This window comes from Prunus persica, chromosome G2 (assembly GCF_000346465.2).
Source record: "Prunus persica cultivar Lovell chromosome G2, Prunus_persica_NCBIv2, whole genome shotgun sequence".
NCBI lineage: Eukaryota > Viridiplantae > Streptophyta > Magnoliopsida > Rosales > Rosaceae > Prunus > Prunus persica.
The window spans coordinates 12,505,249-12,577,337 of NC_034010.1; the positions used below are offsets into that span (position 1 = coordinate 12,505,249).

At 38.8% G+C, this 72,089-nt stretch overlaps 2 protein-coding genes and 1 pseudogene across 5 annotated transcripts; 1 reads left to right on the plus strand and 2 right to left on the minus strand.

Moving 5' to 3' along the window:
* Positions 4,697-23,516, plus strand: LOC18787805 (GDSL esterase/lipase At5g03610). Its single transcript, XM_020556538.1, has 5 exons — positions 4,697-4,760; positions 4,871-5,104; positions 5,566-5,783; positions 7,342-7,657; positions 23,413-23,516. Exons 1-5 carry the CDS (start codon positions 4,697-4,699, stop codon positions 23,514-23,516), a joined length of 936 nt encoding a protein of 311 aa, XP_020412127.1.
* Positions 23,910-28,642, minus strand: LOC18787795 (ankyrin repeat-containing protein NPR4). 4 transcript variants are annotated; one of them, XM_020556149.1, is made up of 7 exons: positions 28,166-28,641; positions 27,517-27,999; positions 27,176-27,325; positions 26,800-26,895; positions 26,493-26,540; positions 25,925-26,352; positions 23,910-24,707 (listed from the first exon to the last, which is right to left on the minus strand). In XM_020556149.1, the coding sequence occupies exons 1-7, from the start codon at positions 28,485-28,487 to the stop codon at positions 24,096-24,098; spliced, it is 2,139 nt and encodes a 712-aa protein (XP_020411738.1). In that variant the 5' UTR covers positions 28,488-28,641; the 3' UTR covers positions 23,910-24,095. The 4 variants fall into 4 exon arrangements, with proteins under 4 accessions (XP_020411738.1, XP_020411737.1, XP_020411740.1 ...); XM_020556148.1 differs by having other exon boundaries at positions 27,176-27,328; XM_020556151.1 differs by lacking the exon at positions 26,493-26,540 and having other exon boundaries at positions 25,925-26,004; positions 27,176-27,328; positions 28,166-28,642.
* On the minus strand, positions 41,471-65,982 carry LOC109947330 (annotated as a pseudogene).

The window sequence follows — 72,089 nt, forward strand, 5'->3', positions numbered from 1 at the left end:
CCTTTCAAAGGTTTAAATCTGTCTACCATCTTTTATAAAAAAGTTAAGATGACGAGTCATCTGCCTCTTGTTAGAATTAGAACAGATCATGGTTCTGAGTTTGAGAATTCTCAGTTTTTAAAATTTGGTGAGGTGATGAGAATTAAGCATAAGTTCTCTGCACCTATTACACCTCAGCAAAATGGTGTTGTGGAGAGAAAAAAAAAAAGAGTTCCTGTTGAGATGGCTAGGGTGATGCTCAATAGCAAAAATTTTGTTAAACATTTTTGGGCTAAAGCTGTAAATACAGCTTGTTACATCTCAAACAGGGAGTTTTTGAGGTATGGTGCCAAACAAACTCCCTATGTGCTTTGGAAAGGTAAGAAACCCAATGTGTCTTATTTTAGAGTCTTTGGTAGCACGTGTTTTATCTTAAGAGATTGTGAACACCTTACTAGTCTGCAAGTTAATACCCTTTTTCATTGGACTAGATGCCGTTGGCATGATGCGTATTTATCTTAGTTGCAGTATCTTTGTGGTAAGAAGGGGCAGCTTGAACAAAGGTATGATTTGGTTATTGAGGCCTATCCAAGTACAGTAGTGTTTTAGGGTTTAGGGTGAGGTACAACATAAATATTTTTAGGGTTTAAACCCTAAGCTACATCATTAATAATTAAGTTTTGAGCAAAATTGGATTAAAAAAATGACAATAATTGCTAGGCTTTGAAGTTGTTATAAAACTAGAGGGAGAAAATGTAGAGAGAAGTGATATGCTAAAGATAAAGCTTCACCATGTTTATTCATCTCTTAATCTTTGGTAGAACCACCTATTTATAGGCTTACAAGATAGAAGATTGAATACCATCATTTACAATATACCTATAGGTTACAAGTACTAATTACAAATACTTAGTGCATAGGTTACATAAAATCCAACGGTGGAATATTAAGAGGTATGGTGGTCATCCACCAACTCATGCATTTACAACACTCCCCCTTGGATGTCCACCATATAATAACATTGTTTCCTCATTAAAAACCTTGCTTGAAAAACCCAGTGGGACAAAACCAAAGCGAAGGGAAAAAGAGTGAAACTTTCTTCTGAATCATTGATATGGTGTTGGATGAGCTTATATTGCCTCGTTAAAACCTTGCTAGGAAAAATCCAGTGGGACAAAAACCTAGTCGAAGGGAAAAAGAGTACAACGTGCATCTGCCTTGAATGTAGTAGAATTGGGATGCTCCCCCTGATTGATATCTCCCCCTGATTAATATCTCTCCTTCTCTGATTTGAGCAATACAAGCAACATTGTCTTCATACATGATCATCTATCACACTATTCAACCTGCTTTTCACTTTTCAAATGATTGAAATCTTTAGGAGTACCAACAACTAATTTAGTAGTTAGAATATGTTACAACAATATCAAATTTGAATTCAAAATACTCAAACTCTTAGTGTTAACTCTTAATTAAGAATATTGTGGTACTTTATATCCTTCAAGAGGTTGCTTCATCCGATATATCTCAAATATTTCATGAGCTTTGAGGATTTTCATGTACCATATAGTCTTAATAAATATGCATTTAACACATACTATAAGTTTTGTGTTAAAGTAACAACCGCACTTATAGAAATGTGGATGCATTTACGATGAGATTGGAGACTAAAACCACATGTCTCTCCCAGAAAACCTTATGTCATATTAGTGATCTTATTTCACTTTACAAACACCAATTCGTAACCTTCATACTGAACATTTGTAATTTGGTGTTTGAGTTATAGGTTCAATATCCAACTCTTCTTATTTATGATAAATGGAATTGCCTATTTCCATTTTTGGCCAATCACTTAACTTGTCAACATTCATGAAACGTGATTTAATATAATCATAGCCCTTAATGATTGTAGTAGCTACTAATAAACCAAATGTATCATCAATTTGTGATCCCACAATTCTTATGTGCATGCACATGCATAATTTATAATCATCTCATTGCTTTGGGGTACCAATGCCTCTTCAGGGGCTTATGTTGTCACTTATGGGACAAACATCTCTTTTACAATGAATTATTTAGAATATGTGGATCATAAACTCCTATAGAGCGTTATTTTTTATAGGGCTTGAATTTTTCAAATAATCTCCATTTCTGAGGAGTTAAGTCTTTAGAACCTATATTTCTGACGTGCTTCAGGCATGCATTATATATATAGTCACCATGTTAATGGATTGAGATACGAGAATATCAATCTATGTTAGCATATGTACAACTTATATATGTATTATCTTGATGAGACAAAAGCGGATTGATTCAACACTATTTCACGACGTTCTTTAGGAATTGTCATTTCTCCCCATAACGGCGGGAAAATTGTCTCAAAATGTAGGAAAATAAACTCACAGTCGTTATCAAATATGTGACCATTTTAGTAGGCACATTCAGTAAAACTGGTGAAGTGATCCATAATTAGATGTTGTATAGGCTCACAAATATCCCCTTGAATTATTTCAGGAAAGATGGCTCAAAGTCAATTTTTGACTGAGATGATCTTATGACAGCTTTTATTTGTGAGCGTTCTTTGTAATGATATTGTTGGACAAGACAATAATTTGAGTCTTTAAACGATGTCCTTACAAATTTATACAAATCTTATGCATCATTGTGGGACATGGATTGCCAAGATAGTCATGTCACAACATAAAAGTTATTCGGTCAATGAACTTCTAGTTCATGACATCATAATCTTCAACTATAATAGTTGTGTAATATTGGGGCCTCAAGAACTTTTGGTTCATAACATCATAAACTTCCTACCCACAAAAGAAAGTAGGAAGTTTCTCCAATAGACGCCTCTGGCTATCAATATTGGGGCGATAATACAAAACATTACCATTATAAAACGAAATTAATTAATAACCTAACACAAATAAAATAAAATATAATAAAATAAGTAAAGTGGTATAAACAAGGAATAAAATAAATCAATTAAAGATTATGAAATTCCAAGATAATCCAATATTAATGTGGATTCAATATGTAGATAAAACTACAAGTTTAAGAATTGGATTTCCAACCAATTCAGGTTCATATAGGCACAAATAAGTAATGAACTTCAAGTTCATATATAGTATTAAGATCCATGAAAAACTATGAACTTCAGGTTCATATCAATATATATTCGAAACTTCAGGTACGAATACGTAGATCTAAATAAATTGAATTAATAGTTGTGCTTTGAACTTCATACTCAAATTGATGTATATGCACTCGAAACTTCTGGTTCAAGTTCTTGACATATGTAGGCCTCATGGAATTCTGATTTTGGTTAATACAAAATCGAGGAGTTTTATGTCCTTATGTGCTCTTTAAATTCGCGGAACTTCACGCCCTCAATTATTTGGAATCAAAGAACTTCAGGTTCTGATTCGATCAAAAGGACTCTATATCCTAATCTAGTTATATGATGAGGATCACGGAACTTCGGGCCCCTGATCTTTTGTATAATTCAAACTCATCATAATAATTAAGATCATACTTAAAATTAAATAAACAAACAAATAAAAACAAAAACATGGCATTATATTCATGTGTAATAAGAATAAGAATTTTTTTCTTAAACAAGCATGATGAAGTCTGATGGTGAGTACAAAGAAACTCTATACCATGTGATGACTCTAGCTCATATAAGAAGAAAGAAAATTCAAAGAAAGAAAACATACCAAGAGCAATGTCGTGCTGATAACGTGTTATAAAACTAGAGGGAGAAAATGCAGAGAGAAGTGATATGCTAAAGATAAAGCTTCACCATGTTTTTTCCTTTCTTAATCTTTGGTAGAACCACCTATTTATAGGCTTACAAGATAGAAGATTGAATACCATCATTTACAATATACCTATAGGTTACAAGTACTAATTACAAATACTTAGTGCATAGGTTACATAAAATCGAACGGTGGAATATTAAGAGGTATGGTGGTCATCCACCAACTCATGCATTTACAACAGAAGTAAGTTTATTTATGATGCGTTTGGATGAGAAAATTAAAAAGTAAAAAAAGATTTATAAATGATGGAATTTAAATTGAAGGAAATTAATGTTCTAGAATTTGTGAAGTTTCTTGTTGGGGTGACGGATTTAAAATAAGGAAATTAACCTTTATTTGTAAAGTTATCTTTTTTAGAAACTCAATTTCTCTTGGAATTTGAGAAATAACTACTTTTAGATAGAATTTAAAGTTGGGATTTATGACTGCAATATTCCATTTTTTTCCACAAGAATTTTTAAATTTCTATGTTTTTTTTAATCCAAACACGGGAATTAATTCATGTCAATTTAGAAATTCTAACTTTTATAAAAATCCCAAATTCATTTCCTTCATCCAAACACACTGTTGTACAATTAATGTCGAGAAAATATGAAATGAGAAAAGATACATAAAAAACTTTCCAAGTGCTGCAACGAAATTGTTGGGTGTCATAAATGTTTTCCATCTTTTATAGAACGGAAAATGAAAATGACACTAAAGGCACCAAAATTAATAAATATTCAAACAAACAAAAATTCCGTTTTTTTATTTTCCTTTTCTAAGCTGTAAAACCTATTGCTATATATTAAGCAGGGTACATTGTATCATGCCCATATGTAAGAACGCCAGTGTCTTTTTCTTTTCATTTTTTTCTTTCAATTAAGACACCCAAAAATCTCCGCTTTCAAATGGAGAAGCAAACCACCATCGCCTCTTCTTGTTTCTTTCTTTTATACATCGCCACTTTTACAGGTTAGTTCTTCATAACTAAATATAAATGTTCTTGATATCAGCCTTTATATTTTTTTTTAGACAAAAGAAAATTGTATTTATTTGTCCTTTTTATTGCTTTTGATATATAGTGGCAGAAGTTCTTGAAGCTCATCCTCACCTTCATCATCAGCACAACAGTCATAGCTCTGTGAAACTTTTCGTCTTCGGGAATTCGTATGTTGATACTGGGAATATCAAAAAGTCTGTGTCTCCTTCATGGAAGGAACCTTATGAGATCACTTTTCCGAGAAAGCCGGCTGGCCAGTTTTCGAATGGTCGTGTCCTCACTGATTATATAGGTTTGTTTCCTTTCTTTCTCAGGAGTATTTTCCTCTTCCAAAAATTTATGTTAGTTTATGGGTGTCAATGTCATTTTTTCCTCCATTAAATATAGTTAAGTTCATGGACCAAAGTGCGACAATGAGCAAAATTAGGAGGCAAAGTTCAATTTTGGTTGTTTATAGTATGCTAACATGTGAAATATTTGACATGTTTATTCGTCATATATTATTTAGATATAGAAAATTTAAATATAATTGTATTAGTAGTACTATGTTGGGATCGTATTGGCATAATTTTTTTTTTTTTTTGTAGGGAAGCATGAATTTTAATTTTCTTGAATTATTGTTTAACCAAATCTTTTTTATACAAATAAAATCTACTACGAATTAATTGAATTTACGAAAAGCTGGATTCGAACTTGAGTACAGGGCCGGACTCACTGCTCTAGTCAACTGGCTTAATCAAGTCTGCATTGTTTAACAAAACATTAAGAACAAAAAAGAACCAATTTTATTTTATTTGTTCCTCTTTGGAGGGACAGGTGTTTTCGATACATTGGTCAGTGGACCAAACTTGACCACCCAAATCGACTTTTTCGAACAACTACTTCAACAAAAAGTCTATGCCAAAAACGACGTCGTTAAATCGTCCATTGCTCTCGTATTAGTTGCGGGGAACGACTACGCTGCTCATTTTGGTAGACCAGGCAACGACACAAAGGTAAGTGGTTAATTGAACGGTTTTGTTGTCGTAAGTGCGTTTTGGTGATGTAGTGTTCTACTATTTAAATTTTTTGTTTCAAAATAATTAATTCAGGCACTTGATATAATTCCTCAATTCTATTAGCTTGTTCTTGTTTTGTAGTTGTTTATATTACTCTCTTGCATTGGTGTATTAACATTTCTTCTAAGTAACATCTAATATAAAAAGTTACTAACGTAATGGAATTTTTCTTCTAAAAAAGCTATAGAAATGTCACTTGAGTTTATACACCAATTTCAATAATAATTTAGTGCCAGCAGACAAATCATGGATTTTGAAAAACCAAAATGATATTTCTTAATAATTTTTTTTTATACAAGCGATAATCTACTCTAAATTAATCTGTTGTTATTATATTGTAATTATCATATGTCAGTAATTAATTATTCGTAGTCTACTATTTTGTGCATAGTCTCTCCCTGTTAAATTACTTTATCTGTAACAACCCGATCCTTAATTTATTTTTAATTATTAATTTATTCTAAGAAAAGACAATTATACTCCTAGAATATTTTATTATGTTTAAAAGTTGACTTTTTGACCGGGAAGGAATTTGAGAATTTCGATTGCACCGTTGGGTAGAGCATGACGAAACGAGTTCGTAGACATGCGGCACGCTCGATTCCAAGTTGTAACGAAGGAGGAAATGTCTAAAAACGAAAAGGACGTAATGGGAATTTTAAACTTGTACGGTAGCAACAGTGCCGCTACAGTCCGGGTGCTATTTATTTTCCTCCCCCTTTGGTTCGGCAGCAGCACCTCCCCTTCCCCCTATTACTATTCATCAGCTTGGTTTTCGAGCCACCACCGTCGCATCCGGCCACCGTTTGAGGTGGCACCAGTCCCAAATGAACTGGCTCGACGCCCTCTTCCTACCTCACCCCTCCTCCGCTTTTAACAGCGACACCAGTGGCCGGAAAATGGCCAAAACAGCCCGGTTTTTGTCAAAACTTCCCACCGTTCATTCTCTCTTCTCCGGCTGCCAAATTGGACGAATAAGGTATGGATTTCTAGCTATTTTTCGTGCTCTAGCTGATGGTTGGATAGGATTTGAGAAATTTCTAGGTTTGGCAGGTTAAGTTTCGAGCTAGGGTTTGGCCGGTTTTGAGATCGCAATTCCGGCCACTTCCGGCCAGTTGTTGGGGTAGGTCCAAGAATAAAAGTGGATTTATAGTTAGAAGGGCAGTTTAGTCTTTGTGCCCGGCATTAGCCAGGTGTCGGACACTCACAGGGTTCGGCTCAGATTCCAAAGTGGAATTTGGGTAGGGTCCTGTCATTATCAATGACCAATTTTTCTCGAAGAGTTGTGTTTGTTTTTCTTTTTTTTTTACATATATTTAAATTCAAGATTCCATCATTTTCTAGGGAACTTTAATCAAACACAAGATTATTGAAGGGTTTAGATGTTTCCGAACTATGTGGGGTTCTTGGCATGTCCATAAATACATACATGATATATAGAATTTTGAAGAGACTTTATACTAACTTGATCGCATTTGTATCTTCCAAATGACAGGATTTGGCAATGTTTACCAAATTTATTATTATTAAGCAGCTTACTGTGGATTTGAAGCGTATACATGATTTGGGAGTGCAAAAAATAGCGGTTACAACAATTGAGCCCCTTGGATGTCTTCCCAGCATAACTTCCTCTCTTTCGTATCAAAACTGCAATGAATTTGCCAATATGGCTTCAATGTACCACAACCAGATTCTGCTTCAAAAGTTGGAAGAGTTGAACAAGGAGACAAAGAATTCTGCATTTATCGACTTGGAACTCTATAATGCGTTTATGTCTGCAGTAAAGCCCCCAAAACATCATCAAGGTAATAAATCCTTTTTTCGCGAACGCTAATTGACCCTTCTACTAGTATTACTTTTGGATAGTGCTATTTGATTTATAAATACTCATCACCTTGCTCACGGCCGTTCTAAGAAAAGTAGGTACCATCCATATGGGTCCTTTTTAAATACGTCTATAAGGTGTGTTGAAGGAAAATGTGATCCTCCTAATATAATTTCACCACCACTAATTAAATAACGGGGTTTTATTATTTTAGGTTCGACCCATTCGAGACGCAAGTCTCTTAATTACAATCCCTTGCTTCAAGGGAACACCCTTTGATGCCATCATAAAGAAACAGAACGTTTGTGTTTGATTTTGCAACTGCTCCCAAGTCCAACCTCAGGATGCCTACGTATCCCTTGCGGGAATCAAGCCACTCGTAGTTCAAAGAATCGCAATGAATAAATGACTCATTGCGAGGGAAATTTGATTTGAATTGTATTGAGAAGTGTTTGAGTGAATTTAGCTGAATAAACCAGGGATTCGATATGGGATTGCATTTGGGATGGTTGCATCTAGACTGAATCTCTAGATTGCCTACGTACCCTTTCAAAGGGATCAAACCAACGTAGTTCGGAATTTGGGAATTAATGGGTAAGTGTGGCCCACTAATTGAGAATTTGTGTTTGAGAAATTTGAATTTAATCTCATTTGAATTTTCATGGGTAGATGACCCATGGAAAATTGGATGGTTTTGTACCACTTTCGTTCTTGTCCATGTCCAAGAAAAATAATGAGTAATTTTAATTATCCCATTAACTTTTCCTAAACATTGACAATTGCGTTTGGGGATTTCCATAGGTAGATGACCTATGGGAAAAATTGGAAATTAATGGATAAATGTGGCCCACTAATTAAGAATTTGTATTTGAGAGATTTAGAATTAATCTCAATGAAATTTGCATGGGTAGATGACCCATGGGAAAAATTGGAAATTAATGGATAAATGTGGCCCACTAATTAAGAATTTGTATTTGAGAGATTTAGAATTAATCTCAATGAAATTTGCATGGGTAGATGACCCATGGGAAACATTGGAAATTAATGGGTAAGTGTAGCCCACTAATTGAGAACTTGAATTTGAGAGATTTGAATTTAATCTCATTGAAATTTGTATGGGTAGATGACCCATGAAAAATTGAATGGTTTTGTACCACTTTTCTGATTGTCAATGTCCAAGAAAAATAATGAGTAATTTTGATTATCCCATTAATTTTCCCTAAACAAATTGACAATTGCACTTGGGAAAGTGCTTTGGCGAAATCTGGTTAAGATAAACTAGAGATTTATACTTGATTGCGGTTGTGTCTATTGGGATGTTAGACTGCCTACGTACCCTTGACGGGATCAAACCGACGTAGTTCCAAAAATTTGGGAATTAATGGGTAAGTGTGGCCCACTAATTGAGAATTTGTGTTTGAGAAATTTGAATTTAATCTCATTTGAATTTTCATGGGAAGATGACCCATGGGAAGAATTAGAAATTAATGGGTAAGTGTAGCCCACTAATTGAAAATTTGTGTTTGAGAGATTTGAAATTAATCTCATTGGAATTTGCATGGGTAGATGACCCATGAGAAATAATGGAATGGTTTCGTACCATTTTTTATTGTCAATATCAAAGAAAACTAATGGGTAATTTTGATGAACCCACTAATTTAATTTGATCATTGGCACATGCATTTGTATCCATACATGATTTGGAGGACTTGAGATTAATGGGCTCTTGTGATTGACAAACCCGTTAATCCATATTGATGCCCATTCGGTAACTTTTGAGAGTGAGCTTGAAGCTCGAAACATGACCAATCATTTATTTGGATTAGAGTCACGGTCGTAGTATGGTTGAGTCGCTTGACATAGCTTCTTTGCCACAGTGATTGATTCTCATATTTCTTGTTGGGATTTTGTGAGCATGTTTGGTAGCCATCTTGCATTTGAGCACTGGGCCAGATATACCTGAATGCCATAAGCACTTTATTGAGCCTTCTTGACTATCAATTGATTTAGTTCTCGTGAACCTTTGCTGACACTTTTGTACACTTGCTTAGCTTGGTGTTACAAGTAGTGAACTCAATCCTTCGTCCCTTGGAATACAAAGGGGCACAAGTGCGTAGACACTTTGTTTCCACCTGTTGCAGGCACCAAAAGTGATGTGAGGGACTTGAAAGACTTCATGAGTCTTGGTCCAAGTAGGACTTGCACAATGACAGTTGAGGATGAAACTTGGAGCAAATCATTGGTCCTTTTTAAATGGACTTGCAAGCAAAGCGTGAGGCACTTCTGTTTTTCCTTTAACTTTTATGCTTTATGTGTCACTAAAATCTTGCATGTGCAGCCACTAGTATCTTCAGCAAGTTTACTTACTCAGATTATCAATGAAAACCAATTTGCTCAACCACATTTTATTGTCCTTTCGTTGTTGTTGCCATGTATTGCTAAAGGCATCCTGGGATGGGAGCATTTGAGCAGCATAGCCACATGATGATTGGAATCATCATGACAATCTTGCTTGGCATTTGGATGCTTGAAGGCATCGTAGAGAGACCCAGCCATCTTGAATTGGTCTTGAGAAACGTGTTGTACTGCGCCAGCCCCACAGCAACACCATTTTTTTTATCATAAGCTTCATGCAATAGAATTTGGACTCATAATTCAAATTCCTTGTTTTGCTGTATGTAGAGTTGCAGCCCATCCCTTTTTCATAATCTTGGATTCACTTTGGACATGCGGGTCCGTGAAGTCCAAGACTTCTTTTTTTTTTCTTACTCTGCTGCAACTCAAAGAGGAAGAAGTCCTCTTCCTTTGAATTCGCAAGTGGTGGGTTCACCACCACACTTAACTCTTCATTTTGTTTTGCTTTTTCAGCATGGCTGATTTTATTCTTTAGCTTTCACGTGGAGGGGCTCACCTTCGCAGGCTTTATTCATTTATTTTTTCCATTGAACTAACATAGCTTTTGCATAGGCAGCAAAAGCAACAGCAACAAAAGACATTCTTGTCAATTGGGTGACTTTAGGATTTTCCTTTGCAAGTGACGTGGAGCCAAAAGAACCAAAGCCCCTTGTTGTCTTTTGCTGTAACATCCCAAGGTTAATAACCAAAGAGATAATTGGCAGGAAGTGGAGTTCCACTTTGTTTCTCCTTGCTCATCGCCAGCTACATACAAAGAGCACAAAAAGAAACCTCTTGCTTTGCACATGGTGAGTTCACTTTCACAGGCTTTTTCTGTTGATGTGCAAACAGCAGATAAAATTTTTTCCCACTGCAGATATGTATGCAGCTTTCATTTAAAAGACAATTAACTTGTCTTGTTGTCATTGGAGGACAAAAGGCAGTCGGTACCATGACTGGGTATTTGAGTGAATGCCTTCGTTAACTTTTTCTTCCTTTTCTCTGTCTGCTATCTCTCTGCGGCGCAACCCATGTCAAAACCTCAGTTCGTGCTTTCCTTGCAAAGCCACCAGATTTGGTTTTGTGATGGTTAGCCCATCATGATAAGCCATCCTTACGGAGTGCTTGTGAGTTGGATGTTGAGCACATCCTGGAAGCGTCAGAGCGGAGCTGCACCTCGGAGCATATCAGGACTTGACCTCATGATGACTATAATCATCTTGACTGTCAATCCATAGCTGGATGTCCTGGAGGTGTTTGATCCTTGGAGAGATTACTGACCCTTTTTATGATGATAGAAATCATCATGGGCAGGAACTCTTGAGTTGAACAGAACCTGAAATCTTGAGCAAAGATCAGAAAATTGTGCCATGAAACTAGTATTTTTACCTTGAAATGGCTCTTCTCTGCCTTCCTTTTTCTTTTTCTCTCCTCCCACCGTTCTCTTCTCTGCCTTCCTTTCCGTCCCCCCTTTTTTTTTCTTCGTGTCATGCCTCTTATAGAGGCTATCTTATGATGAGTTTGAATTCAAGCCTATGACCACTTCTTAACTGAGATACTTATCTCTTGGTGTTTCAAAACCACCGAAATACATCTATTTTATTTTTACATTTTTTTCTTGATAAGGTTGCAGGGACAAAACAAATTCAATTCTAAACCAAGTCAAATTCTTGGCTAAATGCTTTTGTGAAAATTTTCCGTTCAACAGATGCCTTCTCAAGCGTTGTGCATAAAATGACTTTTTATGTGCAACGCTTGATAGCTTTCCCTTTGAACTGCGAATCCCCTGACTTTTCTTGTATTAATTAATTAATTAATTTTTGTTGAAACCATTCAGGAAATGGACGTGCAAGGTTGATTCGGTTTTGAGCGAGTCTTTGATTCGCATGGTAGGAAATTTGTCTCTGGCCCCCAATATGCGAGATCACTGCCTTTGAGATCTGTGCAGCTTAATGTACCCCCTGAAGGCCGTGCAACCCGGTATACCACCGCCTCTGTAAATTCTGGGTATGCAGAAGATAAGGTGATTTCAGTATGCCAAACGCATCGTGCTGTGTTTACAGCACATTGTTTGGCGGATGTGAATAATGAAGTGGATGGAGACATATTGCATAAGGCAAAAATTATATGGTGCCATAGCAATTTCCCGATATCCTTACGAGTGTTGCGCAAATATATGGAGAGCATTTTGTGAATTATGGGGGCCCTTGTGCAACACCTTTCATCATGGCAATGGTGAGATGGGGATTTTGGTGATTTACGACTGCACTTAGCTACTTACTTTTTTTTTTTTTTTTTTTAAAGCTAAGTTGCCTACGTACCCTATAAAGGGATCAAGCCATACGTAGTTCACCCCTTGATTCTCAGGGGAAGGAAGGGACAAATGGATTTTGTGGCCGCATCTAGTGGCAAGACTAGACTGCCTACGTACCCCTTTTGAGGGATCAAGCCGCCGTAGTTCCTTTCCTTGGACTGCCCTCTCGGGTTTTCAGCCCACGAAGGGTTTTTTTTTTTATAGCTCTAACTTTTGCTTGGACCGCCCTTTAGGGTTTTCAGTCCAACGAGCTTCTTTTTTTTTTTTTTTTTTTTTTTTTTTTTTTTTTTTAAGCTCTAACTTTTGCTTGGACCGCCCTTTTGGGTTTTCAGTCCAACGAGCTTTTTTTTTTTCTCACCATCAGGCATAAAACTTCTTGACGAATTTCCCATTCACACAAGGGTATACGCACTTGCCTTCGGCGTTTGACAACTCATAGGCACCCCTGGAGAAAACCTTAGTAATGACGTAGGGCCCCTCCCACTTGGGTTCAAACTTACCGTGCATTTTCCTAGTAATGACAAATGGTCTTCGGACAGTTAAAACCAAATCTCCAATTGAGAAAGATCTGAACTTAACTTTTCTGTTGAATGCCCCTGCAACCTGAGCTTGATATATTTCGAGCTTTTGTTGAGCTGCCAGTCTTTTCTCATCGAGGGCTTCCAGCTCTGCCAGTCTCACATATGCGTTTTCGTCGGGGTTTGTCAGCTGTAGAGCTACCCTTAACGATGGCAATTGGACTTCTAACGGTAGAACAGCCTCGGAGCCAAACACCAAATTGTAGGGTGTACATCCTGTTGAATTGCGTATGGTCGTCCTATAAGCCCATAATGCTTCAGGGAGGCGCTCATGCCAGTCTCTTTTATTTCCTGAGACCGTCTTCTTTAGGATGTTGCACAGTACCTTATTGAAAGCTTCAGCTTGACCGTTTGACGACGGATTGTAACTCGCGGAAAACGAGTGTTGAAATCTATACTTCTCGCACAACTTGGTCATGGACTTGCACTTGAAATATAATGCATTGTCGGATATTATCTTCGATGGAACCCCATAACGGTAGATGATATGATTTCTTATGAAGTTTGTAACATCGTCTGCTCGTACCTCCTTTAAAGGAATCGCTTCAGCCCATTTAGAGAAGTAATCGGTCGCGGCCAAGATGTACTGATGTTGACGTGATGACTTAGGCTTTATCATGCCAATAACATCTAATCCTCAAGCTTCAAATGGCCAAGACAAAGTAGTCGGATGTAATTGTTGGGGTGGCTGGTGAATAAAGTCTCCATGTAACTGGCAATCTTTGCATGCGGTTGCAAATTTCATTGAGTCTTGGACCATTGTTGGCCAGTAATAACCCAATCTCTTCAGTTGGTTTGAGAGTTTTGGACCAGCTTGATGGGTACCGCAAGTGCCAGCATGAGTATCATGAAGGGCCTTAGTTGAGTCTTGTTTCGACAGACACCTTAACAACATACCATCAAATGATCTTTTGTACAAGGTGTCATTTAGGTACAGAAATCGAGTGGCTCTGCGTCGGACTTCAGCCTTTTTCCTTGAGTCATTTGGCAACTTGCCTTGTCGGAGATACTCGATTATGGGATGGCGCCAATCAAGATCATCTGGTTCCCCCTCACATTCGGAAGCCGTAATGACGTTTGAATCAACAACTTCTTCAATTCTCTCTATAGCTGGGGGTAGTAAGTGACGTTCCCCAACAGTGATTTGGATATCCCTTTCGTCAGGTAGTGTTAACGATGCAGCCAAATTAGCTAGTGCATCAGCTTTATCATTTTCCGACCTTGGGATGTGGCTAACATGGATGTCTTGAAACTGTGACATGAGATACTTTGCCCTTTCATGGTATGGGACGAGAGTAGTATTTCTGACCGCGTATTGGCCATTCAACTGTCTAACGACTAACTGTGAATCACCGTATGCTTGCAAATAATCAATATGCATCTCGAGAGCAATTTCAAGGCCAATGATGAGTGCCTCGTATTCTGCCACATTATTAGTAAAGAGAATGAGTATGGGATTAAGCCCCCAGACGGCGTGATGAATACTACTCCTGCCCCAGCTCCTTTTCCTCTTGCTGCCCCATCAAAATATAACTGCCATACAAGTGCTTCTGTCGTGAACACCTCTTCGTCGGGCAAATCATTAGATAACTCCATGTTGTCAGGAGTAGGATGAGCAGCCAAGAAATCAGCAAGAGCCTGCCCTTTGATTGCCTTTTGTGGCACAAACTTTATCTCGAACTCAGAGAGAAGGAGAGACCACTTGGCTATTCGCCCAGAGAGCACAGGCTTGGACATTAAATATCGGAGTGGATCTGCCTTGGAAATCAAAAGGACTCTATGAGAGAGGATGTAGTGTCGTAGTTTCTGTACAGCGAACACCAAAGCGAGGCAGACCTTTTCGATCGGGGTGTAATTTTGTTCTGCCCCTACGAGAGTTCTACTCAAGTAATATAACGCATTTTCCTTTCCATCCTCGTTGTGTTGGGCGAGCAATGCACCTAATGAGCGTTCTAATGCCGCAATGTATAGGATTAAAGGCTTCCCTTTGATTGGCGCCATTAGAACTGGCGGATTTAACAGGTATTGTTTAATGCTTTCCAAAGCATTTTGGCATGCTTGATCCCATATAAACGGAACATCCTTCTTCATTAGCCTTGAGAATGGTTGACACCTTCCAGAGAGATTTGAGATGAATCGTCGTATGTAAGCTAGTCTTCCTTGCAGCCCCCTCAGCTCCCTTAAATTTCGAGGGGGAGGCATCTCACGGATTGCCTTGATTTTTGAGGGATCAATTTCAATTCCACGATGTCGGACGATAAAGCCAAGGAATCTACCAGAACTTACCCCAAATGCACATTTTAAGGGGTTCATTTTCAACTGGTGCTTTCGGAGTCTATCAAAAACTCGTTTTAAGTCCCTCAAATGATGTTCTCTTTTTCTGGTTTTGACAACCAAATCATCAACGTAGCATTCAATGGTATTGTGAAGCATGTCATTGAAAATTACCGTCATGGCTCTTTGGTAAGTCGCCCCTGCATTTTTCAACCCAAAAGGCATCACAGTGTAGCAATATATTCCTTTTGGAGTGCGGAAGGCAGTTTTCTCTTGATCCTCTGGAGCCATTTTTATTTGGTTGTAACCTGAGAATCCATCCATAAATGATAGAGCACCGAAACCGGTTGTAGCGTCTACTAATAATTCTGTAATTGGGAGTGGAAACTCATCTTTTGGGCATGCATCATTGACGTCTCTATAGTCCACACATATGCGTAGTGCCCCAGTTTTTTTGAGGACTGGGACGATATTGGACAACCAGGTGGGATATTGGACCTCTCTGATAAAGCCCGCGGCAATAAGCTTGTCAATCTCGATTTCTATTTGGATTGTTAGCTCTGGCCGAAAACGGCGTGGAGCTTGCTTCACCCATCGAGCCTCATCCGGTATCCCAAGCTTGTGAACTGCAACGTTTGGGTCTAAACCTGGCATGTCTTGATAACCCCATGCAAATACATCTCGGTACTCTTGTAACAGTTGTGTGTATTCTTCTAACTCTTGCGGTGTTAACAAAGCACTGACAAAGATAGGCTTTGGGTTGTCAACCGTACCGAGATTAATTTCTTGCAGATCATCAATTGTGGCTTGACCTCCCTCCTCCATTTGTGGTGGAGCTGGTTGGACTATGTCGATGAATTCCTCAATATCTTGAGGACTATCATCTTGGTCCACTGTTTCTTCACAAGAGGTGCAATTGACCTGGACAAGGTCATCCTTTATTTTCACCCTTTTGATCGTTTCGCTCACAGCTTTCTCTTGACTCTTAACTTTCCATTTCCTTTTATTATGGACCTTCCCTTGTTGAGAACTGGAAGGGTTCTCCAAGCGTTGAAAGACTGAGATGCGGGGTGGTTGTCTGCCCCCTAAGCGTTTGAACACGGAGATGCGAATCGGCTTTATATTCACCTCATCTTCCCTAAACATAGCTTGTTCCATATTAGTGAGTATCTCAGGCTCGGAGGCTTCCAGATATGGCCTTCGAAGAGACACTTTGAGTCCGCCACTCTCATTTTGAACTGTGAGGCCAGCATTGCTTTTCTTTGCTTTTCTGCCTTTAAGTTCTATCTTTAATGGAGCAGATGTTGTTTCTGACAATGATGCCTTTTTGTGAAAAACTACACGTTTACTTGGGCCATCGTTTTTGCCAAAAGTAGTCGAAATGACCAAACTGCCCCCTGGGATAGACTGATTGATCTTACGAAGAGGACGAGTGTAACTTGCTGTCGTCAGTGACTCCATTGTTTGTTTCAATGAGCTTGTTTCCTTTTCACTAGGCTCCTTTTTTGAAGTCTTGACAATTATCTTTGGCTTGGGAGCCTTTGCAGTCAGGACTTCTCCCACTTTTGAGGATGACGCACCACGAGGTTTTAGCTTCACTCGGATTACTTTTGAAGGTTTGGATACTTCTACATTTTGGGCTTTTCCTGTTTCAACAGTCGCCCTTTTCTCCTTATCAACCTTTGATGGCTGTGTAAATGAGAGACCAAGTGGGTTGTAAAACTTCGCATCAGAGTAATTTACCTCTTCCCCTTTGAATGGGTCCATGTCAGCTGAAACACTCTTGACTTCCCCATCCACCAAGTATTTAAAGCACTGGTGAAGTGTAGAAGGGACTACGCCATATGTATGGAGCCATGGACGTCCTAGCAGGACGTTGTATGAAGTATCAGCCTCGATCACATGGAATAGGGCGTCTGAATATAAGTCTCCTATTTCCATTTGCAATGCGATAGAGCCCATGGCCTTTTGCCCAAGTTGATTGAACCCTTGAATAGTCAGCATAGAGGGAGACAGCTGTCGAGCACTCATCCCTATAGCATGGAGCGTCTTTAATGGGATAATATTCACGGCCGAACCACAATCTAACAAGATTCGATTAATGGTTGTGCCTCCAACTTCGCCAGTGACATACAGAGGTCGATTATGGAATTTGGACCCCAGTAAAAAGTCATCTTCACCAAAGGTAATTGCTGCCAGACATGATGCACAAAACTTCGATGTTTCAGTTGTGTGGACATCTGCTGATTTGAAACATGACTTATACAAATCTGGGTTCATTAAAGCCATTACAAGTGCCTCCCTAAGTTCCCTCGACATTTGTAAAGCGTCGTAGACACTTAGAGGAGCGGGGATGCGCTTAAGATGAGCTAGAATATCATACTTAACTATATGTGATTGTGATGGCTCCTTTGCTTTACTAGTATCGGGCTTAGAATCCTTTGCTTTTGGAGAGGAAGGTGGAACTTCCCCTGCAACAGTTTTTCCTGACAAGAAGACCTTAATCTCTTTCGCCTTTGGCTTCTTCTCGGTTTTAGAGGGATCAGCTTCCTCATTTTGTTGTGCTTTATCAGCAGATGGGATGCTTCGACCGGAGCGGAGATTAATCTCATCAACTTCTGTGTCGACCTCATATTCCTCCAAAGAAACCATGTTGCATTGAATGATTTCTTCCTCAACTTCAGATTCACTCGAGAAAAACTCAATTGGCAAAAACTCAGTGAGTGTGACAGGGACCCTTGCGGGTTGCTCATATTCATCTTCTTGGGTGATTTGAACTTTCTTTTGCACTTTCTTCTTCCTCCTCTTATTTTTCAAGGGTGGCATGCCTCGAATCTTGACACCCGGACGAGTCGTAAATCTGTGATTGGGTGGGAGATATTTAGCCATGTGCTTGGCCCTTTTAACAAATGTCGTCCACCCCTCAGCAAATTCGTCGGTTGAAGAGTCTTCCCATATTTCTAGACTGGGTGCAGCCACAAGCTCATGAAGAGTAGGAATTTGAAGATCATTAGACCATGGTGCCTTCGGACAAGCATGTACGATTGTACCCCGATGGTCGGTATTAATACCTGCAATTTTCGCTCCATCTAGTAATGCAGTGATGGGTGTGAGCTTTTCTTCTATCATATTTGTCGTAGCTGAATGATGTCGGGAAGAGGAGTCTATCTCCAAACCGCCATTGTTGAGGAGCTCTTGGATTTTATCCTTCAGGATATAACAATCCTCGAGCGTATGACTGACAAGGCGATGATATCGACAATACCTAGGGTCATTTGTCTTGTTGGCCTCAGCAGGACGTTTTGATTCTGGCAGAGCAATAGCATTGGAGGCCAGAAGTTGGTCAAAGATTGCTTCTACATCATCATCATCGAAAGAATATTTGACCTCTTTGCGTTCTTTAAGAGTGAGCCTTTTAGGTGGGTCTTTGTTTTGGCCTTTGTCATTTTTCTTTTCAGTTTTGACGAAAGTGGCCAACGACTCTCCTTTCATGGACTTCTTGTCATTTTTCTTTTCCCCAAATTGAATTTTTTGGGACGCGGACTTTTGGCGAGCAATTTGTCTTTCAACATTGCTCGCCTTTGACACCAAAGCGTCAAATGATTGGGGTTCAGCAGTGGCGACGAAAGTCGCAATGTCTGGCATGAGGTTATTGTAGCACATTTGCACTGCTGATAGCTCAGTAATTTTCTCGGGGCATTGAAGATTGAGACTCCTCCATCTCATAATAAAGTCATTAGCACTTTCCCCTGGCTTTTGGGCAGTTTTAGCTAGGTCCATGATCGAGACCTTCTTTTTAGAACTGACAAATTGTGCCAAAAATGCTTTTTGCATGTCGTCCCACGTCAAGATAGAGCCTGGCGGTAGCTGTGTATACCAAGCGAAAGCTGATCCTTTTAGGGATTGGACAAATTGGCGCACCAGGAGAGCGTCTGACTGAGATGTCTCGCCACATGCTGAGTAAAAATGTGCCAGATGTTCATGGGGTGAGCTATTTATGCCATCAAATTTATCAAATATGGGCCGTTGATAACCCTTCGGGAATGGTATGGCATCATAGTGAGAAGGGAAGGGTTTTCGATACCCTTGAACAGGAAGCGCTATGGACAATTGGAACTCACGAATTCCCTCAGCAATTAATGCCTTCATGTCGTTTGGGGAAATTGTGCTTGTAGAGCTCTCTGCTTTTTCCTCTTTTGTTTGTTGTTCATGGGTCATCGATTCATTTGTTTTGCCCCTGTCTTGCTCTCCTATGACGGCTTTCCCTTTCAACTTTGCTGATAGTAACGCTATTTCCGCGTCTTTCTCTGCTAACTTCTGCTGCATTTCCCTTCGCAAGTCTTGCATCATCTCTTGGATTAAGGGCAACTGGTCCTCAGTATTAGAAGTACCAGTCATCATGACTTGCATGCTTTCCACCCCGTCATGAAGTTTGGCCCCTTGGGATACTGCACAATCATTCTCTTGACTTTGAGATACGGGATCATCATAAAGAGGATTCCATTGCAAATAATCGTCCAAACGGGTTGAGTTTGGAGCGGATAACTCGGGAATAGTCATCCCCATCATGTCTCGGGATTTGGAACGAGTCAATGGACCCATGTAGGACCTTGACAGCTCTTGAGATTTCGGGACTCCCCCTTGTGATACGGGATTTTGATCCCTTGAAGCATCAGTTGTCGTCACCTTTTGCATACGCCTTCTTTGTGGATGAGGTATATTCACCACCTTCTTCTCCATGATGATGGATTTGTTTTTACCCTTAGAAGAGCACGGGTAAACCTCTTGTGATGTGGATTCCACAGCGTGGGTTTTTGGACTTGACGGAGGTTCGGCCCCTTGGGCCTCAGCGTTCTCCACAGAGTCGTCCTTTTGACCTTCCTCACTAGTTTCATTGTCCTCACTAGTTTCATTGGTGGAAGTCATCAGAACAGAATCTGTAGGATATAGGTCGACCGGGATTGATCCAATCATGATTTGGACCAATTGGGTAGCATTTGTCCTCTTGGAAGTCGGCACAGCCAGGGTGCTCGAGGTGTTCTTGCCTTCAGTCACAAACGGGCTTGTCCCCGAAAGCTCGGCCAAAACTGCCTCAATAGACTCCCTCTTTGCTTCTTTCTTTCTTAAAGCGCGCGCAGCCCTCTTTCTTGCATTTCGGAGAGCGTTCTTGGAAGGTGCTTTCTTCAATTGGGTCTTGACAACCTTAGGAGTGACCTGAGGCTTGACCCTCTGAATAGGCTTTGGAACGGCGCACTTGATGAGGCTCTCACCAACAATGAAAGTCTTTTTGAACCCCACTCGTTTGGTGCACGCATTCCAGGTAGCTTCGATCTTATGGAAGAAAATGGTAACTTGTGGTGCCATCGAATAGGGTTTTGTTAACCTGCGGCATACACAAAAATAAAAACATTAGTCACTTTATGATTGGAGATGAAAAGGTAAATGGATCCCACCGGGCGTGCCAAAAATTATGTTGAAGGAAAATGGTGATCTTCCTAATATAATTTCACCACCACTAATTAAATAATGGGGTTTTATTATTTTAGGTTCGACCCATTCGAGACGCAAGTCTCTTAATTACAATCCCTTGCTTCAAGGGAAAACCCTTTGATTCCATCATAAAGAAACAGAACGTGTGTGTTTTGATTTTGCAGCTGCTCCCAAGTCCAACCTCAGGATGCCTACGTATCCTTTGCAGGAATCAAGCCACTCGTAGTTCAAAGATTCATGATGAATAAATGACTCATCACAAAACGAAGAATTTGAATGGGTTTAATTGAGGAGTTTGAGTGAATTTAGCTGAATAAACCAGGGATTCGATATGGAAATATGTTTGGGATGGTTGCATCAAGATTGAATCTCTAGATTGCCTACGTACCCTTTTAAAGGGATCAAACCAACGTAGTTCGAATTTGATTTGTGTAAAGGTAGATATTTGATTTTGGGGGAATTTGGTTGATGTAACCAGTGATTCAAATTGGTTGCGGTTGCGCCTATTGAGATGTTAGACTGCCTACGTACCCTTAACGGGGATCAAACCGACGTAGTTCCAAAATTCAGAAATTAATGGGTAAGTGTGGCCCAATAATTTAGAGTTGTTGTCTTTGAGACGATTTGAAGATTTTCATAGGTAGATGACCTATGGGAAAAAATTGGAAATTAATGGGTATGTATGACCCAATAATTTAGAATTTGTATCTTTAAGATAATTTGGGGATTTTCATAGGTAGGTGACCTATGAGAAAATTTTGAAATTAATGGGTAAGTGTGGTCCACTAATTGAGAATTTGTGTTTGAGATATTTGAATTTAATCTCATTGAAATTTTCATGAGTAGATGACCCATGAGAAAAATTGGAAATTAATGGGTGAGTGTGGCCCATTAATTGAGAATTTGTGTTTGAGATATTTGAATTTAATCTCATTGAAATTTTCATGAGTAGATGACCCATCATTGAAATTTTCATGAGTAGATGACCCATGAGAAAAATTGGAAATTAATGGGTGAGTGTGGCCCATTAATTGAGAATTTGTGTTTGAGATATTTGAATTTAATCTCATTGAAATTTTCATGAGTAGATGACCCATGAGAAAAATTGGAAATTAATGGGTGAGTGTGGCCCATTAATTGAGAATTTGTGTTTGAGATATTTGAATTTAATCTCATTGAAATTTTCATGAGTAGATGACCCATGAGAAAAATTGGAAATTAATGGGTGAGTGTGGCCCATTAATTGAGAATTTCTTTTTGAGAGATTTGATTTTAATCTCAATGAAATTTGTATGGGTAGATGACCCATGGGGAAAATTAGATCTCTGTAAATTTAATGGGTAATTATTTGGATTACCCATTAATTACTATGGGCTTTTGAAAATCAATGGACAATTATTTTTGACAGTCCATTATTTTATTTCGGCCTGTGATATTTTGACTGGCCCATTTTTTTGGACATGTGAAGAAGAGAGAAAAGAAGGAAAGAAGAGAGAGAGTTGAAATAAATCCAAAACACAAACAAAGTGGCTGACGCCACTTTTTATTATTTTTATTTTTTTGTCTTTTGACTTCTTCTTTTTTTTTTCTTTGAATTTCTTCCCCCTTTTGAAACCAAGTGGCTGACGCCACTTTCCCATTTTTTCTTACTCTTCTTCCATTTTCTCTTTCGACAGGAGTCTTCCTTCTTTTTTTGTTATTTGCTGCTACTATCTGCAGTATCAGGCCGACCAACAGCCAACATGGTTGTCTTCCTTTTCAAGCACAGCTTATTTTTTATTTGCTGTGAGATTAAACCCCCAATGATTTTGTTTGTGGGTTTTGTACCCAAATGGGAATTGTGCTCTTGAGAACTCACTGAAAGAGTTTTATGCCCAAAAAAAATGGATATACCATTCAGGGTATTTGATTGAGGGTTACACACCCATGATGGATTTCGTATCCAAGATTCTTGAGGGTGAAACGCCCAGGCTTTATTTCAAGGGTGAAAACCAATATTTGCTTTGAGGGTGAAAACCCATATTTGTTTTCAGGGTGAAATACCCAAACTTTGTTTCTGGGGTGCAAAACCCAAACTTGTTTTGAGGGTGAAAACCCATATTTGTTTTCAGGGTAAAAACCCATATTTGAACATCCAAGAAATTTTGATTCAAGGTTGCCAAGGGTTGCCACCCTACATGGATTGCCATCCATTTGATTGATTAAAGGGTTGCCACCCAAAAAACGGAGGACCTCAAGAGAGGAGCCTTGATTGCCTCTGTCATATTTCTTCAGCATGGCTATGCATCCTCCATGTTCCCCAAGCCTTGTTGGCCTTTTTTTGGTATCTCTTCAGAGTCTGCCGCTGTGCTCCTTTTCTTTCTGCAGCCTCACGGCTGCCTCCCCTTTTTTTCTTTTCTCTCCTCCTTTTATAAAGTCCTTGTGAGAGTTTTGAGATGGCAGAATCCCCATTCAAATTGGACTCCTCCCCCCAAAATAGGAGCCACTAAACTCTCTTAAACGTTTTCATTGGTTTAGACCCCCACCTTTTTCCAAACTTCCCCCCACCTTTTCCAAACTTCCCCCCACGTTCCAATATTTTGTGATTTTTGTGATTTTTTTTATTCCAACAAGGTGGTGGTCAATAAATGTGGTCATACTCATATATATATGTCTATACTCAATCACATTCTTTTTTGGTAGCAAGATATTCGACATTCCAGATTAACACACTAAAGCCATGTTGTGTTGGGGTGAGCAATGAATACTCATGCGGGACTCTGGATCAGACTGGTGCAAAGAAGTACATTATATGAGATAATCCTGATGTTTCTTTCTTTTGGGATACAGTACACCCTTCGCAGAATGGTTGGCATGAAGTTTATGCCGCTATTAAACCTTCTCTCCATCAATTGTATTCGTGATTTGTAGTGTAGTTTAAACTTTGCCCCTAGAAGGTTGGATTGCATGAGAATCGTGAATGAACAGGTTCACCATGAGAAAATTAATGTACATTCGAATGCCAATTTTTGTTAACTAATCGTGAAGAAGTGTGTGTTACATTATTGAACAGATGAGCTTTTTATTTGATTTATTTATTCATGCAATTATATATTTAACAGTTTATTAATATTTTTGGGGACATATCATGCCTATTGATCTGAGTTGCACTAGTAAGTGAGGAAGGGGCTGCCAGAACAAAGGTTACAAAATCTAACAACTATGTAATTAATTCTTTCATCCAAACGGAGGGTACATAGCAACACCAACTCGATCACTCAAAAATCACATTAGAAGGGAGAGGAGAGATTTAAAGGTTCTCCCATTCAACAATATCTTCCAAATTCAGGAAATTACATACAAAGTTATACAATTTTTCATATACCATCAAGAATTTATATCCACCGTCTCACTTTCTTGTCAAATATCCCTCCTCCATATGTAGAAATGAAAATCTCAACAAGAACAGGAAATTGCATCCAAATAAATAAGGTGACTGGAACGCTGGAGAGGAAAATGATTGGAATGACAATCCATAGTTTTTCATGAAGCATAAGGAAAAGAGCAGAACAAAAGGCAACCATCATGGAAGCGATGGAAATCAAGAGTGTTGAAAGGCCGATTATCATCTTTGTGGGTAAGGATTTTAGAAAATCGTCTTCTGCATATCGTGATGTAAGGATTCCCAAAAACATCAACACTGAAGTGGTGGAAGAAAAGAGTGATATAGCATCTGAAACTATAAAAACCAAAAACATCTTTTCATCTAAGAACAAGGGAAAGCCTGTTCCTCCATTGTTTCCACCAGGCACCGTGAAGGCTGCAGCAAACATGATGGTAATAGTGAGAGCACCTACAACTGTACAAGAGGTTGCTGCATCTTTCATCCACTTTTCTCCTTCTTCCTTCAATTTATTATGGTTCTGGGTAAATAGTTCATGGGGTCTCATACCCTGTTTATTGAAAGCTCCCACTCCCGAGGGTAAAACTACAAGACTTTTCACCTCCTGCATTTCATTAAACAAATAAACCTCAAGTTCGTTGTGGCTACCAAGTAACTAACACTAGAATCACTGCTTTTATGGAAGGCAACATAACACATGAAAGAAATACGACAAGGAGCATTGTTGACCACAACGTAATAAAACTTGTCAGGATTTCATTGTTGTTTGCTTGTTTACTACCTATTTTTTATGAAGCAAGTCAAATTTTTCTAGTTACTAAATATTAGTTTGTATGTATCTCACCTCGTGCATTTCATTAAATAAAACCTTTCAATAAGAGAATGCAAAAGACAACAAGCCCCTGAAGAGTTTCGTAAAATTATTAGACATAAACAAACTAAAAAGCAGAGCCACTTGACTGTATCCTCCCGTGCATATCAAATAGAGCCATAGAACCATACCGGCTAAACTCAAACCCTACGCAGCCCAGTAACATCCTTGCCTTGTGGCTCCAAACCCATGTCAAAGCTGAGAACTGGAGCCAAATCCTTGTGGTAGCTATGGACATGGCCAAAAGACTATGACTGTGTCACGACAACAACTGATTTCACACCGCAAAACAAAAAATACAAAAGATGGAGAGCTGAGTGGAAGAACTGGGAGGGGGGAGTGGAGGAAGGGGAGGGAAGGAGGGAGGCCACCGACCCATAAGAGGGCGGCAACATGGGTTTTCTTTTTTCTTATCCTTAGGGTTTTAGATGAACTCTTAAATTTTCTCTTGTTCGCCTGTTAATATAATAAACGTGAAAAAGGGTTGGGCCTGCAACTTACTTCATGTTACCTAGAATTTTAACCTGTGTCTCCCAACTTGAAATAAAAGAGCATTTTACCCTTATCAAATATGCCTCACAGTATTTATTGGCATATGAAATATGTGGGTGTGGTGTCACATGTTAAACTTTGGATGAATTTTAAAAGAGTACGTGTTTAGAATAAAAACAAGTAGATCGTAGGAGAGAAAAATGTTTTCATGAGTCCGAACAGCCTCCTTCCCAAAATCATTCAACCGGACCGCAAAAACCTCCCATCCTCTCATCTAGTGTTCCCACCTCACTTTCCATATGGCACCTCAACTACACTAGAAAGCCCTACCAACCCAATACCGCCACTAGTTTCATCGACAACATATCAACCCACAACCACTTTTACAACCTAATATCCCACAACTAGCTCTAAATTCAATTAATTTAGAAGAAATATATAGAATGAAGATATCTAACCTTGAACCATTGTCTTTCTCTCTGCATTTGCAAGGCTGCACCTGAAATAAGATCAAGTTTTTCTGTTGGAGATAGCATCCCTGCAAGATGTAGCATATCATTTCCAGAAGCATCTGAAAATGTTGCAATAAGATTTCTCTGACCAACCCCATATATGAGGCTATATACTTTTTCCTGGCGACACTCAATTGAATACTGAAAGATGTTCCTTCCCATTGAATTTGTTTTCCACAATATATCCGGATCTACTTTACATAAACGAATAACGAACTCAATAATCCCCCTTTGTACAGCTCGGAATATTGCTGCATAGACAAGGCCATCTTCCATTTCTTGAGTGTCTAGATGTTTTACCACTTCACACATGTAATCCAAAATATCTAGGGATCGAGCGTGGATCAATTTCATTTCACATATGCGGTTGATTCCTAGGTTGTTGTTGGAAAAAATGTTACAACCAGTTTTTGTAGAAATAAAATACGTTGATAGAGTTTAAATAAGTGGATGAGAAAACCAATGTACAAAGACACCAATAAATAAAGATGGAAAAGAATGTTTGCATATATACCTAAAAGCTTGCAGAGGCTTGAAGAAGGCCCTTGCGTGAAACCGAAGACTTCAATGCAGATTCAAAAACCATAAGATAAATATGCCTTGTTTATACAAAGTATGAATGTGCTTTGCTATATGATTCACAGATTCTTATTAAGATTTTAGTTATTGTTTATGAGCATACTAGAACCAATTTCTTTTTGTGGCAAACTATGTCATGATCAACTTCTTATCAAATCGATGTATATATTATTACAAACAGTTTGAAAAAAAGAAAAAAAAATTAAATAACCATATAGCTAGGGTTTCAAGATCTAGCAAACCTGAGAAACTGATATTTTGGTTGCCCAGTTTCTCTTCTAGATTTTCAACATTGACGTGAACATCATGGATGGCAGGAGGATGTTGTATGTGTATGCCTATAAAGAAAAGAGAAGAAAGCTCAGTTAATATAATAAATAAATATTTTATTTGGACATGTAAGATCAATTTCAATAACTATTATCTTTTGTGATAATAGATGTTAAACAAAGAAATGGACCATTATGGTAGGGCCCTCCGTGTAATGTGATCGAATGATTGCAATCTTTATTAATGGCGTAGATGAACTATTAACAAAATATATTAATGGTTAGCAAAATAAATATGGGATATAATGAATTTGATAGTAGCGAAGAGAAAAAAGAGTGTATTACTAACCATCATAGATCCATTTTTCCCAGAATTTGAGCGGCGTCCCACTCGGAAATGCAGAAGGGATGCCAGCCAATGCACGTATAGGGGATGTTCCCACAACATCTTTAGTAATTACCAATCGTGGGCAACGCTGAAGTAATTCCCACGCAATATCTACTTTAGAGAAAATAGGAACAGTTAAAGTTAAAAGCTTAAGTAATAAATGAGTAATGCAAGGGACTTGTACCTCATGTGTTTAAGAACAGTTATCCCTGCACTCAATATCCCGAGTCCCTCTATCCCAATATTGTTTGTATAAAATAAATAAATAAATAATGTGGGTCTGGGTTGGTTGAGAATTTTACCAAATTGTTTGGCTAGTAAACAAAAGCAAACAAGTCCAGCGCCATAAGGGCCATTCTCTGGCATTAGGTCTTGGATCGGAGTGACGGAGTAGAGATAACGAACGATATCCCATAAGTCATTCTTAGCAGCGAAGAGAATTGGTGTCAGACGGTGGGACTCTTCAACAATGCCAAGTAGTTTCTTGTTCTTTCTAACCATGCATTCAACCATTTTGAGATTTAATCTTGCAGCAAGATGAAGAGCTGTCCAAGTAACATCTTGCATTTCCAAGTCTTCCGGTGTCATCAACTGAACCAACTCTTCCACAATATGCTCATGTCCGAACTTGGTTGCAATGTGAAGAGCTGTCCCTCCTGTTGAATATCTTGCTCTTATTGCATTGGGATCTCGGGTAAGAAATTCCTTCGCTTTACGCCAATCACCAAGCTTAACAGCAGCGAAGAAAGGTTGATACGGATCATGCTTGGCAGCAATTGCAGCATCTGTCGAGTATATATATGTTGGAACATTAATGCTTCTCTGTTTACCATTGTTATATCAAAATAACAACTGTAAACTAAAATATATATATATATATATTTCTGGTTTAAGTCGAATATTTAGATCTCACAGATTTGTTGAGGTTCAAGATTTGAACTGGGGACTTACCTGGTTTTTGCTTGAACTTTTCTGCCAAAGTATCCCAAGCGCGTTTGGCTGAAGTGGCGTTTCTAATGAGGGAAAAAGCTTCCCGCCCACACGAAATTTGGATTTTATGTAAAGCAGTGGCATTCTTCTTCCTCCAAGCTTTGAACTTATCATCAGCTTCTTCTTCTTCTTCTTCGTCGTCGTCTTCATGTTCTTCTTCCACTACATCCCAAAGGTCTTGAGCCAACAAGTAAGTTTTAACCAATACACTCCAATCCACATAGTTACGGCCATTAAGAATTTCCACAACAGCTGCATCTGCGGAGATGGCCCTTGTTGCCATTATTAGATGGATCTGACAAAGGGCTTACTTAGGAGAGGCTTTGCAATTTCTGTTTTAATTACTATACCCAATTGAGTGAAGAACCACTTTATTAAAGCAATGGGGGTCCGCGAAGGGTGGTGAGGGGATTATGTGATTTACCATTTGCTCGAAATCTGCGCCATATATATATATATATATATATATATATACAGTCCCCTTCTATTGAGGGATCCCTCAAATAATTTTATTTGAGGGACGCCCTTTAGGGTACCCTACAATTTTTTTCTCAATGATCCAAACTATCTATTTTTTAGGTCTTCATTCATAGATCATCCTTACAAAAAATTAGACAAATCGAAAACCGTTTCGACATCCAATTGTGTCTTACAAAATCAATGAACACGGTGCTTCAAGAAAATGCTAAAATTTCAATAACTTAATTGAGTGGTCAAATGATATCGGATTCAAGTGATTTTTTGTAGAGATGATCTTTGAATGAGTATCTACAAAATAGACAGTTTGGATTAGTGAAATACAATCCGGAGTGGGGCCTACAAGGGGTGTCCCTCAAATAAGCTTATTTGAGGGATCCCTCAATGGAAGCTCTCTGTATATATATATATATATATATATATATATACACCCGCTCATTACTGAGTCTTTTTTTATCAGAAGAGTCTTTTAATTGGTACAGGCCCCTACTGGCTACTGCCACCAGCACTGATGGTAAACGTAAAAACGCGTCTAATGGGACCAGTTACAGCTGGTTCGTTTTTGTCTGTGTTCAGGGTCGTTTTTCAACTCATTCACACTTGCTTTTGTCCGATCACATTATGAATTGACCAATAAAGTTTGATGAACTCCGGTGATATCGGTTTTTTTTTTTTTTTTTGGTGAACCATGAATTAGATTCCAAGTCAAAAGGCAACTGCAAGGAAATACACAGAAAGTAGAAACTAAGACAAACTACAGAAGCTCCTTCATCTGAATCGCTACAATTCAGCAAAAGAAGAAACGGAGAATTTCACTTAGACCCTCTGAAGCTAACTCCACTTAGGACACTTTTTCTCTCTCTTCTTTCACTTTTGGAAAAAGTCAAAACTTTTTCGGAAAAAACAAAAAAATTCCTCAATTTTCAAATCAAAGATGCAAATGTAAATGATTCATTTGGAATTCCAAAATAATAAGGGCATTTTTGTCTATTTTGGCTTCTTTTCAAAATATTTCTCTTTCCTTTGGCATTTTCCAAAATATCCCCTTCTTTATCTTTTCTCCTCTCTCTTCTTTCCGTCTCTTTGATATGCCTTTTTCTTTTAATTATCAGTCTTTTTTTTCACTTTTATTGTGCTGGCAACTATTGTAATCTCTCAAAAGTATTTTTTTTTTCCCACTTTTATTTTTCTCAACTGAATTCATTTTAGTTTTTTTTTTTCCTTTATGAGTCAAAATTTTAAGTCTTTGTGGCCCTTTCCAACTCTGGCTTCAATAATCCCCCTACAATCACAATTGTCAATGACAACATTGTTAGATTTTCTTGCTTAAACAGGTGCATTCCCTTATCAGCATTAACTCGCATTGCAATTAACAAATTAAACCAAACCATCATAATTATAAATTAAATTTATAATGAAGTTGGCCATGTGCGCGCACAATTCAACAAAGAGTAATTTATATAAACACATTTGTGGTTTTTAATGTTTTTATATAACTCCTTCAGATCATGAAAACTACACAAATACTATTTCAAGTTTCAAAACTCCATAACAGCAAAAATACTCTTACGCAAATAGTAATATAAACTTGGTATTGCAATACGGTTGAATACCATCTCAATTCTTACACATTATTGCCAAATGGGTCTAGCCGAGTGGGGTGGCAAAAAAAATTTCTGGTGCAATTCCTTATCACCATTAACTTGCATTGCAATTAACAAATTAAACCAAACCATTATAATTATAAATTCAATTCAATTTACAGGGGCTTACTCAGGAGAGGCTTTGCAATTTCTGTTTTATTCACTTGTTAAAACAATGGGGTCCGCGAAGGGTGAGGATTATGTGATTTACCATATCCATTTGTTGACGTAATTAAACAAATTCAACGAAGAGTAATTTACCCTTGAGGTTTTTAGGGTTTTTATATAACTCCTCCATATCATGATAATTACACAAACACCTTTTCAAGTTTCAACACTCCATGAACAGCCAAAACACTCTCATACAAATCGTAATATACCCTTGGTTGAATACGATTGAATACCATCTCAAATCTTACACATTATTGCCAAACAGGTCTAGCCAAGTGAATTGCCAAAAAATAGAAAAAATAAAAAAGCCTATCCCAATGGAAAATGACTTTAATTTGTTGACTAATATAGTTTGGGTTTAAACTCCTCTGACATCTTGGTGGTGTGTGTGTGTGAGAAACCCGCTTCTCATTTAAGTTTCAACAATCGCTTGTAATAAAAAAGGGTTATCTGCTGAAAAACACTATAAACTATCATGTTTGTCTAAATCTCCACCCTGAACTTGTTTTCCTGCCAATTTAGCCCTCATACTAAATTTTCTTGCCAATTTACTCCCTACCATTAGTTTTTGGCAATTTTCATCCAATCTCTGTTTAAAAAATCACATGTTAGGCACATTTCACTACTGAATTAAAAATTGATTTTTTTTTATTTGCTTCTTCAAAGAGCTCAAATTTCTTCTCCTTCCTCTTACTAGGTTTTGGGTTTAGGTGGTGGTTTGAAATTTACATCCTTGTCCTCTTCGTTATAAAGGTTGAGATCGATCTGACGGTGGAGAGATTAGGGTGTAGTGAAGGGTTAGTGGGCTGCGGCGCATAACATGATTGGGAGAGAGGGAGAGAGAGAGAGAGAGAGAGAGAGAGAGGTGTAAATTTTGTATTTTGGATTGATTTGATAAGTGTGATATATGAGAGATTTATACATAGTTGAAAACCCTAGTAGAGATATACAAGGAAATTGAATCAACAATACAAGGAAGGTAAATCAATATTAACACGTATACAAATATGGAAGGAGGATTCATGCAATGCAAAGGATTCCAATAATGGAAGAAGGGCCTAACGGCCATGAGTTGATTGCGTGATATTCCCCTGAAACTGAACAGTGCACCTCGACGGATGAGTTTTTCAGAGAGCTGGAGATGAAGAATTTTGTGAAGACTTTTTGTGACAGGTCAGCAACTTGATCAATGGAAGGAACAAAATGAACACGATGACTGCCAAGGGCAACTTTCTCAGGAACACAATGGTAATCCAATTTAATATGCTATATGTGAGCGTGACGAACTGGATTCGTAGTTAGACAGGTGGCATTGATTTTGTCACAGTAGATGAGAGTAGGAAATGTAACTGGGCAGCCAAGCTCATGGAGAAGACAACTAACCCACACGGTTTTGGTGCAGGCACGAGCTAAAGAACAGTACTCGGATTCAACACTGGAGCGAGCAACAGTTGGTTGCTTCTTGAAACACCAAGAGATGAGAGTGGTAACCAAAAATATGAGATAACCGGAGGTAGAGCAATGGCTGTCTAGACAGCCAGCCCAATCAGCATTAGAGTGGGCACGAATAGTCAGTGGTGAAGGAGAGGGATGTATATTCCAACTAGTAGGGAGACCCCTAGCCAGGTTTAAAAGTAGGTGGCAAAATATATTTATTAAATATAGCCTAGGCATGGTTTATCTTAAAACCAAAATCATAATGCACAACGACATAAAAGAAATATTTCACTTACTTCCCATTAAACTGGGATGTCAAGATAAAACATGGATGCTCATACAACTTTTTAAAACCAAGTTTTCATATATTCAGTAACATTCTTTTGATAATCGATCCTTGTATGCTAACTACCCATACCACAAATTTATTCAGCTCAAGTTGCATGGTAGTGAGAGTGTCCATTCCATGGCTATACCTCATTGAACTATCCTCACAGCCGCGCGGATTGCAGGACTAGTCGGTCCATATCAGCCAGGTTTAGGGAATCGAATCCCAAGGTGGTCACTATGCCCCCTTCACTCTCAGATCAACTCTAAACACTGTCAATGAAGCTGATGCCTAAAGTACGATTAAATCCATACAATTGATATGCAAACCAAAAGCAATGTTGAGTTCTCATGCAATCATATTTATTACTTCATACATACAGTAAAATACAAGCCTGGTTTAGTGGTCTCCCTACCTCGAGTCCAATGCTAATGCCTGGTCCCACACACCTTACTTGCCAACTCGGAAATAAGCTCTTAATGCGCTAGGGTTAGGTCGAGTCACATTTTACGAACCCTAAGTCGAAGTACAAACCCTAGTTCGGAACCCTACGTCGTTGTCAGGAACTTAATGTGAAAACCCTAGGTCGGATTATGTGGTAAATACTATCGCATTTTAGGAAATTTAGGAAAGATCAAAAATAAATTTGGATCCATAAGATAAGGTTAGGAACAAGTTTAGAGGTGGTCCAAAGCTTTAGGATTTTGATTTAGGACTTGAAAATACTTTTCGGAGGTTCAAAATAAATTTGTAATAATTAAACAAATTTTGGAAATTTAAAACTCTTTTCCAAAAGTCCAAAATTCATTTCAACTAATTAATTACTAATTAAAAGTAATTTTCGAAATTAAAAACTAATTACAAATAATTTTCCAAATTTAATTACTAATTTTAAAACTCCACAAAATAATTTAAAATAATTAAACATAACTATTTACTAATTATTAAGTAATTTCAGAAATTAAATAAAATAATTAAACACTACTTAAACATTAAATAAAGATTAATTAAAGTCTAATTAATAATACAGTAATTAATAAAATATAAAGTAATAATTAAATGCAAAATTAATCTAATTAAACTAAGTTAGGAAATTAAAAAAACTAATTTGCGAAATAATTAGTTATTTTCGGAATAATTAAATAAATTAATTAAAACGACTTAATTAAGCTAAAACAATAATAAAAACTAGTTAACTAATTTTAAATAGAAAAACTAATAATTAAGCTAAACTAAGATAATTAAACTAAACTAAACCACAATGAAAACTAATTAAAACAACTCAAAAGGAGAAACTTACCAAGGATGGAATGAGAAGCTTCAAGGGAGGAAATCAACTCCCAAAGGAAATTTGAGGAGATGGGAGGTCCAACTAGGGCTGTTGGATCTCAACCAAAAATCTGATTGGAGGGTCCATATTGAGTCAAAAACTGGAGAAAAACAACAAAGAATTGGCTGCAGCACGGAGGCACACGACATGTCGTACGGGAGGGATGGTCCAAATCGTTTGACGACGTTAGATAAACGACTGAAAACAAACCAAGTAAGCACAACCCGTTTGACAAACACACGAATGCTCAACCTAGTCAGCTTTTTATGTGGGTAATTAATGTTGTGCCACGTCAGCACACAGTCAGGGTCTACCTCCAATCGCATAATGAAATGTCAGTACCTGTCAGAACACGTCAGTATCCTGTCAGCATCTCTCGTCCATCTGATCATCTACGTCAGCATGCCATCGACACTCCAAATCACGCCATGTGTCCAGCTGAAATAATTTTTCTTTTCCAATTTTCTTATTTTCCAGAACTTCTAAAATCCACCAAAAATAGCTTCGAGCTCCGACCAATTCCTTGAAAATTCCAACGGCCTCATCTCCACTTCTACTTTTTTTTGTACCTTCACTTCTCCAAAATCTGAAATCAATACTTAGGTGACGATGGGTAAACTTAAAAGATATTCAACTAAAAGTGCAACAAACTTCACATACTCTAGACCTTGGCCAATCACTCTTATGACTAGTCAATTGTCAGATATGAATTATACCAAACAACAACATACACAGGGCATACCATGATGAATCTGCAGGCCTAGAGAATTACTAGTGACAACCTAGGCACTCAAAAGGACCCATCAATCTAGGCATCCCCTGTGCTAGCAACAACTATGGTGAAAGTGTGTGAAGACAACATAATCAAGCAAACACCAAGCAGCAGATAATGATGACTAGTCAACCACAATTCATACGATGACTAGTCGACCACCAAGAACACAAACCCAGAAAAATTACAAGGATGCAATCAAAAATTGTTCACCCAGAAACCCACCATTGGGAAAAACTGGAGGTCATCAACCGACCAGGCAATCTACTAAGTAGAAAAAGATTCTTACAAAGGAACACAAGCAAGCTCAAGCAAAACCTAGATCTATTTAGGAAGATGAGTAATACCTCCTTTGTGCAATCTTCTTCTCCAACTTAGCAAATCTTGAAGCCCAGTTCTTCATGGCAATGGCAGCTCCTTCTTCAGCTCATTCATCCCATGGCACCAGCTTGCAAGCTCAACTCAAACAGAAACCAAAATTTGGATTCAAAGGAGAATAACCAATTTCTTCAAGAAACCATACTCTTGAAGAAATCAATAGTGAATCTGACCTAGATATAAATGAGAGAATGTTTTTATGAAGCTAGATGCAGATTCATATTTCAAATGTAGTTTTTGTTTATAAAGAAATCAATTTGGAAAAACTCACAGATGAAATATTGTTCTCTCTTCAGGAAGAAGAACGGAAAGATAGAAAACCAATCTTTCCTCCAATTCCACACAAAAGAGACGGCTTGCCAAAAGAGGAATCGCTAGGCCTATACAGACCAAAAAATTCCCTTAGGTCAGAATCCCATGTGGCAGCAGAGACAGAAAAAGGAATAGGACAAAAAAGTTGGTTATCAAGCTGGAGAGCAAGGATGACTAGTCATCCAAGAAACAGATGACTAGTCATCATTTTATGAAAACAGTATAATGCAATGTTATGCAATGCACAATTTACCTTGGCCAATTTGCATGAACCTCTATATGATAGTTGTTAGTTAAGAACACCTAGAGAAGCTATTCTCAATCTAAACTTGAGCTTGATAAATAACAATAGAAATCCTATTACAAAGTTGTTAAGGGAAGCCAAAAGAAAAACCCAAAATGCATACATGAACAAAATCCTTCAAAATATTTTCTGAAAAATTCTCCAACACTTAATATAAATCCAAATAAAGTCCAAAAATTCAAATTTAATTTCCAGAGATTCCAATCTTCACAAGTTGAGTCCACAAATTTTCTTTTTCACACAAATCGCTCCAACTAAAAATACAAATTTTTCTAGGGGCTCATAGAGGGATCCCTTAAATAAATTTACAGAGAGCTTCCATTGAGGGATCCAACACCCCTGTAGGGCCCACTGCGCATTGTATTTCACTAATCCAAACTGTCTATTTTGTAGAATCATTCAAAGATCATTTGTATGAAAAATCACTTGAATTTGGATTCATTTGATCACTCAATTAGAAGATTATCTATATATACTTTTTTTTGTAGCACTGTTTTAAGATTCTTCCTCTTTATTTTTAAGAGATTCAGTTACGTTTGTTAAGAATTTCCACAACAATTGCACACATCATTTAAAGAGACTAAATGTACTATACAAGTGTTCAAAAAATTAAAAAACATCAGGCAAGGATAATAATGGTATTTCACACATCATTCAAATTTAAAAATATTACAGCCGGCCCTTTTGGAATTTTTCTTCAATTTAAAGGTTTATGTGTAAATTCAATGCAAGAAATGAGTTGTATTATAAATATATTTTTTTAGACTGATATATTGTAAATGTTGAAATATATTAGGGGACACACATAGAACCACACTTTTTAACACACCATTTAAATTATCGAATTAAGTAAGTTTCAACCTTTAGAATTGTATTTGTTTAATGGGCAATCCTTTTCTTTCACACATCATTCAAATTTAAAAATAATTAAACATTTTGGATAACATTGCAGCCCAACTTTTAAGACTATTCATTATTTTATTATATTCTCTCTCCCCTCTCTTCCCTTTTTTTTGTTTAATGGGCAAACCTTTTCTTTCATCTTCTATCTTCTTTCCGCTGCTTTCTCTGGCTTTATTGTTTGTACATGAGTTTACACTCACACACACCCTCAAAAAGTTTCCAACGAATTCCTCATTGAAAAGAGTTTTGTAGTTTATTTTCCTTCTTCATAACATTTGGTCATTGTTGCTGTAAAAATGCTAATGATATTAGTGTCCATGAAATTCAATGATTTCAAACAGTGAAGGAAATATAGATTAATAAGCATTTTGTCAGTCTTTGTTTAATAAATTTAATAAATTAGACTTGGAGTAAAGAATGAATTATTAAAGTAGTTGGGGTTGTTAATTGTCATGTCAGTCTTTGTTTAACAAGCACTTTGTCTAAGTCTTTGTTCACATGTGGATATCAGAAATCTCAGCAAAGATTTTTCGTAACAAAACATATTTTTAAAATCCGAATTGATACACAATATTCAAAAAGTACTTGACGCAAAAAAGCAAACAAAAGACTGAAATTTCAAATTATTCAAAAAGTATCATTGTCGATGACGGTAGGTACTAGGTAAGGTCCACCAATTGGATCTGGGTTTTGGAAATATTCCGATGCGGCGATGGTGAGGTTGAAGGTGGTGGTGGGATTTGGACAAAAATAAAAATAAAAATAAAAATAGTGTTTGTTGGATTAATTAAGAACATCTATAATTATGTTTTTTATTTTTATTTTTAGCTAAAAACACTTGAACCCTATTGGATTAGTTTAGTTTTGATTTGGTTTTGGGACTGTCGATCCGCTCCCATCTCTATATCTTTTCTCCATCAGTAAAATTGGTCGTATTGGACACATTTTTAAAATTAAAAAAAAAAAAAAAAACTGGTCATTATCCAATCCAGTTTTTATTGAACAGTAACGCAAGGGACACATAATTTGAGTCCCAATGATGAGTCACACGCAAGGTCTAAAATATCGATGATATTGAAAATATCGGTAGTCCAAAAATATGGAAATTTCGATAGAAATATCGGGATATTATCGATATCGATAAAAATTGAATAAAAACCACGGAAATTGTAAGAAAAACTTGGAAATTTTTATTGAAACTTTGGAGAATGTCTATTTAGTCAATTATCTTTGAGTTTATCACAAACAATTAGAAGGAAATGCATTGCATGATGGATTTAACTAATTTAAGTTGATTATACAGCAAGCGGGCAAACACTATGAGTGTAAAAAATATGTAATAATTAATGAAAAAAAGATTAAATACACCGTAATCATTCATATATAATGATTTACTATAATATTTTACAATTTATACATTGCATGGTAAGATACATGAATGACTTAGTACCACATAGAGTTCTTACGAGGTTCAAATTTTTCACTATCTTCATCATCTCTATGTGTAGAGTAAGTGTATTGTGAAGAGTAGTCATCAAATGATAAATCCCCAAAATAGTTTTGCATGTAATTGTTAACATACCACCCATATAAATATAAATATTTTAGCATATTATCACAACAATCCCTTTCTATTGAGGGATCCCTCAAATAAATTATTTGAGGGACACTCTTTAGGGTCCCTTATGATTTTTTTCTTCAACGATTGAAACCATCTATTTTTTAAGTCTATATTCATAGATCATCCTTGAAAAAAATTAGACAAATCGGAAACTGCTTCGATATCCAATTGTGTCCTACAAAATCAATGAACACGGTGCTTCAAGAAAGTACTAAAATTTCAATAATTCAATTGAGTGGTCAAATGATATCGGATTCAAGTGATTTTTTGTAGAGATGATCTTTGAATGAATGTCTACAAAATAGACGGTTTGGATTAGTGAAATACAATCCGGAGTGGGGCCTACAAGGGGTATCCCTCAAATAAGCTTATTTGAGGGATCCCTCAATGGAAGCTCTCTGTTATCACAAAAACATAAGTGATATGGTGTTTAAGGTGTTGGAGGAGTAAAATGGGAGGGGTTCATATCCCCTTTGTGCTTTTTTCTCCCCTTTTTCCCTTTTTTTTTTTAAACTTTTTTTTTCCTTCACATCGATATTTTCGATATTTTAGCGATATTGTGAGCGAAATTATCGACATCGATATTTTCCGATATTATCATCGATATTGTCGATATTTATACGATATGTACATGGATATGTTCTGAAATATCCGTGATTCAAAAAAATCGAAATATCCTCGATATTTCCTCGATATTATTGATATTTCAGACTATGGTCACACGCATGTCAATCCCAACGGGCTCTTATATATGGTTGAGGAGAATTTATCTTACAGACCAAATGTCTCAAGTTCAAATCACCATAATATCCTAGTTGTGTGTGTGAATTTAGACTATTTCTTGTACTACAAAATATATATAACGTGTTAAAGTATTGGTGAAACAAGAACCGCGCTTTTTCATTCCAAGCATTCTTTAATACAAGCCAGGGTGAGGAAAGGAACAAAAACAGAAACTAGATCGGTGTATGTGTGAATGCTGCATTGTCATGGTCTTTGTTTAGTTAGCATATTGTCTAATTCTTGTTTTTGCTTGCATAGTCTTTGTTCACACATGTGAATCTGTGACTTAAAAATTAAAAACAGCCCACCGAGTATGTCTACTAATAATCTGTTTATATTAACATCTAGATGGTCACAATTAAAAAAGAAAAGCAATAGAAAGTGAGGAGAAACTAAAGGACAATGGAGATGAATAGGAAGAGTAGAAATCTCACTTCAGCTCGGGTGACCATTTCAACTTTCCATTATCCGTCTGATATCAAATTGGGTGATTCTATGGACACCAAGCCCCCACATTTTCGGTTTATGAAATATTCACTGCTTGCAAGTTGCATATATCTTATCTTAACCGAGTCCTCTCCCCAAACTTTATACTCCCAAGTTCCAAGAACAATGATATTGCCCAAAAAAATAATTTAAAAAAAAAAAAAAGGATGAAATAATTCAACACTTTACTGGACTATGGAAGGGCATTTTCTTCTCATCACTGTTGCCCGACTCTTTTGTATTGGTGTGTGTGTGTACAGCATTCTTCTTCCGCCAATCCTTGAACCGATGGGTCATCTTCTTCTAAGAGGTTCAACTGAAGGCTCAATGACATTCCAAAGGTCTTGAGCCAACAAGTAATACTCAATAGTAATTAGGGTTTAAATTCATATGTTTATTCTTCTTTTAAGGAGGGATATATATATATATATATATATATATATATATATACTACATACATAGTGGGTTCAAATAGGAAATATATACAAAATTTTCTAATTATATTCAAATTAGATAATTACAATAAAATACAAATTCTTTACTAGGTGAATGCATAAATTGGTTAGGAACGCTTATGACATAAGCAATATCAAGGTGTGTCAGTGATAAATAAATCTATCTCCCAACCAACCTTTGATATCTTTCTTTGTTAGTTAGGACTTGATCCACATAAACTCCCAGTTTATGATTCTCAAAAATAGGTGTATCAGCTGGTTTATAATCAAGCATCCCAATATCTGCTAGCAGGTCCAGTGCGAAACTTACATAATCTAATACGAAAATACTATAGATAAAAATTTGCACACAAATGTCATTAACAAATTAGATTATTTTCCTTCTTCATAACATTTGGTCATTGTTGCTGTAAAAATGCTAATAATATTAATGTCCATGAAATTTAATGATTTCAAACAGTGAAGGAAATATAGATTAATAAGCATTTTGTCAGTCTTTGTCTAATAAATTTAACGAATTAGACTTGGACTAAAGAATGACTTGTTAAAGTAGTTGGGGTTGTTAATTGTCACTCTTTAAGTTCAATATTTAATATTACCAAGTTGAAAATTAATCTAATTTAATTTAATTCTAAAACAATTAAATACACAAGCAATAAGACGAGATTTAAAAAACCAAGGGTTGGATTAGTTGTTTCATCTTTTGCACACTTCTTGTGGGAACAGCCTCGCACTTACACATGCCTATCAATTCGTGTTTATAAATTTAAAACAACACCTTCAGATGACAAACAATTAAGTACAAGTTAACACGGTGGCAGTTTCATAATGTCTACGTCGGTCGCTTTATACCTATTATCGTTACTTAGGGTTAAATGTTTACATAACTGAAAATAACATGTTTCATAAGATGACGGTTTTTAAGTTTGAGGGGTCTTGTTTTAAAAATGCCCCAATGGATCTCGATTTTTAAGGTGTTTAACTTACTGATCCACGACGGTTTTCCATTACCGTCGTCTTTCTAAACAAAACGACAATATTTATTTCTTCCATCGTTGTTTTACTGTCATCTTTTTTCATTTTGTAGTAGTGTTTAACCATTTAATGGTTTTTGAATTAACTTTCTTTATGCGAGCATGCCACTGTTTGCAGATGATACCTTTACAGATTTGAGTATTTTTTATACTTGCACCCCAAGTGATAGACTTTGAACAAACGATTGTGATTTTGGGTAGGGAAACCTCCCAAGAGAGTTCTTTTCTTTGCCTCAGACTAGTGAAGACTTTACAATTTATCTAGACAAAAATAGTAAGCAAAGCAAAATACACAAATATATGAAAAACATAATAAACAAATCCAAGCAGAACTGGCTGAAGAACAAAGTATCAGATGAATCTCTATATCTAGGTAGTTCTCAGAAGCTAACTCCAAGAATCAAATATATTAAAAAACTTAAGCTAATTCTGATTTGTTAATAATCCTATTAATAAACAAAAACGTGTACCTGAGTTAAGATAATCTTCTAGTTCTAAGATCTAGTCAAGCATTTTTTACTATCGCTAGAGTGGCGCCTTTGACCTGTTCTTTTCGTTGCTCGATCTTTGTATGTAACTGGCAGAGCCCAAAACAAAGTCAAAAGCTTATCCAACAATTATATCTGAATTCACAAGAGCAAATAAAAGAGATATTGAACTTTCAGTTTTATTATAGGATGCCAAACACATACATGGCATGGATAATGAGTACAAGCTTCTTAGAAGTTTACAACATTACGAAAGTTATACATTACCACTTACACGTACCATCAAGAAGTTAAGTCCATGATTTCACTTTCCTATCAAATATTCCACTCCCAAGTAGAAGAATTTATGCCCTTAATTTCACTTTCCTGTCAAATATTCCTCGTCCATAAGTAGAAATGTACATCTCAACTAGAAGAGGAAATTGCATCCAAATAAATAAGGTGACTGGAATACTAGCAAGGAAAATCATTGGAATAACAATCCATGACTATTTATGGATCATAATGAAAAGGGCGGAAGAAAAGGCAACCATCATGGTGGCAATAGAGATGAATAAGGTGGAAAGGCCTATTATCATCTTGGTAAGGATTTGAGGAAATCATCTTCCGCATAACGTGATGTAAGGATTCCTAAAAACATCAATGTGGGAGCAAATTTCCGCCCCACGAGAATATTCGTCCAAGATTCCTTCGTCTTCTCCGCCTCTCTTTCTCCCTGCAAAACAGATCGGAGTAAAAGGACCACACCCGAGGGGTATTGTCCAAAGGTCCTCCGATGCCTAAGTTAGGTAGGGTATTTCAAGGAAAACAGGGTGGCCGGAGCCGTGTGTGGTGGCCGGAGCCTTGTGTGAGAGAGAGAAAGAGAGGAGGTGGCTAGGGTTTTGGAGAAATAATTTATGCAAAGTTTCAGTAGGAATTTAGACGTACCTCATCCTTGTGCGTAACCAAGTATTTATAGTGGCCTTGGAGAGGATAGTGGGGTTGGTGTAGTTGGTGAGGTTGGTGTGGTTGGTGTAGTTAGTGAGGTTGGTGAGGTTGGTGTATTTAGGGATTATGGATTTAACCGAATCTCTAATTAAGGCGAGGATCAAGTAACCCCCAATTTGATTAGGTAATTCCCAATTAGGTTAGGTAACTCCTAATTAGGTCAAATAATTCCCAAATTGGTTTTCCTAATAATTTGACCTAGGGTTTTGTTTTAATTAGGTTCCCACAAATGCCCCCCAGCTTCTGCGTGGCGTGTGACGGCATGTAGGAGATATGGATTAACCGTTGGGCCATCCAATTACAACTGGGCTTCCTTCTTTGGTTTGGGCTCCTGCGTGGAGGAGGCTTTCTACTTGCTAATTTTCTGAAATTGGACTCCTAGTCGGAATGGGCTTGAGATTCCTTGTAGGCAGGTAAAGGAACCCTAATCGCTTTAAATACGAGGCTCTTCCTTGCTTGTCTTCAAACCGCAAGAAACACTTCCCATATTCCAAAGAGAGGTTCTTTGAAGATCGTCTGCTTACCAAGGGAGAGAGTGCATCTTTAGGTAAGATATATATATATATACGTATATATATATATGTATATTTATATATATATTTTGTCTTCTTGGCTGCGGGTCCAGCATGGGGAGCTTTGGCAGCAAGGTGAAGTGGTCTGCTAAGGGAGGCATGCAAGCTTGGTGTGCGCTGGTGAGCCAAGATGGCAACAAGAGGTGCTGTCGCAAGCTTGGATTAAACTAAAAGTGTGCCTGCTGTTGGCGGGCTTGGTGTGCACGGGTAGGCATGGCTAGAATAGGTGCGCAAGGGCTGGCCTTGCATGGACTGAGGCTGTACTCTTGGGCTCGAGCTGGAGGAAGCGAAGCAGGCTTGGGTTGGAGTTGGATGATCGCTGGGCTAGTGGCGTAAGTTGGGGCACGTGTGCTGTGCGCTAATTGGGCTGCAGGACTGGAGCGAACAGGAGCAGGCCCGTGCTGGAATGGGATGCGAGCTGGGCTGAAGGCACGAAATGGGCTGCTGCGTCGATGGGCCTTGTGTGCTGTGCGCCCAGTGGGCTTGAGCTGGCAGGCGCTGGGCTCCTCTGCAGATTGGGCTGTAGCTTGCTGGACCCCTTTTTTGTTACTTTTGTTGTGTGTTTTTTTTATTTTTTTATTTACGAACTAGGAATTTCAACGCCATTCCCTTCGCTATTTTTTGCAGCTGCTCAACGACCATGTCTTCTGAAAGAAAGAGCCAATCACCAAGCTCAAAAGTGCCCTTGTACCTGTGGGGCGGTTCTCAAGTTCCCAAAGAGAAGTTCGTGGCCAATTTGCACCGTGTCACCACCAAGGCTCAGTTCAAAACGTGGCGTGCCCTTTTCGACTCCGCTATACCTAAGGATGTGCACGTCAAGTTGGCATAGCCTTCGTCTGACAGTATACCTCGTGTGGATCCGAACAATCCAGGCGCCAGGATTATCACGTTCCGCCCCTTCTATTTCTCGCTGGGTTTCACGTTTCTGCTGTCGAAATTTTTCAGGGAGGTGTTTTGCGCCATGGAATGTGCTTCGAGCCAGTGTACTCCGAATGTTTATCGGGCGGTCATCTGCTTTGAAAATTTGAGCCGCTTCTTCAAGCTGGATTTGACCGTGCAGGAGTTCTTCTACTTCTTCGAGGTGAGACGCTTCGAGAAATATGCCCAACTTCGCCCACGCGAACCCAAGTTGTTTGACAGTCTGAGTTAGTGCGATCATGTGTGGAGCAAGGATGTGCTGGAGGTCAGCGGCAGATGGGAAGGGGAGGTTGGTGACGGTCCGCTCGTTCCTCTCACCTACTGCAATGGTAAGTCGCATCCCTCTGATCTGCTACTGTTGCCATGGAATTCTTTGCTGTGTCTGACTAACTTTTGTCTCATGCTTGCAGATGATGCCATCCGAAAGAAGCTCGTTCTCGACCCGGACATGACGAAGGTTCGACAAGCTTTGAGCATCCCCGCCAAGTTTCGTGAATGGCGCTGGCTGCTGAGCGAACACTAGAAAGAAGTTGGTGGCCTGACCCCTGCTGAAGATATTGAAAGGTGGAAGTCGCGCTGCTTGGAGCTAAGTGACTTGCCAGTTGAGCGGAAGGAGTCATCGACTGAGTCCCCCGAGGATGGGAAAGCATGCAGTAGCTCTGCTCGAGATGAAGCTGCATTTTCACGATCAGTGGATACGTCTCCACAGCGAAGGCAGCTGAGATCTTCTCTTGCCACGAACAAGTCTTCTACAAGGGAGGTCTCGCCTGCTCAGAAAGCCCATATTGAAGTTGCTCCTGCCTCGTCTGCCAGGATCAAACGCCTCGTCAGCGCGAACAGCAAGAAGGCCAACGGCATGCAGGAGGTTCGGGAAATTCTGCTCAAGTCTTTGCCCGTACTGCCTAAGACCTGTGACCTGCCATGCAAGGAAGCCGCTGGGAAGCAAGGTTTGGGTCGTTCGTGCCGATCTGGGAATCAAGCTGAGAGGACTGTACCTCTGCCTAACAACCACGACTCATCTACGGGGCCACGAACAGTCAAGCGCAGGTCTGACTCAATGTTGCAAGTTGCATCCAAAAGAGCTAAAGAGTCGTCTGCTCAAGCGAAGAGTCCTCCAATTGCACGAACTGCCGGTCCAGAAATTGGTGATAGCTCTGCTGGGGGTGAGCCCGTGTCTGATCTGCTGAAAACAGGCTTTCTGTCAAGTCCATCTGCTTGCGCTAAGCTAGTTGATCACGTGTATCGAGCTGGTGACCTTTGTGCTTTCTCGAGCCTTCCCTTGGATAAGCAAGAAGAAGCTGCCATGTATCACCTTCAAAAAGGAATGGTTTTTGCTGTTGGGGCCATGTGGAACTCGCGTGATGTTGCCCCCTCTACTGCCCTGCTCGACGAGCTGGTGAAGAAGAATGCCGACCTGACTGACAAGCTCTCGAACGAGCGGATTTGCCATGATGCGAGGATTTTCGAGATGAAGGAGAGTATGTCCGTGCTCAAGAGTTTTGTTGGCCAAAAGAATGGTGAACTCAAGTCTCTTATGGCTACCCTGCTCGAAAGCAAGGAAGCCTACTTCTGCCTCGAACTTAAGCATGCTGCTTTGGCCCAGGATCGTGACAAACTGCTGGTCAAGTTTGATACCTTTGTGGAAGCCACGGAGGCATCCAAGCAAGAGATGGCTGCTAATGCGTACAAGCTGGGATACCTGGATTGCCAGAATGGTGCTTCTCCTTGCTGCCCTCTCGAAGATGATGACGGTGAGCAGTCTGGTCTTGACCTGCCCCCCGCTCAGAGTGAGCAGATGGATGTTGTGGATGCAGAAGCAGTTGAAGAGCAGATAGCAGATGAAGCTGCAATTGAGGAAGACAAACGCCAAGGTGGGTCAGCTGATGAGGCTAAGGCGGATGCGAAGGAGCAGGCAGCCGAGGCGGTTGAGCAAGTTATGCCGGTTGGGCAGAATGAGGCTGTTGCCAGTGCAGTTGAGGATGTGATCGGCTAAGGGTCACCTACTGGAGTTCCCTAGTAGTTGTAGTTCATTTTTGCTATTTTTGAACTTTGTTATTTTCTTTCAATAAGTGGTCTTTGGTTGACCATCTTATTTCTTGTTGAACTTGGCTGATTGGCCGCTTTGTTATGGAATTTTCAGTTGTCTTTCGAACTTCAATTCTCATTGTATCTTGTAAGTGTGTGTCCGGAGACATACCACTTGGAAGACATAGCACTTGAAAGAGACTCCATTGAGTTTGTAATTATGAAGTAGCTTGCCTGCAATGGAGATAAGGCTCGTCGCCTGTGTGTGTATGTCGGGACATAACGCTTGAAAAGGACTCCATAGAGTTTGAGCTCCAAGGAGCAGCTTGTCTGCAATAGAGGTACGACTTGTCACCTCTGTGCGTATGTCGGGGACATAGCGCTTGAAAAAGACTCTATTGAGTTTGTGCTCCGAGGAGCAGCTTGTCTGCAATGGAGGTAAGACTTGTCGCCTGTGTGCGTATGTCGGGGACATAGCGCTTGAAAAAGACTCCATTGAGTTTGTGCTCTGAGGAGCAGCTTGTCTGCAATGGAGGTAAGGCTTGTTGCCTGTGTGCGTATGTCGGGGACATAGGGCTTGAAAAAGACTCCATTAAGTTTGTGCTCCGGGGAGCAGCTTGTCTGCAATGGAGGTAAGGCTTGTCGCCTGTGTGCGTATGTCGGGGACATAGCGCTTGAAAAAGACTCCATTGAGTTTGTGCTTCGAGGAGCAGCTTGTCTGCAATGGAGGTAAGGCTTGTCAATCTCGGCTTCAATGATCGCGACTCGCTCGGGAGCGAAGTTGGATCTCTTCTGCACCACGGGCTTGCTGGCAGGGTTGACATGGAGGCGGTGGCAGATGATGTTTGGGTCGATGCCGGGCATGTCAGATGGTGACCACGGGAACATGTCTTTGTTGTTTTGGAGGAAGGTGGTAAGCTCCACCTTCTCGTCTGGGCTTAGGCGCGAGCCGATCCGCGCTTTCTTTTCTGGCTGGTTAGGATCGAGGGGTACTAACTCAACGTCTTCCTCAGGCTTCCAACCTTCTTCAAGGGAGCCTTCCGGGCGGATTCCCTCATCTCGATCCTTCTTGTTTGGATTCTAGCGCGAGCCGATCTGCGCTTCTTTGTCTGGCTGGCCAAGATCAGGGGGTACTAACTCAACGTCATCCTTAGACTTCCAACCCTTTTCAGGGGAGTCTTCCGGGCAGATTCCCTCGCCTTGATCCTGGCTCATTAATTGCTATTATGGGGGTAGCAGCTCCCTTCTCGTTCGAGCTTGCTTGTTCGCTAGGAGCACTTCGTGCCTCATTGGCAGCTTGCATTATTGGTGTGAACTGCAACTGCTTGCTCTTCTTGAGTCCGTGAGCTGTGCATCTCCTTGCCATGGCTTGGTCACTATTGATCTGCCCGATTCTGCCTCTAGGGATGAGGTAGCGAATCTTCTGGTGTAGAGCAGATGTGATGGCCTCGATCTTGCTGATCCACGGACGGCCCAAGATTCCGTTGTATGGAGAGATCTCGTCGATGACCATGAAGGTTTGCGAGCAGACCACTAGGGGTGAGTGGACGTCAAGGTCGATCGTTCCAACAGTGATTGATGTGGCCCCATTGAAGCCGGTGAGCGACCTGGCAAGTTTCCTAATCTTGGGCTCCAATCCCATCTGTTGGATGACAGATAGTTGCAGGATGTTGGCTGCGCTGCCCTCATCCACATGAACTCGCTCGATCACAACTTGTTCAATCTGAATGCAGATGACTAGGGCGTCATTATGCGGTAGGTCAAGCCCGATCAAGTCTTTCTTCTGGAAACCAATGATGGGTGTATCCATGATGACTGGTAGTCCTGTTGTGACTTGGGAGACCTAAGTCGCCTGCGCGATCTTCCTCTTGCGCTCCTTGGTGGTCAGCCCGGAATCCTGGGAGTCAGCTAAAATGGTGTTGATTCGAATAACCTTTTGGGGAGGTTCCTTGGCAGCCGCATCACGATCCTCGATCTGTTGGATGGCCTTCTTTGCCACGAATTCTGTGCAATGACCTTCTCTGACCAACTCCTCAAGATGCCTTTTCCAAGCGTTGTAGTTGTTGGTGTAATGACCGTGCTTCCCGTGGAATGTGCAGTATTTACTGGTGTCCCTCTTAGAGTGGTCTCCCTTCATGGGTGGCGGTCTCCTCACCCACGGCTTGTCCTTCACTTGAGCCAGGATCTGATGAATTAGGATAGCGAACTCAGTGAAGGTCCCTATTTCTGAGCTTCCCTCTCGGGGCCGCGATCTGCGCTTATCTCTGGCTTTTTGCTCGAACTGGTTGCTCTTTTGGCTTGCCTGCTTCGTCGGGTGATCAACTTGCTTGTTGGCTTTCTTTGCGGCGATTCGATCATCGTCCCAAAGTGCGTAGCGTTCTGCTGTCGCGAACACTTCTGCCAAGGTTTCACTTGGTGTTATGGCCAGCTCCTGGTATAGCTCGTGCTCGGTTGGCAAGCCCTTCTTGAAAGCTGAGGATGCAACTTAGTCATTGCATCCTATGATGTTAGACTTTTCAGCCTTAAACCGTCTCGTAGAGACTCGTCTGGCGCAGGTTGAACAGATGGTCCGCATGCTTTCTGACCGTCTTGTAGGAGGTGTACTCCTTTGTGAAGATGAGGGCCAACTCCTTGAAGTTTCCTATCGATGCGGACGGTAGAGTATAGAACCAGTCCTAAGCTGCTCCTCGCAGGGTCATCGCGAACACTTTGCACATCAGGGCATCGTTTGCCTTGTTCAGGATCATGGCGCTCTTGAAGTGCCTCAAATGGCTCTCAGGGTCAGAGTCTCCCTTGAATGGAGTGATGGATGGCGTTGTGAACTGCTTCGGTGGAGGAGCTCGTTCCACTTTGTCGGTAAAGGGCGAGCAGTCAACTCGATCAATTTCCTTATGCAGGGCCTCCTCCGTGCTTCCTTTAAGTTGGAGAGCTTGGAGTCGATCATTTACTAGCTTCTCGACGTCCTCTGCTCGTAGGACTGGAGTCTCGGGCCGGCGTCTTCGGTGCCTCGAGCGCGACCGGCTAACTTCTTCCTCGGTTCCTAAGGGTCGATCCCTTTGGGTGTTCTGCCCTTGGGGCAGATTAGGAGATTGAGCTTGTGAGGATTCCTCTACATCTTGTCGCCGCGTGTTGGTCCTCGAGCAGGTTGGTGGGCGTCGATCATCATCTTCTGCCCAAAAGGAGGGTCGCTCAGGTCGACGTCTTTGGTGTCTCGAGCGTGACTGGCTAACTTCTTTCTCGGTTTCCAAGGGTCGATCCCCTTGGGTGCCCTGCCCGTGGGGCAGATTAGAAGATTGAGCTTGTGAGGATTCCTCTACAGCTTGCCGCTGCGTGTTGGCCCTCGAGCGGGTTGGTGGGCGTCAGTCGTTGCACTCGTCACTCGACTGCTCACGAACTCGAGCTCCTTGTGGGCCCAAGCGGGCATGGACATTAGACTGTGGGCCTAGCCTCTCGAGCACATTGGTTCTTGGTCCTAGCCTCGAACGGCTTAGAGTACGGCTTGCGGCTGTCTGCGTCTCATCTGCTCGATCTCACTCTCTCCTCTACTGGTTTGCCCTTGTCTGACCAGCCTGAGACCTCTCGAACTGCTCGCCGGCATGCTGGTGTGCTCTCCTTTCCTCGTCACGGGGTCCAAGGTTAGGGCCTTGATTCAAGTTGATCTGCCTGAGTAGTCGGCCAATCAGGTTGTTCTGATCATCGACCTTCTATGTGAGTTGATCGACTCGTGAGTTAAGGTCCACTTGACTGCGCGGGTCAAGTAGAGTGTTGTGCATCAGGCCCAACGGCACATGGGCTAGGGCTCCATTAGACGCGTACACAGGTGCATATGTCAAGTGTGATTGCAGAGGAGGGAGAGAATGGATCTGCTCCAAGACTGGGACGACGTCGGAGTTGCCATGGGGCTGAGCAGCAAATCCAGTAGTTGACTGGTGTGGCTGCTGCTGTGCTTCGACGGCAGGACAGCGAGGCAGAGCAGCTCCGATAATCGGCGCTGGCAACTGCAAGGCTGTGGAGGTCCCAGGGTCATGTGGCGGCTGTTCTGCAATTCCAGCAGCTGAAGGCGGCTGCAAAGCACTAGAGGACGACTGCAAGGCGTTGGCAGCCACGATTCCGTGAGGTTGCATTGAGGTTTCCACCACGAAACCATGAGATGGACCCATCGTGGTGGCGTTACTCTTCGTACGTCTTGTATCAACCATGGTTGTTTGAAAAAAATGTGTGAAAGATGGATTTGGAGCACGCTTTGAATATATCTCGTGCTCTCAATGAAAGCACCAATTTGTGGGAGCAAATTTCCGTCCCACGAGAATATTCGTCCAAGATTCTTTCGTCTTCTCCGCCTCTCTTTCTCCCTGCAAAACAGATCGGAGTAAAAGGACTACACCCAGGGGGTGTTGGCCAAAGGCCCTCCGATGCCTAAGTTAGGTAGGGTATTTCAAGGAAAACCGGGTGGCCGGAGCTGTGTGTGGTGGTCGGAGCCTTGTGTGAGAGAGAGAAAGAGAGGAGGTGGCTAGGGTTTTTAAGAAATAATTTATGCAGAGTTTCAGTAGGAATTTAGACGTACCCCATCCTTGTGTGTAACCAAGTATTTATAGTGGCCTTGGAGAGGTTGGCGGGGTTGGTGTAGTTGGTGAGGTTGGTGTATTTAGGGATTATGGATTTAACCGAATCCCTAATTAAGGCGAGGATCACCCCCAATTTGATTAGGTAATTCCCAATTAGGTTAGGTAACTCCTAATTAGGTCAAATAATTTCCAAATTGGTTGGCCTAATAATTTGACCTAGGGTTTTGATTTAATTAGGTTCCCACAATCAACACCGAAGTTGTAGATGAAAAGAGCGATATAGCATCTGAAACTATAAAAGCCATAAATAAATTTTTATGCCAGAATGTCGGGAAGCCTGTTTCTCCGTTGTTTCCACCAAGAACTGTGAATGCTGCAGCAAACATGATGGAAATAATGAGAGCACCTACAACTGTACAAGAAGTTGCAGTTTCTTTCATCTATCTTTCTCCCTCCTTCACCAATTCCTTGTGGGTCCTTGTAAACAGCTCACGCGGAGTCATATTGTTATTATTATAAAATTCTTTAATCCGGGGTAATCCAATAGTCTCGACCTCCTACATTTTTGTTGAACAAAAAGATTCATATGAGTAAAAGATTATTACTTGGTTTTTCCAATAATCAACACTACTACAAAAAGTGAAAAAGACGACCAGAAAACAACGACGGTCTAAGTGAAAACCGTCGTGATTTATAAAAAGACGATGGTTCTAAAAACACCGTCGTGTAATACAACCTTAGACAACTAAAAAATGGAGTTTCAAATGGCTGTTCAAAAACAACGACGTACATAATTAAACAACCGACGTCTATTTGAAACAGATTTCCGCAGTGTAAAATCAATGCCAACAAAGAACGGCAGAAGTTATGAATCGACCGACGTATAAAGTAAAGACGACGATTTCAAAAAAAACTGCCGTTTTTACTCATAAAATAACACGACGAGGTTTTCGTATAAGACGCCGTATAATTACAAACAAATCCACGGCTTTAAAATACAAAATATCGCCGTATTAAATTAATTTACAACGACGGAAAATATAAATATAACGACGTCATTCTCGTATAGTTCTACGACGTTATCTTTAAATCGTACAATAAAATTTATCGTCGTATTTATTCATTTTATACGTCGTACCTTTAATTTTAACGGTCGTCTTAATAAGAATTTTTGTTAACAATTTTTTTCTTTGATTTTCTTATCCTACGTCGGTAGATCTACTTAATGACAAGAATTGAAATAACCACGACGGTTTATATAGAACACCGCCGACATAATCAGATTTGTCTGAGATCCCAAGGGTAACGAAATCTTACCAGATGGAACTCTGTTCCACATCATAATCTTAACAGATGACACAGATTTGCAAATATTGCGTCGTGTTAGTTTACAAATTCTAGAACATTAATTTCCCTCATTTTAAATTTCCTCGGGAAAGAAAAATCTATTTATCACGCTTTGGAATTGAAAACTAAAACTGAAAGAATACGGGAAAAAAAACTCTATTTATAATTTAAAATTAAAATCCACGTCGGTTGTAGTACACTTAACGACGTTTAACAAAATAATCTACGTCGGTAATTATAAATCTACCGCCATCTTAACTTAATATAGACGACGAGAAAAGACGACGGTAGAACAGAAAACCGCCGTCTTTTCAGTTTCTTTAACATATCTTTCTGCAGGACTTGTGTAGTTCAAAGCATTGACAATGTCTTCATCATATCTCCCATAAACTACTGATTCAATTGCTCATGCTTTAGAGGCCATCTGAAGCCATTTCTATTCTTTATCGCATTCTTGAAACCCATCTTCTTCTTCTGAAGCTCTACGGATAAAGGAAGAGGCTATCACAATATATCCGACGATCTTCTTAGGCAAGAAAATCAAGCAGAGGATCAGGCACATCTGATCTTCAGATTTCCCTGAGAAGCGAACTTTCCTTCGACAGCGAGTGGAGGCCAGGCTTGCATCTCTTTTGATGGAAAGCAAGGAGTATTCAGAAGCACTAAGTGTCCTATCAGGCTTGATCAAGGAAGTGAGAAGGCTAGTTGACAAGCTTCTTCTTGTGGACATATATTTGATGCGAGTAAGAGAGGAAGAACTTGGAACCTTAAATGTAAACCGAAAATGAATGAAAGCGACAAATTTATAGAATAAATTTTTAAAACCAACGGCGGTCTTTACAAAACAACCGCCGTTTAAATTGTACAATCAACGTCGGTATGATCGACGTATATTACAAAAATCCACGTCGGTAAATTAATAAAAACGACGTGTTAAATAATCTACCATGACGCGAGTTATTACTTATGTACTTTAATTTTTGAGTTTACTACGACGGTACCTACAAACTACTGTCGTATTTATTTACCACGTCCGAAGTTAAATGTACCGTCGTATTTTGTAATTTATACGTCGTAGTTATATGTAACCGCCGTATTATTTTTTTGAAATGGTTTTATATGTAAGCAACTTTTCGTCTACTTGACTTACACATTTGTTGTTTTTATATTCTTATTTTATTTAAATCTGTCATCCAAAAAAGAAACTTTACATATTGCAGAATATTAATTTTCTTCGTTTTAAATTTCCTCCGGAAAAAAAACTCTATTTATAACGCACTGTAATTGAAAAATAAACTGAAAGGTCACGGGAAAAAAAATTCTATTCATAATTTAAAAATTAAAATCCACGTCGGTTATATTAAACCTAACGACGTTAAATGAAATGATTCCACGTCGAACGAAAAATATTGCGTCGTGTTAGTTAAAAACGACGTAGTTAAATGTAACCGCCGTATTATTTTTTTGAAATGGTTTTATATGTAAGCAACTTTTCGACTTACACATGCACTGTTTCCAAACCCGATTAAAAATTTCAATCTCCCAGAGAAACCTTTTCGTCTTTTTTCCTTGTCAGAGTTTCTCATCGTCTTCCTCTCGTCTTCTTCGTCGTCTCTGAACTTAAACATCGATCATCTTCCTCTTGCTTTCATTGCACGCAAAAGGTAAGCTTTCATTTTCACTATTTTGGTTACTGTTTTGCATGCTCATACGTTTTTTGTTTGAAAAATCTTTTGACCTTTTTTCTGGCCAAAATCATTTTACTTCTTTCCAAGTTTGATAAAATATACAGACAAAGAGGGAAAGTTTCCAACTTTGAAGACAACTACCTCAACTAAATAAGACGACGGTAGACCACGACGGTTCGTCAGTTGTTCTAGCGTCGTCTGAAAATTGACAAAGTTGTTTTTAAAATAATAGTCTTTTTTTATATGCTTGTTTAATTGCAGGTTTGATTTCTCTGAACAATGGTTTTTGTTTTTCCCTTATTTGATAAAATATAAAGAAAAAGAAACTAGGGTTGGTATCTAATATAGACGACAAAATATCTTATTGTTTTACGTCGTGTGAATGTTAATACCACGACGGTGTATTACTATTGACGTCGTATGAACATAAATACCACGACGTTATATAAATAATAGTTTACCACGACGGTGTATTACTATTGACGTCGTGTGAACATATATACCACGACGTTATATAAATAATGGTTTTAAACATTTATTACGTCTGAGATTATTTCATTGCGTCGTCTAAAATCATATCATACGTCGTATTTTTTTAATACCGTCGTTTGTGTTCTTAATGTTTTCCTGAAATATTTTCACTTGCAGTTTTGTCTGTTAAAATGGTTTCTCAACAACAAACTAAGGATTCTGGCTCCAAGAAGCTTGGAATGGTAGCTCCTCAAGACAAGTCTTCGAAGGAGATGAAGTCTTCGAAGAAGATGAAGTTTGCTTCATCATCTGCTGAGACAGAACCAACCAGCCAGACAACAATCTCTGATGATTCAAAGACTGGTCGAGGTATGAGCACAATGCCTCGTGTTGTGAAGAGAAAGCTTCAGAAACTGAGGCCAATTGTTGAGTACAATAAAAGGGGGAAAGGTGTTGGCCAAGCACATATTGAGATGCAGTCGTATATTGGTGTGTTGGCACGCTCCAGGATCCCACTTGTGGACAAGAAATGGTCCCAAATCCCCAAGGATATAAAGGAGCAGATTTGGGAAGCAGTTGACATGGCTTTTGTCGTAGGCCAAGGGGGCAAGACCTCTGTTTTAGCTTCTGCTTCCAAGAAATGGAAGGATTTCAAGTCTACACTAACGAGGCATTATATCCTTCCATACACCAATGACAGGGAGAAATTAAGCCAACCCCCTGAAACATATAAATTCATAGAGAAAGCACAATGGGATGCCTTTGTAGCTTCAAGGCTATCCAAAGATTTTGAGTCTGTGTATTCTCAACATGCACAGATTAGGGAGAAACTCGAGTACAATCATCGATTGTCTCGAAAAGGATATGCTGGATTGGAGGATCAATTGGAGGAAACCATGCCTGGGGTAGAAATTGATCGATCTACCTTATGGAAGAGAGCTAGACAGGACAAACATGGTAACATCCCTGATCCAAAGGTGGCAGAGAAAGCAAAATTAATTGTAAGCCTACTATCACTCTGTTTTAAATATTTATTAAACTGTGAATTATTCTTATTACGTCGTATGTTATATTTTTCGTCGTGTGAATGATATTACCACGTCGAAAAGTTTTTAAAAACGTCGTTAAAGGTCTAAATAGGAATCACTACTATGTTTTCTGTAATTATAGCATAAGACGTCGGTGGTTCATTTTCGCGTCGTGTGAATGATATTACCACGTCGAAACTTTTTTAAAAACGTCGTTAACGGTCTAAATAGGAATCACTACTCTGTTTTCTTTAATTATAGCATAATAAATAGGAATCAGTACTCTGTTATCTTTAATTATAGCATAAGACGTCGGTTGTTTATTCATTTCGTCGTTTTAAATAAATAACCCCGTCGGTTGTTTATACGTTATTGCGTCGTGTGAAATTATATAATACGTCGTTTGTACATAAATAACTGTCGTGTGTTTTTTTGTTTATCTTTTTTTAGGATGAATTGCAGAAACAAGTCTCGGAAGGCAAAGTCAGAGTAGATGGCAGCAATGATGTGCTGACCATGGCTTTGGGCCCCGAGCATCCAGGCAGAGTGAGGGGAGTTGGTGCTGGTGTTTCCCCAAGGCAATATTTCAATTTGCCCCACCACAGAGGGTGAGCTTTGACGACCGTTTGAAGGACAGTTTAAGAGTTCTCCTTCAAGAAGAGACTAAAAAGATGGAGGCTAAGGCAAGGGAAGAGGCCTTAAGGATGGAGGCTAGGACAAAACAATTGGTAGAGGCTGAGAGGGAGCATTTCCTGAGTCAGCTTTCCCAATTAATTCCCAATTTTGATCCAAGCATGCTTAAACCAAGAATTAGCCAAAGCCCCAAAAATCCAATGTCTGACAAAGCTAGCTGCTCTGGAGGTGATGTGAGATCCCTACATTTGGAGGATGATACTGCCAAAATGGGGAAACATCAGCCAGATGAAGAGAAGGAAGAAGAAAAAAGAGATGAAGAGAAGGAAGAAGAAAAGGAGAAAGAAGATGAAGAAAAACATGACGACAAGGTATGTTCACATAACTTTGCCTTTTTTATTTGTTTTTCAAAATTTCAGACGTCGATATTTTTATTTAATCCGTCGTTTGTTTAAAACTTAGACGGCGGACTTTTTTTAAGACGTAATAAAATATTTAAACGACGGTTTTTGCACCGTCGTTTAAATGGTTTCAGACGACGCTTTATTAATAAAACCGTCGTCTTTATTGAATTACCACGACAGTTTTTTCACCGTCGTTTAAATCCTTTTAAGACGACGTTTTATTCCTTAAACCGTCGTCTTTATTGAATTACCACGTCATTTTTTTTATTTCTTTAAACAGGTTATTGAAGTTGGTGATTATTCAAATATGGAGGTGCCATCTTCTTTAAAAACCCTTTGTCGTTTTGTGGAAACGACACTCCTGCCTGAGGATAAGACACTCCAATTTACAATTGATAAGGAGGTGTTTGGTGGTGAGCGCGATACCTTCCTCCTGCCTGAAGATATTACACAATTTGCAGGCATGGAAGAAATTGGAGCTACTGTATTGGCTGTATATATGAGGTTTGTACTTCTAAGATAATAACTCGTTGGTTTATATATTGCGTCGTCTTAACTAACTAACCACGTCGTCTTAACTAACTACCGTCGTGATAAATATATTATAACGTCTTTATCTATTTCAGTACGTCGTGTGAAATATTATAATACGTCGTTTTTTTATACATAACCGTCGTGTTTGTTTTTGCTGACTTGTTTATATTATTTTATGTATTTAGGTACTTACACGATGTTTTGAAACAAGCCAATATGTGCAGCATGGTTGGCTTTATCGACCCTGCTACAATTAGTGCCAACTCTGGCACAATAACTGAAAGATCACGACTGGTAGCAGCTCGACTTCAGAAGACAGACGGTGAACAGATTTTCATGATGCCTTACAATCCAGGGTTAGTCTCCTTAGGATTTTGTTTTTATGATTTTCAATAAATGACAGCTTATAAACTAACCACGTCGGTGTTTTATTTTATTTAGTCGTTTGAAACTACTAACCACGTCGGTATTTATTTATCGTCGTGATAAATATATAATGTCGTCGTTATCTACTTTATTTCGTCGTGTGAAATACTATAATACGTCGTTTTTGTAAATAACCGTCGTTTTTATATTAATTTTGTGCAGCCGTCATTGGATCTTGCTGATTGTAAGAGCAAAGAAGGAGACCGTCTATTTTCTGGATCCTCTGCCAGGTCATCGTGTGGTCGACGAAGAGGCGAAAAACATCGTGAACAGTGCTTTAAAAATATATAATACCCACATAGGCCGAGCAGGACGTAAAAATGTAATTTGGAAAACTCTCTCAGGCACACCAAAGCAACCCAGCAATGTCGAATGCGGGTATTATGTGATGCGCTTCATGAGGGACATCATCATGGATCCTTCCTTGGGGTTTGAGAATAAGGTAAGAAGAAATTACCTTCATACATTTCACGTCGTTTTTTGTATTATCAACGACGGTCATGTAAAATTAACGTCGTTGAATGGATATACTACGTCGGTTATGAAAAATATCGTCGTCTGTGATTGAATTTCTTTTTATTTATAAACCCTAATAGTCATTGTTTATGCAGTATGCCAAGGGAAACCAGGAAGCTTCATACCCCCAAGAAGCCATTGATGAAGTCCGGAATGAATGGGCAGAGTTTGTTTTCCAAATTATTAAACAGGGCAATTATTGAACACTTGATATTTATGTATAATGTACAAATTTTCTCTATAATATGTAATGTAAAAATTTGTTGAGGTTTTCTTAAATTAAAAAAAAAACAAACATACAAATTGCTTAACCGACGTGTAATACTTTTCCAACGACCTAATAAAGTCACAAACCGTCGTATTTTGTTGTTTCGTGTTTTAAACAAATACGACGTAAAAATATAGTTAGACGACGTTCTTTGAACAATTGAGTCGTTTATGGTTTACAACATCTTCAATTTCTTAAGGGTTCAGGGTATCATCGACGACGTTTATGTAACGACAGCGGTTAAGTCGTTGATATATATATTTTACGTCGTATAGTTAAATAGCCGCCATGGTTTCTCATTTTAACGACGTCATTTTAACGACTTAGTAGTCTATTACAATTTACAACGTCTACAATTTATTAACACCGACGTGGTTTGTTGTTGTGGTAAGAATATTTTATTATTTTTATATCAAAATATTCAAAATAAATTTAAAATAAATCAGAAAATTGAAAAGTCAACTCCTATGAAGTCATTGATATATTTTCTTCCACATAAACCTTGAAAAAATTCATTTTGAATAACAAAAATTTAAAATGACCATCCAAAATAAAATTGTTTTGATGAGTCATAAAATCACTTCTAGTTTTATGGTTTAGGGTTTAGAGTCTAGGGTTTAGAGATTAGGGTTGTTATTTATTGGGGTTTATTTTTAAAGTATAATTTTTGGGTAGTCTAGGGTATATGTTAGGCTTTAAAACCATAAAACCTTTTATAAACTTAATTTTTTAAATTGTATAATTTAGTTTTATGGGTTTAGGGTATTAATTTTTAACGACGGTGGTTGCGTCGTGGAATACATATTTTACGTCGTACAGAAAAACATACGACATGGTTTACGCTTTAAACGACGTCATTTTAATATGTAAGTCGGTTTATATAATTTACAACGTCTTTAATTTCTTAACACCGACGTGGTTTTTCAGTCGTCGTTATATAAAAAATTCAAAATAAATTTAAAATTAATCCGAAAAATGAAGCTTCAAAATGAACGGCCTTACATTCTTAATCCGAAAAATGAAGTTTCCGTCGTGGAATATTAAATTTACGTCGGTACGTGTAGAACTTTCGCCTTGATTTTTCTTTCGACGTTTTAAAACGCGCGAACTCTAAAAATTTTCGCGCGACCTAAATTTTTTTAGATTTGGCTCTTATTCTTATACTTCGAACCCTGAACCCTAAAATTTTCAGATTTCGCGCGACATAACATTTCGCTTTCTCACTTCTGCTCTAATTAAAAGTTGCACTCTCCAGGCTCCGTCGAATCTGTGAGCTCGTCCAACCTGTAAGTACAAACCCTATCTTCCCCTTGTAAATTCATTGAATGATATTAGGTTGTTTTGTTAAAGGGTTTTATGTGTATGCTTTGCGATCTGTTAATAATGTGCTTATAGGTATGGGTTCATGGATTTTCTGTTTAATGGGTTCATGACAAGATCAAATAAAGGTGTACTTTTGCTGGAAATCAACACAAAAAGACACAGATCACCAACTTCCAAATGATTTCCAGCAAAAGTACACCTTTATTTGATCTTGTCATTTTCCGCTATGGAGAAAATGATGGGGAGCAAATAGTACCTACGAAGGAAGAAACTGATAATGAAGATGGGGATTCGAGTGATGATTCTAGTAACGATTCGAGTTATATTAGGTTGTTTTGTTAAAGGGTTTTATGTGTATGCTTTGCGATCTGTTAATAATGTGCTTATAGGTATGGGTTCATGGATTTTCTGTTTAATGGGTTCATGGATTACATTATCTGTTATGTTGAATTGGGAATGGATTTAATTTTGTCGTATCTTTTAATCACCCTATGTTATGTTGAATTGGGAATGGATTTATTGTTTTCATGCTTGGTTTCATGTATATGTTGGTTTCTTGCTTGGTTTCATATATATGTTGTGTTCTTAATGGGTTTTGTGTTCTTGAAAATAAACTGAGACACGACGAATTTTAAGGCATACGACAACGATTACACGACAGTGTTTTTAAACTACCGTCGTTGTATTACTTATACACGACGGTTTTTTCATAAACCGTCGTTTGTATTACTTATAATAGACGACGTCTGTTGAAAATCCGTCGTCTATATATGCCAAATACGTCTGTTTTTGTTTAAAACCCGTCGTCTCTGTTGTGTATTACTTGCGATTAGATCATTGTATAATCTGCTATAGTGATGGTCATTGCCTGTATTTTCACTTTATTATAGATAATAGGTTATAGTGTCGGAGATGGATAAGTCATGGATGCACTCGGATAGAAGATCGAAGGCATATGAATTTGGGGTGGAAGCATTTTTGAACTTTGCTGTAGAAAATCTTCTAACTACAACACATATCCGTTGTCCATGTGTTAAATGTGTTAATTTGAAGTTGTTTGGGGTTGGAATTATAAGGGATCACTTATACTTTAATGGAATTGACCAAAGCTATAAGAATTGGACATTTCACGGAGAACCTTGGGAAGCAACTACTAATGCTAGTAGAAATGTTGAAGAAGATGATGGCCATAGTAGGTACAGTTTTGTGTCTGAAGAAATTGATATGGATGATAATGATTTTGGTGATTTTGGTTCGGATCCGTATGAGTTTGCCAATGTGATTGGGGATGGAGATCAACCAGTGTACCCTGGTTGTAGAAAGTACACGAAGTTATCGGCATTAGTGAAGTTGTATAATTTGAAGGCAAAACATGGGATGAGTGATGTCTGTTTTACAGAATTATTGATACTTCAAGGCGATTTGCTTCCAGAAGGAAATACAATACCAACCTCCATGTATGAGGCTAAAAAGACTTTGTGTGCATTGGGGCTGAGTTATGAGAAAATGCACGCATGCCCCAATGATTGCATCTTGTATAGGAAGGAGTATGAGGATTCAACTAATTGTCCTACTTGTGGTATCTCAAGGTGGAAGGAAGGCAAAGATTCAATCTTGAAAGAGGGTGTGCCAGCGAAGGTGGTGTGGTATTTTCCCCCAATTCCAAGGTTTAAAAGGATGTTTCAATCACATGAGACAGCTAAGAGTTTGACTTGGTGGCATGCTGCTAGAAAATCAATTGACGGTCAGATGTCTCATCCGGCGGATTCCCCGTCTTGGAAACTTCTTGATGATAAATGGCCTGAGTTTGGTAATGAGCCGAGAAACTTGAGATTGGCTCTTTCATCTGATGGATTCAATCCCCACAGTTCTCTAAGTAGCAGATATAGTTGTTGGCCGGTTATCTTAGTTACATATAATCTCCCTCCATGGCTGTGCATGAAACGAAAGTTCATGATGTTAACCTTATTGATTTCCGGTCCTAAACAACCCGGAAATGATATAGACGTCTACTTGGAGCCTTTGATTGATGATTTAAAATCCTTGTGGGTTGGGATTAGAGGAGTGTATGATGCACATAATGGAGAATACTTTACACTCAGAGCTGCATTAATGTGGACAATTAATGATTTCCCCGCCTATGGAAACTTATCTGGTTGTGTTGTTAAAGGATATAAAGCTTGTCCAATATGCGGCGATGATACACCTAGTCACAGGTTGAAAAATGGCCACAAAATTTGTTACATTGGGCATAGAAAATGGTTACCAATCAATCATCCATATAGGAGGCAACGTGCAACTTTTAATGGGAAATCTGAATATGGCAAACCTCCCGAGCCATTAACCGGAGAAGAAGTGCTGCATATGGTTGAAAATGGTGACAGAGTTTGGTGGAAGAAGAAATCAATATTCTTTGATCTCGAGTATTGGAAATACCTTCCTGTGAGGCATGCCCTAGATGTTATGCACATTGAGAAGAATGTTTGCGATAGTATCATTGGTACATTGCTGGAGATCCCTGGAAAAAATAAAGATGGGATTGCTGCTCGATTAGATTTATTGAACATGGGGGTCAAAACTGATTTGCAACCCGAGTATGGAGAAAGACGTACTCGTTTGCCTCCTGGGCCTTGGAATTTGTCAAGAGCAGAGAAGAGAGAGGTTTGCAATTCTTTCTATGGTATGAAGGTCCCTGAAGGTTATTCTTCAAATATTAAAAATCTTGTATCTTTACAAGATTCAAGACTTCTTGGCCTTAAATCACATGATTGTCATACCTTAATGCAACAATTGCTCCCTGTGGCAATTCGTTCTGTTTTGGAGAAGCCTGCAAGGTATGCAATAACTCGTTTGTGCTTCTTCTTCAATGCTATATGTGCAAAGACTGTTGATGTTTCCAAGCTAGATAAGTTGGAAGAAGATGTAGTAGTTACTCTGTGTTTGCTTGAGAAGTACTTTCCCCCTTCATTCTTTGATATCATGGTTCATCTAGTAGTACATCTTGTCAGAGAAGTTCGTCTATGTGGGCCAGTATATTTTAGGTGGATGTATCCGTTTGAAAGATATATGAAAGTGCTGAAGGGGTATGTTCAGAATCGTACTCGTCCCGAAGGTTGCATTGCTGAGCGGTATATAGCTGAAGAAGCGGTAGAGTGTTGTACTCAGCATTTATCTGATGTTAGTACAGTTGGAGTGCCTTCAAGCCAAAAGATGGGACTTTCAAAGCCATTATCAGGTTGCACAGTGAGCGTAGTTGATCAGGACCTGTTGAATCAAGCACATCTATATGTCTTGGAGAATACGGAGGAAGTCCTACCTTATATCGAGTACGTATGAGCTTTATTCTTTAAGTTTCCATTTTAAATTATTTCTTATGTTTATCTTCTATATTTAGGACCGTAATGCTTGAATTTTTTGTGTCATGTAGGCAACATATGATTCACATCAAGACTGCTTATCCAAAATTTAGAAAGAGAACAAAGTGGCTGCAGGATAAGCACAATAGCACTTTCATTCAATGGCTACGCTTCAAGGTATATATTGTTGAATAACATATTTCTCTTTTAATTTTCTTCTTATTTATATGTTAGATTGAATTAAGATATGATTAATTTGCAGGTTCAAAGTGAACTTGAGGAAGACAATCATGGCGTATCAGAAAATTTAAGGTGGCTAGCAGCTGGTCCAAACATGTCAGTGCCATTATATAGGAGCTATCTTATTAAAGGTATTAAATTCAATATCAAGGCACAAGATGATGTGCGGACAACTCAAAATAGTGGAGTTTATTTACTTGCACATACCATGCAAGTTGCTAGTGCCAAGGATAAAAACCCAATTCTCTCAAATATGGGTTTCTATGGTGTCATTAAGAAATTTGGGACCTTGACTACCAAAAGTTTACAATCCCAGTCTTTAGGTGTGATTGGATAGATAGTTCTGGTCTTGTAGTCGACGAACTTGGATTTACCCTTGTAGATTTGAGTAAAATTGGACATAGGAATGACCAATTTGTTTTGGCTTCTCAAGGCAAACAAATATTTTTTGTTGACGACCCGATGCATCGTGGTTGGTCGGTAGTGTTATCAATGCCTAATAGAGAATATAATGATGTTATTGGTGATGAAGTCTTAGGTGATGTGATAATTGAGTGTGAGCCATTTACTAGAGGCATGCCAAATGTTGACACATTTGATGAACAGGTGGGTGAGTTAGGCGGTCAAAATATTTGAGATGGGTGTGAAGATATATGGATTGAATGATGCTTATGTAATTGGCAGTGTATGACATTAATTTTGTAATATATTGTAATGTGATTTCTTCACTTTCTACGTTCAAATAAAACACGACGTTATTGTGAACCAGTTATTCAGCATATTTACCGACGTCTTAAAGCAACGTAACAATGAAGAACCACGACGCAATTGTGAAGCAATTATTCAGGATATCACGTCGGGGAAGGATTAAGAACCGCCATGTAATTCAAAATAACACGACTCCAATCCCATAATACCGACGTCTAAAAAACGAGATATATAATCTGAACGTTAAAAAATACGACGTCATCATACATTTTCCACGTCGCAAGTTCTTTTATAAACGAAGAGGAACGAAATGAATTCCGACGGAAATTCATTATAACCGCCGTCTAATAACAATTAAACGACGTTATTTGTAATACGGCTCTCATCATAATCAACGCCGTCTATATGTTCTGTAATACGACTCTCATTTATTTGGAACCGACGTTGTTTAGAAGTTCAACGTCGTCTATATTATTAAGTACGTCGTGAGTAATGATGATAGATATAAATACAACGTCGACTATATAAATGCCACCGACGTTGTTTCGCATTTCAACGTCAACTGTATAAATACATACGTCGTAAATAATGACACTGACAACTATTTCCACGTCATCTTTTTTAGAAAAATCGAAGTGGAAAATTTATTTCACGACGGTTGTTTGTAAATAAGAGACGTAGTATATTTCAATAACGTCGTCTTCTCATGTATTTAAAGACGTCATATTTTTTCTTGTCGTGTAAATTATATTTAACGGCGTAAAATTTTAATTGTCGTCGTTGTATGTATATCTTGCGGCCTTGTTCTTTTAACATGTGTCATATTTTTCCTTTTTAACGACGGTGATTTGTTTGAGTTGGTCGTCTATTCTCATCCTCGACTATTTTCTAGAACTTTAGCAGACTAAACACGTCTGTTTTTATTTTTTTCCGACGTTGTTTTATTTAACAACGTCTAATATTTATCGTCGTTGTTTGTTTCTGAAAATATGACGTATAAATTTTGTAATACGACTCTCATATATTTGTAACCGACGTTGTTTCGTTTTTCAACGTCTACTCAATAAATACATACGTCGTAAATAATGACACTGACAACTATTTCCACGTCATCTTTTATCGAAAAATCGAAGTGGAAAATTAATTTTACGACGGCTGTTTTTATATATGCGACGTAGTAGGTATCAATAACGTCGTCTTCTAATGTATTTAAAGACGTCAAATTTTTTATTGTCGTGAAAATGATATTTAACGGCGTCGTTTTTTTATTTCCGTCGTTGTATGTCTATCTTGCGGCCTTGTTCTCTTAATATGTGTCATATTTTTCCTTTTTAACGACGGTTTTTTTAGAGAGTTGTCGTCTATTCTCATCCCCGACTGCTTTTTTAGATCTTTTTGCAGTACAAAGATGTCGTTTTGTATTTGTTGATGACGTTGTATATTTTAACAACGACGGTGATTTAGCGTCGTGGTATATGAGGGAAAAGATGACGGTGGATTCCACGACCATTGAAAAATCGAATACACGATGGTGATTTACCGTCGTCTTTTTGCTTTTTTGTAGTAGTGCAACCCTTGAATCTTCGAAATTTGAGAGAAGCCATACAAATCCAAACCATTAGAGAGCAGATGTAACAAGAAGACTAGCATGCTGATCGTAAAGTAAGTTGAATAAGACATCTTAGGGCCGACCTTTATTCCAATTTTCCTTTTCATTCTGCATTTGAATTTTCTATTACAGGTTTGTAGTTTAACTCGTGCTATTTTGCTCTAGTTTTTTAATTAGAAAATGCGTTTGATGCATTAGTTTTTAATATTGGAATGAATAAACTTGCTCTCAATACATGAAATGACTCATTTCAGCCCAAACAATTTATTTTCATCTATGTTACAATTTGTATAAGTTGAAAAAGCATAAATTAACTCCGATTTTCTTTAATTTTTTAAAGACAGTATCCGTCTATCTGCAGATGCAAGGTAATGCAAATACACAGTATCGGTCTATTTGTTTTACAACAAATAATGTATGAAAAGTCCATGACCTGTAATGTTAGAAAAGAAAAACAAAATGTTCACAGTATATATACATATGACATGTAATGTTAGATGTGTGGGTTATCTATTCTGGGATTGCTCTGACCCCAACTTGCTTAACTTCGGAGTTCCCACGCTTCCGAAGCCAGTAAGCGTGCTAGCCCTCTCCATTGGTTGATGTGGGATGTTACAATCCACCCCTCTTAGGGGCCCGAAGTCCTCGTCGGTACACTCGTAGCACACGACAGAGTGGCTCTGATACTAAATTGTCACATCTCGGGATCGGCTTTCCCGTAGCACGATATTATCCGCTTTGGGCCCCCCTCTCTGCCCTCACGGTTTTGTTTCTGGGAGCTCGATCACGAGCAACTTCCCAGTGGGTCACCCATCCTGGGATTGCTTTGGCCCCAACTCGCTTAACTTCGGAGTTCCAACACCTTCGAAGTCAGTGAACTCTCAAAAGGCCTCTAGATAGAGGTGGGCATTTACATATAAGGCACATCACCCTCTCTCCGTTGGTCGATGTGGGATGTTACAAGATGCCTTAGTGATTTATTATTTTAACTAGTTTGTATCAAAATGACCTTTGAGCTGTAATTGAAAGCAGACCATGCCCATTAATAAATTACTATAGAGTGTGATTCCCACAATTTACAAACAAAAAAGGGTCTTTAGAAGGGCATATATATAGGAAAGCTAATTCATAAGAGAGAATTATATAGAATATGTTCTGACCTTAAACCATTGCAGTTCTCTCTGCATTTGCAAAGCTGCACCTGAGATACTATCGAGCTTTGCCAATGAGTAGAGCATCCCGGCCACATGTAACGCGCAATTGTCAGAATTATCTGCAATATTTCCAATCACTGTTCTTTTTCTTTTATCGAGTCTATAAATAAGGCTATAGATTTTTTCATGGCGACATTCAATTTCCAATCACTGTTCAAGTGAATGAATGTGGGCCTGTTTTATTTCGCGTGTGCGGTTGATAGGTTGGCATTGAAAAAAACATGTCATACCACTATTCATGAAAAAATTTATTACTAAAACAATTAATGGAGAACATTAGAAAATATGGAAAAAAAAAAAAAAAAAAAAAAGAAGAAGTAGCATACCCAAAAGTTCAAGGAGATTTGATTTCAAACCTTGCAAGAAACCTACCACTGCAATGGAAATTCAAAATCTAAATATAAGATGGTGAAAACTGTATGTATCTCTCTGTTAATTAGATGATGACAAAATGTGTAGAAGGGAAGAAGTATTAGCTCACTTGAAAATTTCCATAAAATGGGTGCAAGGAATATTGAGATACATACATGGTATAATGAATTCGATTAATCAACTCCTAGTTTTACACCATAGCAAAGTACGAAAATAGTAATTTTTGGATTAACTAGTGATTCAAAATGAAAAGGGCCTATAAACGCCCAATTAATTGCAATAAAAAAATTTACACCACGAAAAATATTCACCGCTCTTCTTTCATTTGCTCAAATTTCTCATGAAAGGCTAAAGAGCAAAACAGAAACCACTCTTACTAGAAATCAAAGGCTAAAGAGCAAAACAGAAACGGTATTATATATGTCTGAAGAAAATAAACCAAAGCCTTATTGAAACACATTAATTCTATCACATGAAGGATATCTATAAGTGTTTCTTGGTGGGCAAGACCCCTAGAGAGATGCATATAGATAGAAGGCTCCCTCTTAGAACCGATACACCCAAGCTAATCAGAAATTCACCCCATCAAGAGTTATAGCTATAAGGATCGGTTTCTAAGGAGAAGAATCTTCTACCTCTCTGCGCAACTCGATCACCTCCAAGCACGATGTCGGACTCAGGTTAGTGTTCAACATGTTATAGCTTAGGTGGATTAACAATTACCTGTAGGCTGACTAATAATGCCTAGAAGGGGGTGAGTAGGCCAATTTAAAATTATAATCAATAAATAAAAATAAACTTCGGTAGCTGGATTAATATAGCTTATCAATCCTGAAACGTGCAGAGCATAAAATAAAAGGAGAACGCAGATAATGTTGAGCTTAGTTTTTGTTTTTGCTCATGTATGTATGCCAAATTTCAGACCTTAGATCATCAACTTCCACTACTCAGATGATTTCCTAATGAAAGTTGTTCCAATGGATGTTAACTACGACATATCCAAATTTGGGCTCCACTGGGAAAGTATTGAATTCCCAACCTGTCCTACATTGAACCCGAATCAGGAGGACTGATATGGGCTGCTAGAACCCCTAAACCAATTTCATAGAAACCATACACCCTAAACCAACTTCAAAGAAACCCATAAACCCAAAGAAAATGATGATGAACCGTACTTTTTGGATGTGAACGGTGGAGTTAAGCTTCGATGAACAGAGACCGTTGAGGGAGGAAGACCACTGCGTCAGAGACAGAGAGAGAGAGAGAGAGAGAGAGAGAGAGAGAGAGAGTTGCGCAAGAGAGACTGAGAAAGACCTAAGAGAGAGTGAGAGCTGAGCGAAGACAGATTGAGAGTTGACCTATAAAGAGACAGAGCGAAGAGAGATTGAGAGCTGAGCGACAGAGAGAGACTGAGCCAAAAGAGGTGAGAGAGAACAAAATTTCTGAAAAAATGATATGTGTGCAATCAGTGGACAATAAAAATGCATTAATAGGTGATAGTTTTAAAATTTTAGGGGAGGGGTGGTATTTTGAGAAAAAATTATAAACAGGGTGGCATTTTGAGCTATTTCCCATAATTCAAACACCACGTCGGTTATTAACTACAATCGTGCTATTTGAAATAGCACGGATTTAATTACCGTCGTGGTGTGTGAATAAAAATGTCATATAGAAGATAGAACTGTTGTCCTCACACGTCGTGAGAGTGAGGGACTAGTGAATTTATTCAAACCAGTGAAAGATTTCGGCATTTTCAAAGGAATCATGTTTCCAAAGTCGTTCTTTTAAAAAAAAAAACTTCAAATGATATTGAAAAAAAAAGAGTGAGGAAATACCTTTGGCTTGCAAAGAAAGTTTTCTTCGGAAGTAAACTTTGCATTTTTGGAGACGAAGATGAGGAAGATGAAGAGATTTAGACACGCCGCCGCTTTTGGGAAATGAGAAGGAAACTAAGAGGAAATTGAAAATTTTTATCGGTTAGAGAGAACGTAAAATTTTATGTCAGGTAACGAAAAAGTTTTTATATTGTCCCAGAGATCAATAAGACGACTGTTTTTTTTTCAAAAAACTCCCTAGTATATGTTTACAAGGACGTTAGAATAGTAGAAACCGACGTGGTTAGTGATAAAGCCATTGACTTTTGGTATTCTGAAAACGACTGGTTATCTAGATATTACACAATAAAAGTTTACTTTGAAGAAGTGATATTATAAGTTACCACATTGTCAATTTATATATAACTGTTGTTGTTTGTTATAAAAGTCAATGAATTTAGTTTACCAAACCAGCGTGGCTAAGCTGGTTTATACGACCGCAATTTAGTTAGCACCGATGTGGTTAGTGAAGATTATTTGTATAAATAGGGTTTTTTTTCAAGTGTTCTTTCACTTTCAGTTTTCAATTAGGGTTCCAACTTCTTCTTGCCCTTGGCTGCCGTCCTTACTTCAAGCCTCGGCTCTGTGTCACCTCTCTGGAGGCAATAGTTTGGATGTTGATGTGTGTGATTGTTGGTGTATCTGAAAGACACAAACACGCACTGTAACACCCCGACTCCAAAAAATTAAATGTCTATTTTAATTGATTTAAAATGAATTACGAATTTACCCTTGAGATAGGGGTAAATTGGTCATTTTATTATCCGAAAGGATTTTGGGACCACGAATGGTATTTTTGGGTAGGTGGCACTGAGACGAATTCGTAGACACGCGGTTGGCTTGAATCGGAGTTGTAATGAAAAAGTTACGCGCAAAACATCATCAGTGGCAAACTTGTAAATATTTATAAAAATTTGGTAAAAATCAAAATTTTCACCTCAACACTCTCTCTCCTCGCGCGCGCGCTCAGCTCTCTCTCTCTCTCTCTCTCTCTCTCTCTCTCTCTCTCCTTAGTCTCTCTCTCTCCCCGACACCGACTCTCTCTCTCTTCGGCTCTATCAGCCACGGCTACGGCAGGACACGAGACCGATCCCTTTAGCTTCATCTTGACGCCCAGATCAAGACCTGCCAGTTTTCCTCATCGAAAACCACGAACTCCGGCCACGAGCTCGACTGGTTCGAACCGGAGCTTTCCCGTCGCCTCGCCGCCGTCTCCGCTGCCCAAACCCGGTGAGTGAGGTATGGTTTCTCATCCATTTTCCGAGTTCTAGCTGCCTGTTGCATAGTTTTGGACCGATTTGTTGTCTAGAAAATCGATTAGAAAACCTAGGTTTTGGCCGGATTTCAAAGTGAAATTCCGCCCAGTTGCCGCCTAAATTGGACCTTCCCGTAGTTGAATGAAGTGATCCTGACCTTGAGTAGAAGCTAGGACAAGAAGGGTGAGCTCGGGTATGGAGTTTTTCCGTCACCGGAATTTAATCTACACACCCACGCCCTGATGAGATCCTTAGGTTGTCACGAATGCATAGGAATTCGTGGATCTCAATTTGGACATCGTTTGACTATCGACCTGATTTTCGCATATTGTGAGTTATCCGGGTTCGATAGGTTCTGAACGTTAGATCTTTTCCGAATTAAAATATGTTGTTCTAGATATTCTTAGGACCGTATGGGACTTCACGGATTATGAATCGGAGCCCCGGATGTTCCGATTCAATAATGTAAAGTTTGCGGGTTAGCGATAACCGTACAATCGTGGACGATTCCTAAACCTGTAATCGGACCTTAGGATACCTTCTTCAACATGCACGTATTGGGAATTTGGGGATTTAAGCATTTAACTTGTGATTTCCGCTTCGACATAATTTTATATTAATTAACGGTTCGTATCTCGAAATAGGTGTTTCGACTGCACGTACTCAGCAGGCAGGACCCTCATGTGGTCAGGCAGCGTGGGAATATTTGTGAGTGGACTTTGTTTTCAATCATATGCATGGTTTTATTGATGAAGGATTTTTGCATAATGTTTTAATGGCATATTGAATATATTATATTCATGAGATGAATTTGATGTTGTATAGCACTTTGGCAATATATTATGAGTTTGGCATTTTGAGTATTGGGAGTGTATTTTATAAGGAATTTGGGGAAGTATATATATATATATATATTCTCTATAGGCGAGATACTTGGGTTGTTGTGGTGTGTTGTGGAAGAACTGGATTATGAGAGGTTGTTGAGAGAAGTTGTATGATTACACTATGTAAGTACCTTCCCCAGTTATTAGGCTTTCCACACGCGGCGTTGGATGTTCCAACGTGTGAGACACTTTCCATATGCAGAGTTGGATGTTCCGGCGTATGGAAAGACTCTGTATAGTGTTTAGGGTCATCACCCATGGCGTTGGATGTTCCGGTGTTTGATGATCCAGTCTGCGCGTGTAGGACATAGTTTGGGAGCTACACATGGCGTTGGATGTTCCGGTGTGTGAGCTTTGGAGTTTCGTCCCCCGGTTGGACCGCTCATCCCTAGACGCAGGATAGCACCTGAAAATCCTGCGGACTAGTCAAACGATCCCCCAGTTGGATTGTTTCCCTGGTACCTAAGTAGTGTGATGCGTATATCGTATAGCTATTTATAGTTATATTTTTATATATATATATGTATATTTATATGTATATGTGTAGTTGAGTGAGTAAAGAATTAGAGTTTTTCAGTGGTTTGGCAGGAGTTGCAAGGTTGAGAGAATGGGGTTTACAAAGGAGATGACTTGTGTTTTGAAGAGTTTTAAATAAATTATGTTTTGAGTAATTAAATATTGAATTGTGAACCTACATGACTTGAGCATTATTTTTACACGGTGGGGTTACTATATTGTTTTTAACTGCAAATCTGGTTTTTCTCCACTCACATGTTTTCTGTTTTGTGCCCCCCAGCCAGTAGTCGCTCCAGGAAGCGTGCAAGTGGTGTACGAGGCTCAAACTGTGAACCTTCCTAGTTAGGATTTGAGTAATTTCTTCTACTCAACTGTTCTTGTAATCTAAATTCAGTAGATGCTCTTTTATCGCCCATGGTAGATTTTACTTGTGAGGCCGGAGGCCATTTAGTATGACTTGTTGAATTGTGAAAGCATGTTGTTGGTTGGGATTTTTATTTTATGTATATTGCAGGTTGAAATGTTACCAGTCTTTAGAATCCCTGCTAGAATTTTGATTGACCCTGGGGCTACGCACTCGTTTGTCACACCTAGTTTTGCCCACAATGCCAATGTAAGGCTTTCAGCTTTGCAGAAAGAACTGGCGATCTTTGTACCTACAGGAGAGATTTTTAGGGTAGGTACAATGTATCGAGATAGTATAGTGATGGTGGGAGATGTGTTTCTGGAGGCAGATTTAATTCCTTTGGGAATGGTTGACTTGGATGTCATTTTAGGAATAATTCCTTTGGGAATGGTTGACTTGGATGTCATTTTAGGGATGGATTGGTTGGCCAAACATCATGCCTCAGTAGATTGCTTCAGGAAAGAAGTTGTATTCAGTAGTCCCGGACGACCTGAAGTAACTTTTTATGGCGAGTGCAGAGTGCTTCCATCTTGCCTCATTTTAGCTATGACGGCAAAACGATTGCTCAGAAAAGGGTGCTCAGGATATATAGCACATGTAATTGATACCAGAGATAATGAGCTGAGATTGGAAGATATTCCAGTAGTACAGGAATTTCCAGATGTATTCCCCGAGGATCTTCTTGAATTACCTCCTCATCGGGAGATCAAGTTCATTATTGAGCTCGCTTCATGAACGAATCCTATTTCTCATGCACCGTACATAATGGCGCCAGCAGAGTTGAGGGAGTTAAAGACTCAGTTGCAGGGGCTGGTAGATAAGG

Bases quoted from the DNA above. Each gene is read 5' to 3' on its own strand.
- LOC18787805 (XM_020556538.1), top strand. From the start codon at position 4,697: ATGGAGAAGCAAACCACCATCGCCTCTTCTTGTTTCTTTCTTTTATAC. The intron at 5,105-5,565 runs GTATTTTCCTCT...AGAACAAAAAAG, and splicing joins GTTTCCTTTCTTTCTCAGGA to AACCAATTTTATTTTATTTG. The intron at 7,658-23,412 runs AATCCTTTTTTC...TAGCAAGATATT, and splicing joins AAAACATCATCAAGGTAATA to CGACATTCCAGATTAACACA.
- LOC18787795 (XM_020556148.1), bottom strand. From the start codon at position 28,487: ATGGCAACAAGGGCCATCTCCGCAGATGCAGCTGTTGTGGAAATTCTT. The intron at 28,000-28,165 runs GTAAGTCCCCAG...TATACTCGACAG, and splicing joins AAAGTTCAAGCAAAAACCAG to ATGCTGCAATTGCTGCCAAG. The intron at 26,541-26,799 runs GTTTGCTAGATC...TCTGCATTGAAG, and splicing joins CCAAAATATCAGTTTCTCAG to TCTTCGGTTTCACGCAAGGG.